This window comes from Watersipora subatra, chromosome 2 (assembly GCF_963576615.1).
Source record: "Watersipora subatra chromosome 2, tzWatSuba1.1, whole genome shotgun sequence".
Classification (NCBI taxonomy): Eukaryota; Metazoa; Bryozoa; class Gymnolaemata; order Cheilostomatida; family Watersiporidae; genus Watersipora; species Watersipora subatra.
The window spans coordinates 18,959,828-19,030,558 of record NC_088709.1 but is presented as its reverse complement, the minus strand read 5'-3'; the positions used below and the strand labels follow the sequence as shown (position 1 = coordinate 19,030,558).

Below are 70,731 nucleotides of genomic sequence, written 5' to 3'. Positions count from 1 at the left end.
TGTTTCTGCAAGGAAAATTTTATATTTTGTGGCTTCAAAATGTTGAAGTAGAGTCTTCGTACTTCATTAATGAGAAACTTGCACAGAATATTAGTAGGTTTTATCAGAAGCTATTAGTATTTTATTTTAGTATTTATTTACTATTCATGATTGTTTTGGATTTTTGAGGTGATTTCCAATTATTTATTAAATTATTTTCGATGAATTACTAATATATATAACAGTGAATATATTTAAATTTGTAACTAAAGAAGCAACAAACAGATACAGCTTAATGTTTTTTGAATAAGACTAGCCAACTGCAAGATTAAAGTTTTTTTGAGTTGTCACCTCATGTCGCCCAAATTAAGTTTTGCTTTCAAAGCAGAACTAAAAGACTGAAAATTCCATAACAATCATATTTCATTTTCAATATTCTTTTAGGGGTGAGCTTGCACATAAAACTTCAGCAGATTTTATCAGAAAGTATCGGGATTTTACTATCATTTGTGGTTGTTTTGGATTTTTGAGGTAATCTGAAGGCCAGGGTGTTTCAAGATTATAATTGAAAAAACTTAATCACGTTAAAATGCTCAGAAAAAAGGCATGTCAGCTTTCTCCAAAAATGGCATCAGTAGTCGTGCTTATTGTTTATAAGTGATAAATATATGATCTGATTGGCATTGGGTACTAACATGTTTGTACAGCATTTAGAGGAAAAAGTCAGACAATTTTCAACCGACCTATTGTATCTTTAAACTATTTGAAACGGCAGCAGAAGTTTCGCTGGAGCTATATTTTAAGTTATTTTTAGCAATCAACAACCGATACATAAAAAATTATATGTCAATAAAGGCGTGTAACACTCGAGCGTGAATGCTATAGCCAACGTCATAATGCGAGGGTCAAACAGGAAGCGCAACTGCTGACTTCGTTTTTAGAGACATATTTATCTTCTGAGCGTTTTAGCTGCGATCAAGTTTTGTTAATGTTAATCTTGAAACATCCTGACAATCAGATCACCTCAAACATCAAAAATAATCGTGAATGATGGAAGAAGAGCGATACTTTTTTTGTAAAAATTTACAGAAATTTTGTGCAAGTTTATTTTTAGCTCTGAGCGATCCATCAGGATGACGCATAAACCAGGCTGTCATCCTGAGCGATCCATCAGGATGACGCATAAACCAGGCTATCATCCTGAGCGATCCATCAGGATGACGCATAAACCAGGCTATCATCCTGAGCGATCCATCAGGATGACGCATAAACCAGCCTATCATAACGCGTAAAATATTACCAATCCAAACTTTCTGTTAACCTTCTTGTCTTCTTGCTTTTCTAGGTAACAGTCGTGAATTATGTTGTCAAAGATTTCTTTGGAGTGGATGTTCCCGATGGTCAATACGAGAGGAAGAATCATCAGCAGGTTTTAAACAGGGGAAGAAAAAAAGCTGTGTGGAAATCTACTCTAGAAATGTTGGACAACTTCTTCGCTCCGTATAATAGGAGACTCGCTGAGCTACTCCGTGATGAGAAATGGCTATTTAACAAAACAAGAACTTGAGCACTTAGGCTAACATTAGTCACGTGGTAGTGCTATGAGGCTAATAATTTGACAAGATAAGCTAAAGACAATTTTTCGAAACTATTTATTGTCATTGATATATGGATATGTCATAGATTTGTTCTTATCTTATCACGCTGTATGGAATAGTCATAAAAGTTCTTCTTTTCACCTCAGAAAGCAATCACACACTTTTGCTCATATTGACTCTTTTAAACTTTCTTAACTCTATGGATGTGCTGCATCTGTCTTAACTCTATGGATACGTTGCATCACATCATGTGCCTTTATTGTTTTTCTTCTAAGTAAACACTGTAAAATTGCCTATCACTATTTTTAGTTTCCATCATTATATCATATTATTCTAACAGTTTATCAGTGAATATTGTATTTTGTAAACAATTGGTTTAACTTGCTGATGCATTGGATTTTTACTTCACATTCAAAGTCATATTCTAGCTTTTAGCTAGTCATATTCTAGCTTTTGTAATCTATGCAAATTGAATGTTAAAAATTCAGCTGCCAGGTTAAGACACGTAATATAAACATTTTTCGAGCAAAGGAGCTGATTGGGTATTGCTTCAGTGCCTTTGCCTGCTCATCTGCCTGTTCCAAGTCTTTCACATTTCTATTTGCTTGTCCGTTCTTATCTGCTTGTTGCTTCCTACTTGCTTGTCCCTCATTATTTTTTATAAGCAGTAATAAAAACTGGTTCTAAAAGATGGCTAAACAAACCTTTTTTAACATTTTAAACTTTAATTGATGCAATAGCTTAAAAGATCTGTCTAATCAGCAGTTATGAACAACCATGGCCCCTGACACAGACGGCAACACTAATATGAAAGAAGCTCTGACGTTCAGTTATTCTTACAGCCACAGAACCAGAATCTCATAGACTGTTAGGGTATGGTCAGACAACTCCCTTATTCACAGCAACAGGTGTAGTCTCTTGCGCATACAGCTGACATAAAAACATGCTTGCCAAGGTTGCTAGTGGAAGTCCAACTGCACCAGAGCTGCCGATCACTGCCAACATTTTTCACAAAGCCTGTAATTCGATCTTTGCTCCATGGATCCCGCTTAATGCATGATGTCATCATGAACCTGAAAAAGTAAGGACCGTAGGCTATAAAAGTTATCACTTTTATTTATATGAATCTCAGTGTCTGCCTGTTGGTCGTTTGTTGTTTACTTGTCCAATTATACCAATAACATTTTAGAAATGAAAAATCAGCAGTGTTCTAGATTTAAAGTCAGAACTTTCAGGTCAGCGGATAAGTATGCTAAACCGCAAGACAGTGTGTCCAACTGGCCTAAACCACAAGACAGTGTGTCCAACTGGCCTAAACCACAAGACAGTGTGTCCAACTAGCCTAAACCACCAAACAGTGTATTCAAATGGCCTAAACCACAAGACAGTGCGTCCAACTGGCTGTAGCGATGAATAATGGTACATATCATACTTATTACACCCATCAACCTTTAATGATGATTGGTTAAAATACTCTTACTTCAGCTAGCATTCTTAAAGAGCATTACGCAACTTTTTTGGAAACGCTTGCCCAATTTATAATAATCGCTCTTAATATTGTAAGATTAATTGCAATGGCCAGCATTCACCTAGTTGTCATATATCTGTAGCAGACGGATGAGAAAAGTTATGTCTGTCTGGTAGTTTGACTCAAGGTACTAGTTCTATTCTAGCTTATAGTTCCCAGTATGGTAGTAATTGTTGGGGTCACATTAGTAGTTGAAAACAAGAGAATAGTTTCAAGTATATTATTAGTTTACGTTATACTAACTGTTCAAATTGTTGTATAGTCGGTGTTGTGAAACCTAAAATAAATTGATGTTTGAAGTTACAGAAGTCGCAAAAATTTGGTGGCTTTACATCAAAGTGGTATTTAACCTAGTGCTAGTGCGGAGAAAGGGACAACTCCTATACAGGAAGTTATATGTAAATTATACTAATTATGAAACACAAATTATAACATAAATTTCAAATTAAAAAATATAAATACATTATGTATTATATAAGTAATATAATATTGGCCTATATATAATATATAAATATTATGTGACAAATGAATAAAAATTTTGAATTTATAAATACACAAATTATATTAATACTTCAGATTATGCTAGTGCAAAGTTCTAAATATAGTAGCACTGTTAGTTCGAATGATTTTAGTGGTTCCAAGCATATTAGTATTTGTAGTTCAAATTCTACAAGAAGTACCAATTATACAAGCAGTTCAGATCAAATGTCACTTGAACCAGCCTAGTAAAACCGGTATGAGAATATATTCCCATGCAATGTTTTAGGCCTTTTCAATTATGCATATTGAAAGGGCATACAGCATACAGCAAATGAAAAGCATATCTCTAGAAGTGAGAGCTATTCTTGTCTATGCAAAATATAAATAACTATTCATTTAGTTTATTCAGATAGCTGAGTGTTTGGAGCCCGTTGCTGTGCACCTCTTATCACATCATCAATACCAATCCTCTCTGACATTCGAATCACTAGTCAGTTGGGTTAAAACAGCAATAGCGTATGCTATCCCAAGCTACATTTCTTCCTTTGCAAAAAAGTTGTGAAAATATAGGTTTTACAAACTTGTACAGGCAGGAAGTCGTGGAGACCTCTCTTTTGAGATCATTTTAATTTAATGTGATTACTACTACCATAAATGTGTGCAGGTTGTTAAGTATTCACAACTCACCCGTCAGGACAGATCACTTTGTCTGTTTGGAGGATAAAGCGAATCAGACTCTGTACTTCTGCTTCTAAGATCAACTGGCAGCATGCGACAGCATGTCAAAGGTTATGCGAAAACAAATTTGGTGCCAAGGTTAAGCATGATGCTCTCTCTATGTTGATGAAAGTTCATTCTGACAGTTCCTATACAGAAACTAAGGTCAAGTGGTGGTCCTGACCAGCTTGACCTTTCAGTAGGAAGAGCTCTATTATAGCCTTTGCTCCAAGTCTCGTTAAGAAAAGTGATACCATTACTTGAACAGATGTTTATTGTAGTTTTCAAAAGTTAATAGCCAAAGCTAATTGTTGTTAACAGCTAACTTCCTTGCTACATTGCAGCAAGTTTGGGACCTAGTTGCATTCACAGATCCGCGTTTCAAAAATATGAATACATATCCATTAAAAGGTCAACCATGGCAGCAGGCATAAAGTAGATTATTGCAATATTTCCTTCAGCTACATTTTTATTGGATTATCAGGCAATCATTTTGTTCTAGCACTTTAGTCTTACTAGTTATTGCCTTACTAGTTATTGCCTGACTAGTTATTGCCTTACTATTTATTGCCTTACTATTTATTGCCTTACTAGTTATTGCCTTACTAGTTATTGCCTTACTAGTTATTGTCTTGCTAGTTATTGCCTTACAAGTTATTGCCTGACTAGTTATTGCCTTACTATTTATTGCCTTACTATTTATTGCCTTGCTAGTTATTGCCTTACTAGTTACTGCCTTACTAGTTATTGCCTTGCTAGTTATTGCCTTACTAGTTATTGCCTTAATTGTTATTGCCTTACTAGTTGTTGTCTTACTAGTTACTGCCTTACTAGTTATTGCTTTACTAGGTATTGCTTTACTAGTTATTGCCTGATTAGCTATTGCCTTACTAGTTATTGCCTGACTAGTTATCGCCTGACTAGTTATTACTTTACTAGTTATTGCCTTACTAGTTATTGCCTTACTAGTTATTGCCTTACTAGTTATTGCCTTACTAGTTATTGCCTTACTAGTTATTGCCTTACAAGTTATTGCCTTACTAGTTATTGCCTTATTAGTTATTGTCTTACTAGGTATTACTTTACTAGTGATTGTTTTACTAGGTATTACCTTACTATTTATTACCTTACTAGTTAATGCCTTACTAGTTATTGCCTTACTAGTTATTGCCTTACAAGTTATTGCCTTACTAATTATTACCTTACTATTTATTGCCTTACTAGTTATTGCCTTACTAATTATTGCCTTGCTAGTTATTGCTAGAGTCATACAAAGTCCCCTCGATTATGTTGTCAATTTACTATGTTTCCATGACACATTAAGGTTCGTGTTCACGGCAAGGTAGAAATGACAACAGTTCACAATTCGAGCGAGTGTTGTTACTCACAAATGTTTACCAAATGTTTCATGTTTGCAAACGATGGAAATGGCACTTGAAGATGTTGCGCAAGAAAATGCTGTTTAAGCTATTCCATTTCAAACATTTTTTACGCTCCAGTCATCCTTGTTTTGATTTAAGCAGTTTCGAATGGGCCGCTATGGCCTCTGGAATAGAAATTCTTTTTTTTTTTAACAAAGATCCCACGTAATATGCATCATGCAATATACACATGTACACACGCATACGAGTGTGTGTATGTGTGCGTGCGTGTGCGCATGTGTGTGTGCATGCGTATGTGCGCGTATGTGGGTGTGTGCGTGTGTGTGCATACACATGTTTGTGCGTGTGTCTGTGTGCGTGCTTGTGCATGTGTGTGTGTGTGCGTGTGCGTGTGCGTGTGTGCGTGAACTTGTAAATGCATGCAATTGTGGACTCACACCAGAATTTAGCAGACAAATTGGGGACGTTCGGAAATTGGGGACGTCCCCAATCTTTTAAACCCTTTTTTCTTATATAAAACTAAAAAGTATATAGTTTAATCCAACTCCCGACAAAATCTGAGCACTGTCCCCAATTGCCTGCATTTGTACGAGAACATCTGTGAGTGTGGGTGCGTGAAAAAATATGTAAGTCCCCAAAAAGTTTGCTAAATTCTCACACACATTTGACCTGTTTCCATTTGTTAGTAGGCAACTATTTGCGGAGTTTTCTTCTCATAGAAACCTTTTACTTAACAATTGGGGGACATATATTTTATTGGGGAGCTAATTTCTATTTTGTAAAAACTCACAATATTTGTGAGTTTCTACAAGAATGAAATTACAAAAGATGAAAACTCACAATATTTGTGAGTGAAAACTCACAATATTTGTGAGTTTTTATCTATACTGTGGCTTCGGAATGCAAATTGAGAGTTTACACTATTTTTGAACTTGTTTTTAGCTAATGGCTATATCTTCTCTTCTGCATTACAAATGTATTTTATAGTTTAGTATTTGCAAAGTTTTTTTTACAATATGTCTTTGGTCAGCAGCTATACAAGCTCAGCAGACATTTGAAAGTGTGTCTCATTTGCTTCCTTCAATAGTTCAGGCCTTTAATAATCTTTGAGAGCTCTTGTATTTTTTCAAATATTTTTACATATGCATCCTTTTTTATTTACTGGCTTTTATTTTTAGTATGGTTGTAGTTTATTCGTAATTAAAAAAAATTGCGCTTTATTATTCAAAAGATTTGTTTGAATTCATTATGTAAATTTGTTACATAAGTTATAGCTGTATAAAATTTCAGGTTAATTTCACATAGTCTTAAGCATAAGATCTCTGTACATGTACTTTATTGACTTCAAATTTTGATCCATTGAATGTCTTTGCAAGAACTTTACTACATCATCGTTCTTTGATATTTTTAGACCAAATAAAATATAAAAATAAAACATGCAGCTTCTAATGCTTTTTCTAACTCGTCTAAATTTTCCTATATCTATGAACAATAATGGTTGAAATTCTGATTTAAAATATATTTTAAAAGTTAACTTGAATGTTTGATGATTTTGGTTCAAAACATTTAAAACAAGCATTATTAAATCAATTTCAAGTGTCTCTGCAAATTTCTAATCTGAGATCTGTATATTGTTAGAAGTCAATCAAATATTCTGTTTTTTCTTTCTCAGACCAGCTGTCCATCATTGAACTTATTTACTATGTAGTATTCTTTCATAAGCTCCACTAAAAACCTTTAGTTGCTACTAAAAGATCAGAGTCAATTGCAAAAATTGACAAGGTAGTATATTTTTAGAGGATGAAATAGCTAGATGGAAAATTCTGCCATACATTTATCGCTCCTCATTGAAAATAGTTATAGTATTTTTTTAGAAAATATATATATTTCATCAAGTTTATATTGAGTATGTTGACAATACCAATCTTTTTATCTAAAGCTTGATCCTAATTTATCTCTTATGTCTCTATGCTTGCTTTTCATGTATGGCTTGAAAACAATGGACTTCAAGTTTAATCAATACAGACTTCAGTTTACCAGTTTCAAGTTTAATCAATTGCGGTTATCAATGGGTAAAACTAAGCAGAAATGTCAACATATAATGAATATACTTAATCCTTTTTGGCTTTTGGATTTTTTAAAAAGTGCTTGTCATCGCCTCACTTGTTCTTTTTTCTTTTGTTTATAATAGTCAACTCATGCTTACACGATGTAAATATGCTGATGACTGGCATTGCTAGCGGTATAAAATGAGATATGGCAACAAAATTAATTCAGTAACGTAATTAAAATTGATGTCGGTTTCTGACAATCGCTTGGCATGAATGCAAAACAACCTTACATTCAGCTGTCTTCTCAGGTCTGCAAAGTGGAAGGACTTGAGAGTTAATAGAAAACTCTGTGGAAATTTTTACCTTGGTGATAAAAGCATTACTGGTTGGAAAATCAAAAATTTAGATAAGACATCAGTTTGCCACTCCTGCTGTTTACAACTTACAAACTGAACTCGCAAAGATCAGCATTGATCTTGGGAAGCAATTGGTTCTATTGAATTTATATCTGAATATAATCACCTAATGCCGAGTTATCTTTTTTACAGCATACCTGTGTAGAATTAATATTTCCTAAAAGTAATTTTAAAAAATGTCATAATATGTATGTTTATTACGCAACAGGAAATTCATAGACAACTATTGAACTTTTGAATTGAATTTGAAGTAGAAATGAAGTCATGCATAACTTTTACTAGCATAATTATAAAAATGTGCACATGAGATTGCACATGAAATTGTCCACCGAGCACATTAAATTGGAAAAAAATTAAGTATACAGAAAAGCAAAGTGTTTTTGCATACTCGCAAACAATAAAAAGAGTATTTGGGGTGTAAAATGGGTGTGAAATACTGAACGTAAATAATCGCCAACATGGATGATTTTTTTAAATGTTTATTACTACTTGGTCCATGGAGTGCAATAAATTAAAATTTTTTTAATTTTGTTGTAGTATTCATCAAATTGAATTTTAGCTGGATTTTAGTAGTATATATATCTAAGAACCTAATACTCTTCAATGAATGCATGAAACTTCGTTTGTTATACATTACAAAGCCAAATGCGCTTAGCTAACGTATCAGCAAATAAACAATGCATAATGAAAATATATGTATCTATATATAAATCTCAGTGTCTTTTTTTCTTCTATTGTATGTCCATTTATAGCAAGTATGCATTGTTTCAACATAACAATTCATAACTTACATGACTTTCGCATAAGCTTGACACAGAAACACATGAACACAGAAATAAATGCAGGACGCAAAAATAAAAAACACCTTCATTTAAAACCGTCATTTTTATTACCCATGCAAAATCAGGCAATCTGCTAGTTTTATATAAAGCAGGAGAGGCTGCCACCTATTTGTAAAAATTCACAACAATAAAAAATCTAAAGAAGTTAGACCAATTTAAAAAAAACACTTTTTATAATAAAATCACAAAATGAAACCAAAACTTTGGATGATCACCAAAAAATACCAAATAGTAGATCCCTGATCAAAATTTTTCAAAATCACACTGGCAAAATTGTTAGCGATTTCTTGTTAACTGTTTTTTTAATTATTCTTGACAAAGTTATTACTTGCGCTGTTTGAATTAAAAAAGTTCACAGGCAAACGTTTGTTTTTTTGCTATTTTTAATTTGGTTCAAAAAACTTTGCAAATATTCTTTATAGATTGCATTGTAGCAAACTAATTTTAAATATCAATAGCGATAGTGCATAAATTTACTTATGGTGCTATTGTTATTGTGATTGCTAATTTGAAGTAAACAGTTTTATGAGAATTATTCTATAACTGGCCATTGACAACTTCTGTTGGAAATCTTACCTACAGTTTTAATGTTTGGAAAACCGACTCATTTTACTTTTTCTTGCTCATAGTTGCTCGTTTGTTTTTTTAAATTACTCTGAAAAACTCTCACAGCATTGGTAAAATTTTCGTGCTATTTGAGATTTGTTTGAGCCAAGGTGTTATCGCTTCACAATCTTTGCCTGTCATACATTTAGCCTGTAGTGTCTTGCTTATGATTATGTAATATCGAAGAAGCAGGGGTTAAATATAGACAACAAAGAAATTATTCAGTACTGCTGGTCATCTGCAATAACAAGATTATAACATTTGATGTTTTACACACCAAATCAAAGAAAAATCAAATGTTTACTCCCATAAAGTTGGCGCTTGGTAGCATATACAATTTACAAATATTCGATGAATTTATTATTTTCTGTCTACTTCGCTCTACAGTATACTATTCTGTGCAAAGCTTTATGATTAGCTAAAATGCAAGCAGATTCAGCGAGTGAGACATGTTGTAAATACTATAGTGGCTTTAAAATTCCCCAGACACTGCAAATAATTTTTAAGAATCTACTCATGTGCCAGGTTTTAAACTTTATTTGCAACATCACCTAGTTAGCCTCAAACAGGAAATATTACATCTGTTTTGGATTAATGTTAGTCATGCTCACGTTCATTTCAAATTACATGATTTTCACTATGCCCATTTTTTAAGAAAATTCGTACATATTTGCCTATCTAAACAGCTTTCACAATGCATCAAATTACTGCACAGTTTCCAAAGAGTTATCACATGCATCTTAAATAGAAAAATAAAATGAACAAAAGCTAATGACCAAGACAAATCATATTTTTAAAATATTTCATCTAAATTGATGTTGTTCCCATAGACTACTTTTATCATACGCTATATTGACATGTGCAATATTTTCAAATATGTTATTTGTAAACATCATGAAAACAACACATAATATGGAACACAAGTTAATTTTTTAATCAGACTATCGAATTTACAAAGAGTTGAACAGTTATATTTTAAAACAAATATGAAGGGTCTTTCTTATGAAATTTTATTCAATTTCTTGAGAGAAATTTAGTATTTTGACAATTTATATGTAATTCAACCATGAGCAACTTATACCAGAAGAAAATTATGATGGAGAATAGAATTATATCCCCCCTAACCATTGAAGGTTTGAAGTCATGTATTTACTGATTTGCTTTAGTTTTTAATTTAAATTGCAATTGGAAAAATCTTGTAAACCCAAAATACATGATTCTCAAAGTTGATTGTTTGACTATCACACTCACAAAGTTTTTTTTTTCTTTTTCATCACATTAGATAGTTCGGTTGATGAACCGGCTTGCACAGTGAGAACTCTAATAGTGAGTGATTACTTATTGCAAAGTTATTTTCTAGTGCCGTTGCTTTTCTAATAATTTTTTTTAACATCCAGCGTTTTGGTATACGTTCAGTGTTGTTGAGAGAATCTCCTGAACCAAGTAGATATTATTGCTTTCCACTTATTTTCTGCTAAACGTTAAGCAGCAAGGGTCCAGGTAATCATGATGCAACATCAAACAGCCACAAGATCAATTAATAGAACAAAGGAAATTATGCAATATGGTTACTTGCAGGCAATAATAAGATTATATGGTTTGCGACTTTTACACAGTCTCTCATACAGAGAAGAAATTTTTTCTCTTAAGATATGCACTTCATAACATATAAAATTGAAAAATATTTAATATTTTAATTACAATGCTAATTTTATATGAAGCAGGAGAGGCTGATAATTGTTTATAAAATTCACAATAATAAAAAGTCTGAAGGAATGATACCAATTTGCAAAAATATTTCTGACAATTTAGACACAAAATTAAACAAAAACTTCTGTTGAGCACCAATAATGACCAACTGGTAGATCCACTTTTGAAAAATCGCAAAAGCACACTTGCAAAATTGCCAGCAAATCTTTGTTAACTGTTTTCTATTACTGCTGACAAAGTTATTATTTTTGCTCTTTTAATTAAGGAAGGTCACAAGCCAAAATTTCTGTTTTGTCAATTTTTAAATTTGTTTAAACACTACACAAGTATTTTTAGAAATTGCATTGTAACAAAATAATTTTAGATATCAATAGCACTAGTGCAATAACTTACTTATTGTTCTATTGTGATCGCTAATTTGAACTAAACATTTTTTGGAGAATTACTCTATAGCTGGCCATTGACTACTTTTGTTGGAAAGTGACCTCTAGTTTTAGTGATTGGAAAACTCATCTCACTTTACTTTGCGTAACTCATAGCCACTCATTTTTATTAATAATTGGTTTGAAAACGTCTTGCAGCATTGGTAAACTTTTGGCGCTGTTGGAGATTTTTCTGAGCCGACGTGTTTATCATTGTTGACACTTTGCCTGTCATGCATTGAGCATGTCGTGTTCTGCTTATGATTATGTAATATTGAAGAAGGACCAATTAAACTTAGGGAACAAAGAAACTTATTCAATACTGCAATCAGTAAAATTCAGCACTGCTCATGCACAATGACAAGATTATAACATTTTCTGCTTGTACACTAAATCAAAGACAAATAAGATCCTAAACTCTCATAAAGTTTGTGCTCAATAGCATATACACTTTACAAATATTAAATGAACTTATCATTTTCTGTCTACGCCGTTCTATAATATTCTATTCTGTGCGTGGCTTTATGGTTAGCTAAAAACAGAGCAGATTCAGTGAGTGAGACATGTTGTTAATGAAATGGTAGCTTGTAAATCTCACAGACACTGCAAATAATTTGTCGAAAATCTACTTAGGCACAATATTTTAAACTTTATTTGCAACATCACCCGGTTAGCCTCAAACAGCAAATATTATACTTGTCTTGCGTTAATGATAGTTATGCTCACGTTAATTTTAGATCACACGGTTTCCACTATGCCCATTTATCTAAGGAGATGCGTACATATTTGCTTATTTAAATAGCTTTCACAGTGCGTCAAATTACTTCACAGTTGCCAAAGTGCTATGGCATATGTTTTGAATCAAAAAAATAAATTGAACAACAGTTAACGATCAGGACGAATCACCTTTTCAAAATATTTCACACTATTTGATGTTGCTCAAAAAGATTACTATTATCATAAACTATACTGACGTAGTAAAATATTGTCGAAGGTTTCACGTTGAAACGTTAGACTTAAAAATTTAATTAAACGTTTAAAGAATTTAATAGTTACTGCCTATTTTGTTCTACTTTTAAAAACTTCAAGATGAGTTAAAAGCCAAACAGGCATAGCAAGTGGAATGTGTTTGAAGTCATAGGTTGTATTCTGTCTCCCAGATCCTGCAGATAATCTGGCAAATACCTACTTACTTGTCTTTTACTGTACACAGGATATATTGTATTTGTATTGCATTAGTGTTATTGTCTTGTGTACGTGTGCCAATTATAGGCTCAATAATTTCTATCATGCTAATATTTGAAAGAAAATAAATATATATTAATACACCTATTAATATACGTACAAGAATTGGTAAAAATCCCAAACTCATGGGTTAAATGTCATACAAACCCAAGTGTGTATGACTTTGTAAGTGTGCACTTACAATAATTGATTAATTTTTTAAGCTAATCCTTCAAATATAACAGAAACCCGCTTTGATATTTGTGCCATCAAATTAGAGAGATTTTACCGTAGCCCAGATGCTTTGAAAGCCACTAAATGATTAGTGACTGTAAGTGAACTTACAAGAATTTGTAATCTCATACGCACGTGTGATAATAGTTCTGTCATCAAATTGAGACATCTTGACACGATGGCATTTACATGGCTAAAAACTGCACATTCTTTTATAATAATTGGTTAATGCGACTATACAAATGTTTAAAATAGCGTAAACATGTCTGAGATATTTGGCTGTCAAATAACGGCCATCTTACAGCAACGGTTTTTAGATTGTTCATGACTGTGAGTTCACATATAATAATTGTTTTATGTCCCCAAATTAATGGTTAAAATATCATACACACCTGTGAGAATAATTTTATCATCAAATTGGGGACATATTGTTCCAATTGTGTTGACATATTTTATGACTGACTGTGTTATTTTGTTATAATTGGTCAATGTGCTCGGGAAACTTCTTAAGAAGCATATTCATCGGGGTGATATTTTGGCATTGAATTTGGAACATCTTGCAGCGATAATATTAAAAATGATGATGACTGTGTGTGAACTCAAATAAAATTATCAGTCAATGTCCCCAAATCAATGGTTAAAATATCATACACACCTGTGAGAATAATTTTACCATCAAATTGGGGACATTTTGTTGCAATGGTGTTGACATCTTCTATGACTGGCTGTTTTTTTTGTTATTATTGGTCAATGTGCTTAGGAAACCGCTTAAGAAGCATATTCATTGGGGTTAATATTTTGATATTAAATTTGGAACATCTTGCAGTAATGGTATTAGGAATGATCATGACTGTGTGTGAACTCGAATAAGATAATCAGTCAATGTCCCCAAATAAATGGTTAAAATATCATACACACCTGTGAGAATAATTTTACCATCAAATTGGGGACATATTGTTGCAATGGTGTTGACATCTTCTATGACTGGCTGTTTTTTTTGTTATTATTGGTCAATGTGCTTAGGAAACCGCTTAAGAAGCATATTCATTGGGGTTAATATTTTGATATTAAATTTGGAACATCTTGCAGCAATGGTATTAGGAATGATGATGACTGTGTGTGAACTCAAATAAAATTATCAGTCAATGTCCCCAAATCAATGGTTAAAATATCATACACACCTGTGAGAAAAATTTTACCATCAAATTGGGGACATATTGTTTCAATGGTGTTGACATTGTCTATGACTGACTGTGTTCTTTTGTTATAATTGGTCAATGTGCTCAGGAAACCGCTTAAGAAGCATATTCATTGGGGTTGATATTTTGGCATTAAATTTGGAACATCTTGCAGCAATGGTATTAGGAATAATCATGACTGTGATCTCAAATAAGATAGTCAGTCAATGTCCCCAAATCAATGGTAAAAATGTCATACACACCTGTGAGAATAATTTTACCATCAAATTGGTGACATATTGTTGCAATGGTGTTGACATATTCTATGAATGACTGTGCTCTTTTGTTATAATTGGTCAATGTGCTCAGGAAACTGCTTAAGAAGTATATTCATTAGGGTTAATATTTTGGCATTAAATTTGGAAAATCTTGCAGCAATGGTATTATGAATGATGATGACTGTAATATCAAATAAAATAATCAGTCAATGTCCCCAAATCAATGGTTAAAATATCATACACACTTGTGATAATCTTTCTACAACCAATATGGAGATATCTTTTTACAATAGTTTTTCTACTAATTGGTTAAACTAATGGTTACAAACTTACTGATTAAAATACCAAACATTCCTTTTTGTTCATATTGGCCTATAATAGATAGTTGATGGTGAAAAGTGCAGACTCCTTATTAGACTAGCATTGAGAGAGTTTATGATATCGTGTGCACTTGTAATAACTGGTCAATTGTACCTAAATAATGAATATACTTGTATACTAATACAAACACACTCTTCTTTTATGTTTATATCATACAGCAGGAAAATTGTATGACAACATATTTGAGACTGTTTTTGACAGTTTGCAGTTCCAATAACTGGCCAATTACTTCTAAAAATATTGACTGTAGAATCATACATAATTTTGATGACAAAGGTGCCTTCAAATTGAACAACGCTTATTTCAATGGTACCGAGATAGCTCTATTCAGTGTTTGCAGTGATAGTAATTATTTTACATTCCCAAGCTAATGGTTAAAATATTGTGCATACTTTTGGTCACATCTCCACTAAATATTGAGTCAATATTGTTATAAAACAGTTAAATAGATTACAATTAAATTTATGGTTGTTGCAAAGATGGGCAACTCGATATATATTTAAGAAAATGTAATAGAAGGCAATTTTCTTGGTACGGGTAGCACGTTTTATTAAACATAATTATATTTTTTATAAGGTAAATGTTTTTTCGGGCTTACATTAGGCATATAAGAGATACTAATGTTTTATTTCCAAAGCTTGATTCTAATATGTCTCTGCCTATGCTTTGCTTTTTATGCATGGCTTACAAACAAAAGATTTCCGCAAAAAATTAAATTAAAAGTGGTAATCATTGTGTGCAACCAAACAGAAAAGTACAACTAAAATTAGCTATATTCAAATTTAATTTGCTTCCGGATTTAAAAAAAATTACTCACATCCGCTGGCCTGGTTCTTTTTACTATTGTTTACCAAAGTTAACTCATGATTACGCAATGTAAATTTTCCGATGGCTGACCTTGGTAGTGATAAAAATGAGATAGCAAAATACTTAATCGATTATAGTAATTAACTTTGTTGCCCATTCAGGGCTTAAGAGTTCTATGAAAACTAAGTTAAAATGTTTACCTTGAAGATAATCGCGTTAAATGTTGAAAAGTCGTAAATCTAGATAAGACATCAGCCTGCAACCCTGGCCTGGCTGTTTGAAATTCAAAACCTTAATTTGAACATATCACCGTAAATTATGTAAAGCAATTGGTTACACTGAATTTATTACCTAACATAAAAGTTTAAGGTCAATTTAACTTTTGCGCATCATACATGTGTAGAATTAGTACTCTACATAGGTTTGATAAAGAACTATTAAACTTTTAAATTGATATTTTCGAAAAAATGAAGTCATGGATTACATTTACAAGCACATTTACGAAAGTGTGGGAAAATTATCACACACCGACAACTCCAAAGTGGTTGGAAAAACAAAAATAAGCCAGAGTTATCTTCTCCATGCAAAAGTCCCCGTTTATTAGATAAAAAATTCATACATGTGTGTGAGGTGAAGTCCCCAAAGTTAGGGTTAAATTCTCATGAGCTATAACTGAAAAACGAATAAAATGACAGCTCTCAAAATCAGTGCATTCGTAAACCCAACAAAAAATGTTTCAATATGTTATTTTTTAAAGCTCTTAATGACATATGAAAATTGTCCTCAAAGTGATGGTAAAAATATCGTGTCCCCAATTGCATGCGTTTACAAGACTGTGTGTGTGCGTGTGCACACACACACACATGCACACACACGCACACATGCACACACACGCACGCACACGCACTCTCACACACACACACACGCACACGCTCACACAGTCTTGTAAACGCATGCAATTGGGGACGCGATATTTTTACCATCACTTTGAGGACAATTTTCATCTATCATTGAGAGCTTTAAAAAACAACATATTAAAACATTTTTTGTTGGGTTTACAAATGCACTGATTTTTGGAGCTGTCATCTTATCCGTTTTTCAGTTATAGCCCGTGAGAATTTAACACTAACTTTGGGGACTTCACCTCACACACATGTATGAATTTTTTATCTAATAAACGGGGACTTTTGCATAGAGAAGATAACTCTGGCTTATTTTTGTTTTTTTCAACCATTTTGGAGTTGTCGGTATGTGATATTCTTCCCACACTTTCGTAAATGTGCTTGTAAAAGTTATCCATCACTTAATTTTGTCCTCAAATATCAACTTAGAAGTTTAATAGTTCTTTATTAAACCTATTTAAAGTACTAATTCTACACATGTATGGTGCGCAAAGGTTGAATCGACCTGAGACTTTTATGTTTATTAATAAATTCAGTGTAATCAATTGCTTCTCAGAATTTATGGTGATCCGTTCAAGTTAAGGTTTTGAATTGCAAACAGCCAGGCCAAGGTTGCAGGCTGATGTCTATCTAGATTTACGACTTTTCAACATTTAACGCGAGTAGATGCAAGCAGATTGCCCGATTTTGCATGGGTAATAAAAATGACGTTTTTAAATAAAGCTTTGTTTTATTTCTGCGTACTGCATTTATTTCTGTGTACTGTTTATATATTTGTGTAATTCATACTGTGCCTGTTTCAGTCCTACTACAGCTCTCTACTGATTGCAATATTCTTGCTTAGCATATCAATCAAGCTTATGCGAGAGTCATGTAAGTTATGCATTGTTATGTTAAAACAATGCATACTTGTTATAAATAAACATACAATAAAAGACAAAAAGACGCTGATATTTATATATAGATTTTCAGTATGCATTGCTTATTTGCTGAGACGTTAGCTAAGCGCATTTGGCTTTGTATCGTATAACAAACAAAGTTTCATGCATTCACTGAACCGTATTAGGCTCTTACATATATACATTACTGAAATCCAGCTAAAATTATATATGATGAATACTACAATAAAATTAAAAAAATTTTTATCTTTTGCATTCCCATGAACGAAGTAGTAATAAACATTAAAAAAATCATTCATGTCGACGATTTTTTGTGTTCAGTATTTCATACCCATTTAACACCCCAAAAAATCTTTTTATTGTTTGCGAGTATACAAAAAAACTTTGTATACTTAACTTTTTGCCAATTTCATGTGCTCGGTGGACAATTTCATGTGCAGTCTCATGTGCACACTTTCATAATTATGCTATTAAAAGTTATGCATGACTTCATTTCTACTTCAAACTCAGTTCAAAAGTTCCATAGTTGTCTATGAAATCTTTGTTGAGTAATAAATATACATATTATGAGACTTTTTTAATTTACTTTTAGGAACTATTAATTCTACACATGTATGATGTACAAAGGATAACTCAGCATTAGGCCATTAGCGATTGGCATAAACAGACAACAAATTTAATTACGTTACTGAATTAATTTTGTTGCCGTATCTCGTTTTATACTGCTAGCAATGCCAGTCATCAACATATTTACATTGCGTCAGCATGAGTTAACTATTATAAACAAAAGTAAAAAGAACAAGTGAGGTGATGACAAGCACTTTTTCAAAAATCCAAAAGCCAAAAATAATTAAATATATTCATTAAATGTTGGCACTGCTGCTTAGTTTTGCACATTGATAACCGCAATTGATTAAACTTGAAACTTGTATAATTCCATTGTTTTCAAGCCATACATAAAAAGCAAGCATAGGGACATAGGAGTTAAATTACAATCAAGCTTTAGATAAAAAGATTGGTATTGTCAACATACTCAATATAAACTTGATGAAATATATATATTTTCTAAAACAACTATAAGTATTTTCAATGAGGAGCGATAAATGTATGGCAGAATTTTCCATCTAGCTATTTCATTCTCAAAAGATATACTACCTTGTCAATCTTTGTAATTGACTCTGATCTTTTAGTAGCAACGAAAGTTTTTTAAGACTATGTGAAATTAACCTGAGATTTTATGCAGCTATAACTTATGTAAGAAATGTACGTAATGAATTCAAACAAATCTTTTGAATAATAAAGCGCAATTTTTTTTAATTGCGTATAAACTACAACCATACTAAAATGAAAGCTAATAAGTGAAGAAGGATGCATATGTGAGAATATTTGAAAAAGTACAAGAGCTCTCAAGGATTATTAAAGGCCTGAACTATTGAAGGAAGCAAACGAGACCCACTTTCAAATGTCTGCTGAGCGTGTATAACTGCTGACCAAATACATTATAATGTAAAAAAAACTTTGCAAATGCTTAACTACAAAATACATTTGTAATGCAGAAGAGCAAATATAGCCTTTAGCTAAACATAAGTTCAAAAATAGTGTAAACGCTCAATTTGCTTCCGAAGCTACATTAAAAAAAACTCACAAATATTGTGACTTTTCACTCACAAATATTGTGAGTTTTCATCTCTTGTAATTTCATTCTTGTAGAAACTCGCAAATATTGTGAGTTTTTACAAGGTAGAAATTAGCTCCCCAATAAGATATAATGTCCCCAATTGTTAGGTAAAAAGTTTCTATGAGAAGAAAACTCCGAAAATATTTGCCTACTAACAAATGGAAACAAGTCAAATGTGTGTGAGAATTTAACAAACTTTATGGGGACTTACATATTTTTTCACACACCCACACTCACAGATGTTCTCGTACAAATGCAGGCAATTGGGGACAGTGCTCAGATTTTGTCGGGAGTTGGATTAAACTATATATTTTTTAGTTTTTTATAAGAAAAAAGGGTTTAAAAGATTGGGGACGTCCCCAATTTCCGAACGTCCCCAATTTGTCTGTTAAATTCCGGTGTGAGTCCCCAATTGCATGCATTTACAAGTTCATGCGCTTGCGCACGCGCATGAACACGCGTACGCACACACACGCACTGTTGATGTACTGGGCAGATAAACAGCCAAAGTGATAATGGAAAAAGAAAGGATACTGCTGGTTGAGAAATGCAATATTAGCAGTCAAATGGCACTGCAGTGCAATAGGAGAACTGCAATGGTAGCTGCAATGGTAGTTGTAATGTACTAGGTGTTATTATGTACAACAAACTGCAATAATGAAAGGAAAATATTGTATGTTTATATCTCTCTCCTGCAATAAGAGAATTGCAATATTAAAAGTAAAATGGCATGCTGCTGTGTAATATACACAGGCTGGGGGCTGTATATCATTGCTCATAGCAGCCAATATCAAGAAGTTGTGATATTTTTCTAGATTTCTGTATTTATATCTAAAAAATTATGCTGAATTTAAAAATCTGAACAGATTTTAGCTGGTTGTCATAGAAATAGATGTATATCTAAAAGAAAACGTAGGCCTATAACTTAATTTTGCAGATATTAAAACGGCTTGGCAGTACCGTGATATTGGGTACCGTGATATTGGGCACAGCCGCATTATCAACAAACTTTTTAGAAAGATAATAACAGTAACATTTTGCACACCATCGGTCACTATATACTCCGATCTTGTTAATTCGAATGATTATTCTTATAACTAAATCCAATAATAATCTTGAATATTGAATAATAAATAAATAATAATAATAAAATTGAATAATTATTCTTACAATTAAATATTGTAATAATCTTATAAGAATTGTTAGAAAAATATCAGATTCAAACCCCGGAATTCAAACCACCAAATTCCATTATCACAGCAGCTTGCCATTTTACTTCTAATATTTTATTTATCCTATTGCAGGAGAGAGATATAAACATACAATCTTTTCCTTTCATTATTGCTGTTTGTTGTACATAATAACACTCAGTACATTACAACTACCGTTGCAGCTACCATTGCAGTTATCCTATTGCACTGCAGTGCCGTTTGACTGCTAATATTGATATTTTTCTAACAATTCTTATAAGATTATTACAATATTTAATTGTAAAAATAATTATTTGATTTTATAAGATTATTATAAGATTTAGTTATAAGAATAATCATTCGAATTTACAAGATCGAAGTATATAGTGACCGATAGTGTGCAATATGTTACTGTTATTATTTTTCTAAAGATTTTGTTGATGATACTGCGGCTGGGCCCAATATCGTGGTACTGCCAAGCCGATTTTAATATCTATAAAATTAAGTAATAGGCCTACATTTTCTTATAGATACACATCTATTTCTATGACAACCAGCTAAAATCTGTTTAGATTTTTAAATTTAGCATAATTTTTTTAGATATGAATACAGAAATCTAGATAAATATTACAACTTTTTGATATTGGTTGCTACGACCAATGATATACAGCCCCCAGCCTGTGTATATTACACAGCAGCTTGCCATTTCACTTCTAATATTGCATTTCTCCTATTGCAGGAGAGAGATATAAACATACAATCTTTTCCTTTCATTATTGCTGTTTGTTGTACATAATAACATCTAGTACATTACAACTACCATTGCAGCTACCATGGCAGTTCTCCTATTGCACTGCAGTGCCATTTGACTGCTAATATTGCATTTCTCAACCAGCAGTACCCTTTCTTTTTTCATTATCACTTTGGCAACATACATACTGGTCATTCCAAAAGTTATTGCTTAGTTATAATTTTACTGATTAAAACACATGTACATGTAGATGCACAACTCATCCCGGCTAGAGGCAACTGCAACTTTTGCTGTAGAAGATGCCACACTGCTGAAACGATCTTATCTGGTCTTCAGCATAAACAATTTAGGCCTAGCCATTTCATTGGTTATCATAGCCTAGCGTTGACATTACTAACAACTACTGAGGCTTGACAAACTACTGCACTATGATTGTCATTGGCCTCCCTTTGATCACACAAAAGCCGGTTTAGTGTTATTAGTGCTGGGCAGATAAACTGTCAAGCTCAAGCGTACCGCAAGTCAGAGCTGCCTTGTCATGAAAATGATTCCTTTTGCACTTTTGTTGCTAGTTGTAAGTTTAGTAAACTTCGCTACAGTGAGAAGTGATCCGGTGGTAAGACTGAGCCATGGAGGAGAACTGAGGGGACTTAGTCTAACCTTTCTGGATAAGCCAGTTGATTTTTTTCAGGGTAAGTTGTTTATTAAAATGAATGATGCATACAACTCTAAAAGACCTACTCATTAAATGACTAAAAGTAACTAAGCAGATGACTTTGCATCACATATAAATAGCTCTTAAGCTATAGTAGTAAGCCATAAAGTACTTCAACTTATATTAGGCATTATGCATTATGCATTTTCTTACCCCGATGTCTGCCATTGCATGTGAAAAAACAGGAGAGCATCTTGATTTTGAACCAGATCCATAAAGCATTGACAATGAAATGAGTTAGCTAAGATAGATACGTTGGACAAGGCTTACAGTAGTTATAACATAGATTATACTAGAATATGGTAGTACTCCTGGTGGCTCAGCAGACAAGTGTTTCACCAGTTTGAAGTAAAAAGAAAAGTTGGTCTATATACTTGGCAATATCAGTGTCAGATTTTATCAGTTTGCAAGCCAACTAACAAGCCGACTATCTTAGATCTACTCGAGCCATTGGAAGACAGTAGTGGTATATTTGTATCAGCTCATAGAAATAGAGTAGTAGTATATTTGTATCAGCTCATGGGAATACAGTAACAGTATATTTGTATCAGCTCATGGTAATACAGTAGTAGTATATTTGTATCAGCTGATGGGAATACAGTAACAGTATATTTGTATCAACTCATGGGAATACAGTAGAATTATACTTGTATCAGCTCATGGGAATACAGTAGTGATATATTTGTATCAGCTCATGGGAATACAGCAGTGATATTTTTGGATCAGCTCATGGGAATACAGTAGTAGTATACTTGTATCAGCTCAAGGGAATACAGTAGTAGTATATTTGTATCAACTCACGGGAACACAGTAGTATTATACTTGTGTCAGCTCATGGGAATACAGTAGTGATATATTTGTATCAGCTCATGGCAATACAGTAGTGGTATATTTGTACCAGCTCACGGGAATACAGTAGTAGTATATTTGTACCAGTTCATGTCAATACAGTAGTGGTGTGTTTGTATGAGCTCACAGGAATACAATACTTAGCAGTATGTTTGTATCAGCTCATGGGAATACAGTGGTAGTATACTTGTATCAGCTCATAGGAATACAATAATAGAATATTTTAGAGACCTTCTTCTCTAGCTTAATTCTCAAAGAAAACAAAGAGAAAAGTGGTAGGTCACAGCAGGTTTTTCTTTGTTTTAAAAAACTTTTTATGTTAAAATTTGATATTTTGAGCTCTCATAATTAACTAGTTCTCCCTTATTGCTGCCTCTCTGAGCTCTCATAATTAACCTGTTCTCCCTTATTGCTGACTCTCTGAGCTCTCATAATTAACTAGTTCTCTCTTATTGCTGACTCTCTGAGCTCTCATAATTAACTAGTTGTCTCTTATTGCTGCCTCTCTGAGCTCTCATAATTAACTAGTTCTCTCTTATTGCTGACTCTCTGAGCTCTCATAATTAACTAGTTGTCTCTTATTGCTGACTCTCTAAGCTCTCATAATTAACTAGTTGTCTTTTATTGCTGACTCTCTGAGCTCTCATAATAAACTAGTTGTCTCTTATTGCTGCCTCTCTGAGCTCTCATAATTAACTTGTTTTCTCTTATTGCTGACTCTCTGAGCTCTCATAATTAACTAGTTCTCTCTTATTGCTGACTCTCTGAGCTCTCATAATTAACTAGTTCTCTCTTATTGCTGACTCTCTGAGCTCTCATAATTAACTAGTTGTCTCTTATTGCTGACTCTCTAAGCTCTCATAATTAACTTGTTTTCTCTTATTGCTGACTCTCTGAGCTCTCATAATTAACTAGTTGTCTCTTATTGCTGACTCTCTGAGCTCTCATAATTAACTAGTTGTCTCTTACTGCTGACTCTCTAAGCTCTCATAATTAACCAGTTGTCTCTTTTTGCTGACTCTCTGAGCTCTCATAATTAACTAGTTCTCTCTTATTGCTGACTCTCTGAGCTCTCATAATTAACTAGTTGTCTCTTATTGCTGATTCTCTGAGCTCTCATAATTAACTAGCTGTCTCTTATTGCTGACTCTCTGAGCTCTCATAATTAACTAGTTCTCCCTTATTGCTGACTCTCTAAGCTCTCATAATTAACTAGTTCTCCCTTATTGCTGCCTCTCTGAGCTCTCATAATTAACTAGTTCTCCCTTATTGCTGACTCTCTGAGCTCTCATAATTAACTAGTTGTCTCTTATTGCTGACTCTCTGAGCTCTCATAATTAACCTGTTCTCCCTTATTGCTGACTCTCTGAGCTCTCATAATTAACTAGTTGTCTCTTATTGCTGACTCTCTGAGCTCTCATAATTAACTAGTTCTCCCTTATTGCTGACTCTCTGAGCTCTCATAATTAACTAGTTGTCTCTTATTGCTGCCTCTCTGAGCTCTCATAATTAACCTGTTCTCCCTTATTGCTGACTCTCTGAGCTCTCATAATTAACTATTTCTCTTTTATTGCTGCCTCTCTGAGCTCTCATAATTAACCTGTTCTCCCGTATTGCTGACTCTCTGAGCTCTCATAATTAACTATTTCTCTTTTATTGCTGACTCTCTGAGCTCTCATAATTAACTAGTTGTCTCTTATAGCTGACTCTCTGAGCTCTCATAATTAACTTGTTGTCTCTTACTGCTGACTCTCTGAGCTCTCATAATTAACTAGTTCTCTCTTGTTGCTGACTCTCTGAGCTCTCATAATTAACTAGTTCTCCCTTATTGCTGACTCTCCGAGCTCTCACAATTAACTAGTTCTCCCTTATTGCTGACTCTCTGAGCTCTCATAATAAACTAGTTGTCTCTTATTGCTGCCTCTCTGAGCTCTCATAATTAACTAGTTCTCCCTTATTCCTGACTCTCTGAGCTCTCATAATTAACTAGTTGTCTCTTATTGCTGACTCTCTGAGCTCTCATAATTAACTAGTTCTCCCTTATTGCTGACTCTCCGAGCTCTCATAATAAACTAGTTGTCTCTTATTGCTGCCTCTCTGAGCTCTCATAATTAACCAGTTGTCTCTTATTGCTGACTCTCTGAGCTCTCATAATTAACTAGTTGTCTCTTATTGCTGCCTCTCTGAGCTCTCATAATTAACCAGTTGTCTCTTATTGCTGACTCTATGAGCTCTCATAATTAACTAGTTGTCTCTTATTGCTGACTCTCTGAGCTCTCATAATTAACTAGTTGTCTCTTATTGCTGCCTCTCTGAGCTCTCATAATTAACCAGTTGTCTCTTATTGCTAACTCTCTGAGCTCTCATAATTAACTAGTTGTCTCTTATTGCTGACTCTCTGAGCTCTCATAATTAACTAGTTGTCTCTTATTGCTGCCTCTCTGAGCTCTCATAATTAACCAGTTGTCTCTTATTGCTGACTCTATGAGCTCTCATAATTAACTAGTTCTCTCTTATTGCTGACTCTCTGAGCTCTCATAATTAACTAGTTCTCTCTTATTGCTGACTCTCTGAGCTCTCATAATTAACTAGTTCTCCCTTATTGCTGACTTTCTGAGCTCTCATAATAAACTAGTTGTCTCTTATTGCTGCCTCTCTGAGCTCTCATAATTAACCAGTTGTCTCTTATTGCTGACTCTCTGAGCTCTCATAATTAACTAGTTCTCCCTTATTGCTGACTTTCTGAGCTCTCATAATTAACTAGTTTCTCTTATTGCTGACTTTCTGAGCTCTCATAATTAACCAGTTGTCTCTTATTGCTGCCTCTCTGAGCTCTCATAATTAACCAGTTGTCTCTTATTGCTGACTCTCTGAGCTCTCATAATTAACTAGTTGTCTCTTATTGCTGACTCTCTGAGCTCTCATAATTAACTAGTTCTCTCTTATTGCTGACTCTCTGAGCTCTCATAATTAACTAGTTCTCCCTTATTGCTGACTCTCCGAGCTCTCACAATTAACTAGTTCTCCCTTATTGCTGACTCTCTGAGCTCTCATAATAAACTAGTTGTCTCTTATTGCTGCCTCTCTGAGCTCTCATAATTAACTAGTTCTCCCTTATTCCTGACTCTCTGAGCTCTCATAATTAACTAGTTGTCTCTTATTGCTGACTCTCTGAGCTCTCATAATTAACTAGTTCTCCCTTATTGCTGACTCTCCGAGCTCTCATAATAAACTAGTTGTCTCTTATTGCTGCCTCTCTGAGCTCTCATAATTAACCAGTTGTCTCTTATTGCTGACTCTCTGAGCTCTCATAATTAACTAGTTGTCTCTTATTGCTGCCTCTCTGAGCTCTCATAATTAACCAGTTGTCTCTTATTGCTGACTCTATGAGCTCTCATAATTAACTAGTTGTCTCTTATTGCTGACTCTCTGAGCTCTCATAATTAACTAGTTGTCTCTTATTGCTGCCTCTCTGAGCTCTCATAATTAACCAGTTGTCTCTTATTGCTAACTCTCTGAGCTCTCATAATTAACTAGTTGTCTCTTATTGCTGACTCTCTGAGCTCTCATAATTAACTAGTTGTCTCTTATTGCTGCCTCTCTGAGCTCTCATAATTAACCAGTTGTCTCTTATTGCTGACTCTATGAGCTCTCATAATTAACTAGTTCTCTCTTATTGCTGACTCTCTGAGCTCTCATAATTAACTAGTTCTCTCTTATTGCTGACTCTCTGAGCTCTCATAATTAACTAGTTCTCCCTTATTGCTGACTTTCTGAGCTCTCATAATAAACTAGTTGTCTCTTATTGCTGCCTCTCTGAGCTCTCATAATTAACCAGTTGTCTCTTATTGCTGACTCTCTGAGCTCTCATAATTAACTAGTTCTCCCTAATTGCTGACTTTCTGAGCTCTCATAATTAACTAGTTTCTCTTATTGCTGACTTTCTGAGCTCTCATAATTAACCAGTTGTCTCTTATTGCTGACTCTCTGAGCTCTCATAATTAACTAGTTGTCTCTTATCGCTGACTCTCTGAGCTCTCATAATTAACTAGTTGTTTCTTATTGCTGACTCTCTGAGCTCTCATAATTAACTAGTTGTCTCTTATTGCTGACTCTCTGAGCTCTCATAATTAACTAGTTGTCTCTTATTGCTGCCTCTCTGAGCTCTCATAATTAACCAGTTCTCTCTTATTGCTGACTCTCTGAGCTCTCATAATTAACTAGTTCTCTCTTATTGCTGACTCTCTGAGCTCTCATAATTAACTAGTTCTCCCTTATTGCTGACTCTCTGAGCTCTCATAATTAACTAGCTCTCTCTTATTGCTGACTCTCTGAGCTCTCATAATTAACTAGTTCTCTCTTATTGCTGACTCTCTGAGCTCTCATAATTAACTAGTTGTCTCTTATTGCTGACTCTCTGAGCTCTCATAATTAACTAGTTGTTTCTTATTGCTGACTCTCTGAGCTCTCATAATTAACTAGTTGTCTCTTATTGCTGACTCTCTGAGCTCTCATAATTAACTAGTTGTCTCTTATTGCTGCCTCTCTGAGCTCTCATAATTAACCAGTTCTCTCTTATTGCTGACTCTCTGAGCTCTCATAATTAACTAGTTCTCTCTTATTGCTGACTCTCTGAGCTCTCATAATTAACTAGTTCTCCCTTATTGCTGACTCTCTGAGCTCTCATAATTAACTAGCTCTCTCTTATTGCTGACTCTCTGAGCTCTCATAATTAACTAGTTCTCTCTTATTGCTGACTCTCTGAGCTCTCATAATTAACTAGTTCTCCCTTATTGCTGACTCTCTGAGCTCTCATAATTAACTAGTTCTCCCTTATTGCTGACTCTCCGAGCTCTCATAATAAACTAGTTGTCTCTTATTGCTGCCTCTCTGAGCTCTCATAATTAACTAGTTTCTCTTATTGCTGACTTTTTGAGCTCTCATAATTAACTAGTTGTTTCTTATTGCTGACTCTCTGAGCTCTCATAATTAACTAGTTGTCTCTTATTGCTGACTCTCTGAGCTCTCATAATTAACTAGTTGTCTCTTATTGCTGCCTCTCTGAGCTCTCATAATTAACCAGTTCTCTCTTATTGCTGACTCTCTGAGCTCTCATAATTAACTAGTTGTCTCTTATTGCTGCCTCTCTGAGCTCTCATAATTAACCTGTTCTCCCTTATTGCTGACTCTCTGAGCTCTCATAATTAACTATTTCTCTTTTATTGCTGCCTCTCTGAGCTCTCATAATTAACCTGTTCTCCCGTATTGCTGACTCTCTGAGCTCTCATAATTAACTATTTCTCTTTTATTGCTGACTCTCTGAGCTCTCATAATTAACTAGTTGTCTCTTATAGCTGACTCTCTGAGCTCTCATAATTAACTTGTTGTCTCTTACTGCTGACTCTCTGAGCTCTCATAATTAACTAGTTCTCTCTTATTGCTGACTCTCTGAGCTCTCATAATTAACTAGTTCTCCCTTATTGCTGACTCTCCGAGCTCTCACAATTAACTAGTTCTCCCTTATTGCTGACTCTCTGAGCTCTCATAATAAACTAGTTGTCTCTTATTGCTGCCTCTCTGAGCTCTCATAATTAACTAGTTCTCCCTTATTCCTGACTCTCTGAGCTCTCATAATTAACTAGTTGTCTCTTATTGCTGACTCTCTGAGCTCTCATAATTAACTAGTTCTCCCTTATTGCTGACTCTCCGAGCTCTCATAATAAACTAGTTGTCTCTTATTGCTGCCTCTCTGAGCTCTCATAATTAACCAGTTGTCTCTTATTGCTGACTCTCTGAGCTCTCATAATTAACTAGTTGTCTCTTATTGCTGCCTCTCTGAGCTCTCATAATTAACCAGTTGTCTCTTATTGCTGACTCTATGAGCTCTCATAATTAACTAGTTGTCTCTTATTGCTGACTCTCTGAGCTCTCATAATTAACTAGTTGTCTCTTATTGCTGCCTCTCTGAGCTCTCATAATTAACCAGTTGTCTCTTATTGCTGACTCTATGAGCTCTCATAATTAACTAGTTCTCTCTTATTGCTGACTCTCTGAGCTCTCATAATAAACTAGTTGTCTCTTATTGCTGCCTCTCTGAGCTCTCATAATTAACTAGTTCTCCCTTATTGCTGACTCTCTGAGCTCTCATAATTAACTAGTTCTCCCTAATTGCTGACTTTCTGAGCTCTCATAATTAACTAGTTTCTCTTATTGCTGACTTTCTGAGCTCTCATAATTAACCAGTTGTCTCTTATTGCTGACTCTCTGAGCTCTCATAATTAACTAGTTGTCTCTTATCGCTGACTCTCTGAGCTCTCATAATTAACTAGTTGTTTCTTATTGCTGACTCTCTGAGCTCTCATAATTAACTAGTTGTCTCTTATTGCTGACTCTCTGAGCTCTCATAATTAACTAGTTGTCTCTTATTGCTGCCTCTCTGAGCTCTCATAATTAACCAGTTCTCTCTTATTGCTGACTCTCTGAGCTCTCATAATTAACTAGTTCTCTCTTATTGCTGACTCTCTGAGCTCTCATAATTAACTAGTTCTCCCTTATTGCTGACTCTCTGAGCTCTCATAATTAACTAGCTCTCTCTTATTGCTGACTCTCTGAGCTCTCATAATTAACTAGTTCTCTCTTATTGCTGACTCTCTGAGCTCTCATAATTAACTAGTTGTCTCTTATTGCTGACTCTCTGAGCTCTCATAATTAACTAGTTGTTTCTTATTGCTGACTCTCTGAGCTCTCATAATTAACTAGTTGTCTCTTATTGCTGACTCTCTGAGCTCTCATAATTAACTAGTTGTCTCTTATTGCTGCCTCTCTGAGCTCTCATAATTAACCAGTTCTCTCTTATTGCTGACTCTCTGAGCTCTCATAATTAACTAGTTCTCTCTTATTGCTGACTCTCTGAGCTCTCATAATTAACTAGTTCTCCCTTATTGCTGACTCTCTGAGCTCTCATAATTAACTAGCTCTCTCTTATTGCTGACTCTCTGAGCTCTCATAATTAACTAGTTCTCTCTTATTGCTGACTCTCTGAGCTCTCATAATTAACTAGTTCTCCCTTATTGCTGACTCTCTGAGCTCTCATAATTAACTAGTTCTCCCTTATTGCTGACTCTCCGAGCTCTCATAATAAACTAGTTGTCTCTTATTGCTGCCTCTCTGAGCTCTCATAATTAACTAGTTTCTCTTATTGCTGACTTTTTGAGCTCTCATAATTAACTAGTTGTTTCTTATTGCTGACTCTCTGAGCTCTCATAATTAACTAGTTGTCTCTTATTGCTGACTCTCTGAGCTCTCATAATTAACTAGTTGTCTCTTATTGCTGCCTCTCTGAGCTCTCATAATTAACCAGTTCTCTCTTATTGCTGACTCTCTGAGCTCTCATAATTAACTAGTTGTCTCTTATTGCTGCCTCTCTGAGCTCTCATAATTAACCTGTTCTCCCTTATTGCTGACTCTCTGAGCTCTCATAATTAACTATTTCTCTTTTATTGCTGCCTCTCTGAGCTCTCATAATTAACCTGTTCTCCCGTATTGCTGACTCTCTGAGCTCTCATAATTAACTATTTCTCTTTTATTGCTGACTCTCTGAGCTCTCATAATTAACTAGTTGTCTCTTATAGCTGACTCTCTGAGCTCTCATAATTAACTTGTTGTCTCTTACTGCTGACTCTCTGAGCTCTCATAATTAACTAGTTCTCTCTTATTGCTGACTCTCTGAGCTCTCATAATTAACTAGTTCTCCCTTATTGCTGACTCTCCGAGCTCTCACAATTAACTAGTTCTCCCTTATTGCTGACTCTCTGAGCTCTCATAATAAACTAGTTGTCTCTTATTGCTGCCTCTCTGAGCTCTCATAATTAACTAGTTCTCCCTTATTCCTGACTCTCTGAGCTCTCATAATTAACTAGTTGTCTCTTATTGCTGACTCTCTGAGCTCTCATAATTAACTAGTTCTCCCTTATTGCTGACTCTCCGAGCTCTCATAATAAACTAGTTGTCTCTTATTGCTGCCTCTCTGAGCTCTCATAATTAACCAGTTGTCTCTTATTGCTGACTCTCTGAGCTCTCATAATTAACTAGTTGTCTCTTATTGCTGCCTCTCTGAGCTCTCATAATTAACCAGTTGGCTCTTATTGCTGACTCTATGAGCTCTCATAATTAACTAGTTGTCTCTTATTGCTGACTCTCTGAGCTCTCATAATTAACTAGTTGTCTCTTATTGCTGCCTCTCTGAGCTCTCATAATTAACCAGTTGTCTCTTATTGCTGACTCTATGAGCTCTCATAATTAACTAGTTCTCTCTTATTGCTGACTCTCTGAGCTCTCATAATTAACTAGTTCTCTCTTATTGCTGACTCTCTGAGCTCTCATAATTAACTAGTTCTCCCTTATTGCTGACTTTCTGAGCTCTCATAATAAACTAGTTGTCTCTTATTGCTGCCTCTCTGAGCTCTCATAATTAACCAGTTGTCTCTTATTGCTGACTCTCTGAGCTCTCATAATTAACTAGTTCTCCCTTATTGCTGACTTTCTGAGCTCTCATAATTAACTAGTTTCTCTTATTGCTGACTTTCTGAGCTCTCATAATTAACCAGTTGTCTCTTATTGCTGCCTCTCTGAGCTCTCATAATTAACCAGTTGTCTCTTATTGCTGACTCTCTGAGCTCTCATAATTAACTAGTTGTCTCTTATTGCTGACTCTCTGAGCTCTCATAATTAACCAGTTGTCTCTTATTGCTGACTCTATGAGCTCTCATAATTAACTAGTTGTCTCTTATTGCTGACTCTCTGAGCTCTCATAATTAACTAGTTGTCTCTTATTGCTGCCTCTCTGAGCTCTCATAATTAACCAGTTGTCTCTTATTGCTGACTCTCTGAGCTCTCATAATTAACCAGTTGTCTCTTATTGCTAACTCTCTGAGCTCTCATAATTAACTAGTTGTCTCTTATTGCTGACTCTCTGAGCTCTCATAATTAACTAGTTGTCTCTTATTGCTGCCTCTCTGAGCTCTCATAATTAACCAGTTGTCTCTTATTGCTGACTCTATGAGCTCTCATAATTAACTAGTTCTCTCTTATTGCTGACTCTCTGAGCTCTCATAATTAACTAGTTCTCTCTTATTGCTGACTCTCTGAGCTCTCATAATTAACTAGTTCTCCCTTATTGCTGACTTTCTGAGCTCTCATAATAAACTAGTTGTCTCTTATTGCTGCCTCTCTGAGCTCTCATAATTAACCAGTTGTCTCTTATTGCTGACTCTCTGAGCTCTCATAATTAACTAGTTCTCCCTTATTGCTGACTTTCTGAGCTCTCATAATTAACTAGTTTCTCTTATTGCTGACTTTCTGAGCTCTCATAATTAACCAGTTGTCTCTTATTGCTGCCTCTCTGAGCTCTCATAATTAACCAGTTGTCTCTTATTGCTGACTCTCTGAGCTCTCATAATTAACTAGTTGTCTCTTATTGCTGACTCTCTGAGCTCTCATAATTAACTAGTTCTCTCTTATTGCTGACTCTCTGAGCTCTCATAATTAACTAGTTCTCCCTTATTGCTGACTCTCCGAGCTCTCACAATTAACTAGTTCTCCCTTATTGCTGACTCTCTGAGCTCTCATAATAAACTAGTTGTCTCTTATTGCTGACTCTCTGAGCTCTCATAATTAACTAGTTCTCCCTTATTCCTGACTCTCTGAGCTCTCATAATTAACTAGTTGTCTCTTATTGCTGACTCTCTGAGCTCTCATAATTAACTAGTTCTCCCTTATTGCTGACTCTCCGAGCTCTCATAATTAACCAGTTGTCTCTTATTGCTGACTCTCTGAGCTCTCATAATTAACTAGTTGTCTCTTATTGCTGCCTCTCTGAGCTCTCATAATTAACCAGTTGTCTCTTATTGCTGACTCTATGAGCTCTCATAATTAACTAGTTGTCTCTTATTGCTGACTCTCTGAGCTCTCATAATTAACTAGTTGTCTCTTATTGCTGCCTCTCTGAGCTCTCATAATTAACCAGTTGTCTCTTATTGCTAACTCTCTGAGCTCTCATAATTAACTAGTTGTCTCTTATTGCTGACTCTCTGAGCTCTCATAATTAACTAGTTGTCTCTTATTGCTGCCTCTGTGAGCTCTCATAATTAACCAGTTGTCTCTTATTGCTGACTCTATGAGCTCTCATAATTAACTAGTTCTCTCTTATTGCTGACTCTCTGAGCTCTCATAATTAACTAGTTCTCTCTTATTGCTGACTCTCTGAGCTCTCATAATTAACTAGTTCTCCCTTATTGCTGACTTTCTGAGCTCTCATAATAAACTAGTTGTCTCTTATTGCTGCCTCTCTGAGCTCTCATAATTAACCAGTTGTCTCTTATTGCTGACTCTCTGAGCTCTCATAATTAACTAGTTCTCCCTAATTGCTGACTTTCTGAGCTCTCATAATTAACTAGTTTCTCTTATTGCTGACTTTCTGAGCTCTCATAATTAACCAGTTGTCTCTTATTGCTGACTCTCTGAGCTCTCATAATTAACTAGTTGTCTCTTATCGCTGACTCTCTGAGCTCTCATAATTAACTAGTTGTTTCTTATTGCTGACTCTCTGAGCTCTCATAATTAACTAGTTGTCTCTTATTGCTGACTCTCTGAGCTCTCATAATTAACTAGTTGTCTCTTATTGCTGCCTCTCTGAGCTCTCATAATTAACCAGTTCTCTCTTATTGCTGACTCTCTGAGCTCTCATAATTAACTAGTTCTCTCTTATTGCTGACTCTCTGAGCTCTCATAATTAACTAGTTCTCCCTTATTGCTGACTCTCTGAGCTCTCATAATTAACTAGCTCTCTCTTATTGCTGACTCTCTGAGCTCTCATAATTAACTAGTTCTCTCTTATTGCTGACTCTCTGAGCTCTCATAATTAACTAGTTGTCTCTTATTGCTGACTCTCTGAGCTCTCATAATTAACTAGTTGTTTCTTATTGCTGACTCTCTGAGCTCTCATAATTAACTAGTTGTCTCTTATTGCTGACTCTCTGAGCTCTCATAATTAACTAGTTGTCTCTTATTGCTGCCTCTCTGAGCTCTCATAATTAACCAGTTCTCTCTTATTGCTGACTCTCTGAGCTCTCATAATTAACTAGTTCTCTCTTATTGCTGACTCTCTGAGCTCTCATAATTAACTAGTTCTCCCTTATTGCTGACTCTCTGAGCTCTCATAATTAACTAGCTCTCTCTTATTGCTGACTCTCTGAGCTCTCATAATTAACTAGTTCTCTCTTATTGCTGACTCTCTGAGCTCTCATAATTAACTAGTTCTCCCTTATTGCTGACTCTCTGAGCTCTCATAATTAACTAGTTCTCCCTTATTGCTGACTCTCCGAGCTCTCATAATAAACTAGTTGTCTCTTATTGCTGCCTCTCTGAGCTCTCATAATTAACTAGTTTCTCTTATTGCTGACTTTTTGAGCTCTCATAATTAACTAGTTGTCTCTTATTGCTGACTCTCTGAGCTCTCATAATTAACTAGTTGTCTCTTATTGCTGACTCTCTGAGCTCTCATAATAAACTAGTTGTCTCTTATTGCTGCCTCTCTGAGCTCTCATAATTAACCAGTTCTCTCTTATTGCTGACTCTCTGAGCTCTCATAATTAACTAGTTCTCTCTTATTGCTGACTCTCTGAGCTCTCATAATTAACTAGTTCTCCCTTATTGCTGACTCTCTGAGCTCTCATAATTAACTAGTTGTCTCTTATTGCTGACTCTCTGAGCTCTCATAATTAACTAGTTCTCTCTTATTGCTGACTCTCTGAGCTCTCATAATTAACTAGTTCTCCCTTATTGCTGACTCTCTGAGCTCTCATAATTAACTAGTTGTCTCTTGTTGCTGCCTCTCTGAGCTCTCATAATTAACTAGTTCTCCCTTATTGCTGACTTTCTGAGCTCTCATAATTAACTAGTTGTCTCTTATTGCTGACTTTCTGAGCTCTCATAATTAACTAGTTCTCCCTTATTGCTGACTCTCTGAGCTCTCATAATTAACTAGTTGTCTCTTATTGCTGACTCTCTGAGCTCTCATAATTAACTAGTTCTCCCTTATTGCTGACTCTCTGAGCTCTCATAATTAACTAGTTCTCTCTTATTGCTGACTCTCTGAGCTCTCATAATTAACTAGTTCTCCCTCATTGCTGACTCTCTGAGCTCTCATAATTAACTAGCTGTCTCTTATTGCTGACTCTCTGAGCTCTCATAATTAACTAGTTTCTCTTATTGCTGACTTTCTGAGCTCTCATAATTAACCAGTTGTCTCTTATTGCTGCCTCTCTGAGCTCTCATAATTAACCTGTTCTCCCTTATTGCTGACTCTCCGAGCTCTCATAATAAACTAGTTGTCTCTTATTGCTGCCTCTCTGAGCTCTCATAATTAACTAGTTCTCCCTTATTGCTGACTTTCTGAGCTCTCATAATTAACTAGTTTGTCTCATTGCTGACTTTCTGAGCTCTCATAATTAACCAGTTGTCTCTTATTGCTGACTCTCTGAGCTCTCATAATTAACTAGTTCTCCCTTATTGCTGACTCTCTGAGCTCTCATAATTAACTAGTTGTCTCTTATTGCTGACTCTCTGAGCTCTCATAATTAACTAGTTGTCTCTTATTGCTGCCTCTCTGAGCTCTCATAATTAACCAGTTCTCTCTTATTGCTGACTCTCTGAGCTCTCATAATTAACTAGTTCTCTCTTATTGCTGACTCTCTGAGCTCTCATAATTAACTAGTTCTCCCTTATTTCTGACTCTCTGAGCTCTCATAATTAACTAGCTCTCTCTTATTGCTGACTCTCTGAGCTCTCATAATTAACTAGTTCTCCCTTATTGCTGACTCTCTGAGCTCTCATAATTAACTAGCTCTCCCTTATTGCTGATTTCTGAGCTCTCATAATTAACTAGTTCTCCCTTATTGCTGACTCTCTGAGCTCTCATAATTAACTAGTTCTCTCTTATTGCTGACTCTCTGAGCTCTCATAATTATTTAGTTCTCCCTTATTGCTGACTCTCTGAGCTCTCATAATTAACTTGTTTTCTCTTATTGCTGACTTAATCACTATGGTTCCATGACTTGCATGATACGCATTTGTGTCTGTGGCAAGTTGAGTTACTTTGCAATCGAGTGCTTCAATGAACATCTGCATGATGAGCATTTAATGCCAGCGCTTGACCCCATTAGGTCAAATTTTGACCTAATTAATGACTATAAATGATTTCGCAGTTTTTTGACGTTACGTTTGGCAGCAATCGTTCAGAATATTGGCGCCATTGATCTAAAACCCCTGAAATGGCCAAGGTCATTTGGGGGTATGGAAATCCGCCTGCGCCATGTTGGGTTAAGCATGTGAGTAAATTTCATTGTGTTCAATGTGAGAAAGAAGTCTAGTTTCAGATTTAATAGCTATGGAACATCACAAATACACAGCTAAATCAAAGGGACAGACTACTGAGATTACTACTAATAATTTATGCAAGAGACATAAGGATGTAGGTGCACAGCGCTATTCCATTAACTGAAAAAAAAACGCAGGGATGGACTTTCAAAGGAAAGGGCCTAACATTTCACAAGTGAGTCACTCCTACTATTAGTTCTAGTACTATTGCTAAAGTCTACTACTACTACTAGTTGTGCTAACACTAGTTAGCACTGCCACTAGTTAGTTCTACTACACTGGTCATTAGGTGAGTGAAAGTCCATCAGCGTCACTACTGAGTGTACGAGTGTGACCGTATGTTGTCGGTGATTAGATGAATTTATAAGCTAGTGAGTGAACATTTTTCTTGTTTAGAACAAAGGTTTTTATTATTTGTATTTGAAATTTTTATTGTATCAATATTTAAGAACTTCAAACCATCGCATTATTTCTAAATAAATATTTGAAAAAACTGTTTGTAGTGCCTATAATATTATTTATTGTTGTACCTGGATATAGCTAGCTAGCTGTAAGAAGGGAAGAGTAATAATACTATTGTTATTACTACTGTTGCTAACTAACTAGTACAGTTTCATTTAAATTTTTAGATTACCAAACGATTTCACTGAGAACTCTTGTTATTTACAATGATATTTCAACTGCAGAATAATGAATAAGCCTGGTCCTTGGGCACTTGTCTGCAACGAACATTTCAATGATTCATGTTTTGACAGAGTAGGCCAAAATGTTTGACTGTAATCAGATGCTGTGTCCACACTGTTTACACTGCCCAGGTCTATTTTTCAATGTTGAATGGTGCTTTTCAATGATTGAATTCCAAACAATATTGTCAAACACAGAGCTGCTAGGTTTTTCAACTTAGAATAAATATATTTAAATTTCTTTCAGAAACCTCAAACAGCACGCAAAACAGCGACAGCTGCCACAGCAAGTGCTTATAAATATGTCTGGGGCTTAGCAGAAAATGTTGATGTGAATCTCTCTAGTAATGCATCTGTGGCAATGGTTAGTAGGCCTACATCTGTGCAGTATTTCTGCAATTTGTTTGTTGTCATTTCTGTTGAAATAGTTTTATGGATGCAATCCATTTTGAATGCTTGATAAAGAAATTTCCATTAAACATTATGCCTAAGATGTGTGTGAATCGCTTCCAGTAAAATTTGCCACATTTTCATTTTGCAAAGCGATGTGGTAGCATTTTGACCTATTTTATTTTCAGGATCATGACTACAGCAGAATGATCATAACTGTATTGTTGTATTTTAAGGGTACTATGTTTCATGTGAATAAGGCATTCATTTTTTGTTGATTTTATGTAATTGTTGCAATTGATGCGTCTGTTTAGGTAGTTGGAATAATAATCCTACTGTTACTCAGTTTAAACCATAACTGCCACGAACAACTTTTATCGTATTTACTAGGTAACTCAGACACACTGATTCCGATTTTGTAATCAAAATGAAAATTAGGCCACTAACTTTCAGAGTAATGAAGGATTTTTTATAGCGTTTTAATATCGGTCTCGAAAACAACACGATCGGCATAACAAGCTCCGCCCATAAATACATGACGTAACCTAGCTTTTTAGGAACAGAAGTTACATAGGGATGTTTAGACCGATTTAGAATAATAGAGATGGGTGGTTTAAAACCCATTAATATCTAAATTCAGCCTTACAAATAATATCAGTCTTTTCTGAAAGGTAGATAAGCTATTTAGCATTGCATATTTAAAAAGCGCAATAACCACGCTAGCTTGTGATAAAACCGCGCTTTTTGAGCTCATTTTTCTCGGCATCCAGCCCATTTAAATGTCATGTAACAAGCTGCAAGCAATTTTAAACAGTTTATATCCCTTTCATAGAAAACTGAAATTATTTTACAGGCTGGATTTAGATAATAATGGGTTTTAAGACACCCATCTCTATTATTTTAAATCGGACTAAACATTCCTAACTTCCATTTCTGAAAAAGCTAGGTTTCGTCACATATTTATAGGCGGAGCTTGTAATGCCGATTGTGTTGTTTTCGAGACGGATATTGAAACGCTTTAAAAAAGCCTAAATGACTTTGAAGGTTAGTGGAATAATCTTTATTTTGAGTAAAAAATCGGAATCAGCGTGTCTGATTTACCTAGTAAACACGATAAAAGTTGTTCGTGACAGTTATGGTTTAAGGCTACCTTTCACAAACTTATCAGCAAATGTGGTGCAGAATCAGATGCTGGTAAGACAGGTAATGTTACTGCTCAAGACGAGATTCTCATCATAGAGGCTACTCTAGGAGTTGATCAGTTTGTGGAGCACACAATGATTTTAGATGTCAAACTTCTGTTATAGGTAACAGTATAGTCTATATAGCTGGCTACATTGTGTGAAAGCTAACTAAAGTGCTGTCACGTGACATTGGTCTTAGTTGCTGGTTACTACTAAGTCAAGTATCCAGTACCGACATCTCTATACTCTACTCGAGCTACAAAACAATGGAGGATTGGTGCGTCCATCAGACAGTGTCATCAGGAACCTGCTAGCTGCAGATTGATACTTTCGTATTAATGCAAAGCCAGATCCACTCCATTGTGTGGTTATGTTATCAGCAGTGTAGGGTCTAGTGATGTGCTATGCCTTGGAAAACTCCTTACGAACACAGCAGATGACATATCCAACTACTGTGCTTCGTTGATGAAAAACCTCATTCAGTCATTTTGTGATCTCCAACAGCATCATTATGCTAAAAATCGTACATTCAAACTGCAAGCTGCATCTTTGCGGCATAAAACACTAAAACAGTACTTTTCAAAGGCCAGTAACAATGTAATCACTGTGATGTGATATTTCCCTGTAGCTTTTGTTGTACTGTTATTCCTAATCAGATTTAGTTCTAAAAAATTCTGGTGCACCTTTGCTCAATATCCAGTAATATGCAAATCTCCTTTTACACATTTTCTGTAACGTGTATGTATGAGCTTAATCATCTGATTACACTAATTCCTGCATTTCCTTGTTTGCATTATTTTGATTATCTTCTATTACAACTGTTTTAATTTCCGCTTAGTTGTTGCAGAAGTTTATTCCATCTTTCACAGATACTATATTATACATATCATACATTCATGAGCTATTATCACTTAAATCTTGAAAACGGTTTCTATTTTGGCAGCATATGTGTTGTTTTTATCGAAATACTTCATGTGCTAAGTTTCTCCATTATGGTTTATGCATCTATAATATAATCTGCAGTACAATGGAACAGTTGTTATTTGCCTGAGTATATCATTTGCTGTGTTTATGCATCTGTAAAACAACAGTTTGTATGAATAATATGGTCCAGGAAAACCTATTTTACATCCACTTACTTATTATATCCTACTCCATATGTTATAAATAGGTTTTCTTCTATCAGGACACTCTAAACCTTGTTTATGAGAAGTTTTCATTAACACTCAGGCGGAAAATAACTATTCAACATGTACGTTTCTGTCATTTTTCACTGTTTGTTTACATACGGAACTAGTACGCGATTAACTCTCCAATATGGCGCATGCATTACGTATTTCGATCAGTGTAAAAGTCACGTGATTGCCATTCTAGGGGTTTTAAGTTCAATGATATGCGCATTGAGACTGCTTGAATCGCTATAAAAATGACTGAAGCGTAAAAATGTTTAGAATGGAATAGCCAGCTATATTTTAATGCGCGTCATTCACAAGTGCCATTTCCATTATTCGCAAGCATGATGGATTCGATAACGATTTGTGAATCGCAAAACTCGCTTATCTTGCGGATTTATGCCGTTTCCATGATGCGGTTAACTCACAAATTGGCTCAAATTTGCGCACCATGGGAGTCATGGAAACATACATGTAGTATCAGAGCTCTTGTAATTAACTAGTTCAATCTTGTTGCTGGCTCTCTGTAATTATTCGTAATTGCGACTCGCCAGCATATCTTGTTTATCTTCAAACAAAGGTTACACAGCTGTACTGTGTATGCTTGCTCATGCCCTCAAATCTACACAAAAGTGTTTGTGTAAAATAAGTCAAAACTTTTTTGTATATTTTAGGTGTGAGATATGCCCAGCCTCCTACAGGTGACCTAAGATTCAAAAAACCAGTTCCAACCTCGTGGGAAGGAGTAGTAGATGCTAAAGAGAGTGGAAATGTTTGTCCGCATCTCAATTTTCTAGGTAGATCAACTGTATGTCATTGGAGGGGAGTTTAAGCAGTTTAACACTTTGATACCTACATGTAGATGACCTCAGCTAAAGTTTTAATGGCAATCTTTAGTTTACTAAGAGCCGATTCCACCTGTTAGTCTGTACTTGTATCCAACTGTCAGTTTGTCTATCTGTCTGTCCGAATTCATGGTTAGAAGTTGGAAATAATATTGCGTCATATGAAATTCATTCACTTTCGCCAAAATGCACCAATCGACCACTCATTGACACTTTGGAATAACTGTGCATATAATTACTCTCAATGGTATTTTAGCACACCTGACAATCTCTTACAGTACATGAGACTACCAGGGTTATATTTCTTAATAATCTGTGTTAGCGGTTTATTTAGACTGATTAGTACTGATAGAGTCTTCAGATGGTAAAATTTCTGGCAGTTACAAACATCTCACTGTTAATCATTTTTAATGCTCAGGGTATCACATAAACTCAGAAATTATCTTTCTTCTGTCAGCACGATTTTTCTTCTAAACTATATAAAATATACGCAACGTTTTCATTAAGCGCTTGATGTGCATTTGGAGTTGTGCCCAAGTTGAGTGACCGAGCAATTAAGTGTTTCTATGAACATTCGCGCGATGCACTTTTAACTCTTTGGTAACAAGACCAGAGTCAGTAAGTCGACAAGACAAGTCAGTAAGTAGTGGCACATTCTTGTCACACTTGGCAGCATTTGGAATATTAGCACATCAGAACTGCTCAAATGAAATAAAAACTACTGAAGCGTGAAAAGGTTTGGAATGGAATAGCCTTCATCATTCGTAAGTGCTGTTTCCATTACTTGCAAGCGTGATGAATTTGATAAATATTTGTGCTTAGCAAATTTTGACAGATTTTGTCATTTGCATGATGCGGATCTCATGTGGATTAACTCAAAATTGAGCATCATGCACACCATGGAAACATATGTAACGGCAGAGCACTGTGATAAGGGCTGCAGCGATAGACTTCCTGGTCACCCCTGTCGTAGGATCAAGCCTCCGAGGTACTAAGGAGGCCCGGCCACCGGTAAGAACTCAGACTACCGAGAAGAAGACCGAATGGCTGAGAAGAAGAAACTGTGTGTGAAAATAAATGGGACGGATCCTAGACTGTAATTAAAAATATAAAATGAAGAGGAGTCGATGGTTGAGACAGAGTCGTACTGTGCACACACTCCCTGCATGTATGCTTTTGGTTGCCTGTCATGCATGTATAATCATATGTATAGTCATCATGTATATCACATTTATTTAGTAAATATATATTTCATTGGCACTTAATGCTCGGAGTTTTTGTTTGACTGCCTTGTGGAGAGTAAAGGGAACCGGCAGATTCCTTTACACATGGTGATACTAAGAGTGACTTGCTCACTAAAACTATTGCTTGCTATGTACACAGGCTTACAGTTGATTGTTAAACAATTTCTATGTAGACCTAGTCACCATTAAATCATACATTGTCTAGAAACGTACTTGCTTTATCTTTATCTATATATATATATTTCTCAAAGTTTATCCGTCTGCCACTCCAGCTATAGCTATATCACAAGTTGATTATTTTACCAATGCGGCCACGAGTCACAACGCCCATGTTAAGAAATATTTTTCTTAAAGTTCATTTACTATATCTAGGGTCAAGGCCAATTCTTCTTCCGCGGGCAATTATATTATCTTGTGTAGGAACAGCCTCGACATTATCTCTCCTTTTGGTCAGACAAAGACAATCCGATGTCTCATTTTTACATTTGTATCAGAATCGACTGGTAACAATATCGTCGTATTCAAGGTTTTGATGGATAAGTTCTGCTGGAACAGTAATCTTTTTATACATACACTTCTATGCAACAAATCGTTATTAATAATTCAACATATTCAGGATTTTTATTTTGTTTTCTCGGTTCATATTTTTGTGTCATTACCAAATCATCTTTTATTGTAATCATAGCAAAACCGCCTTAATTTAGCTACTGCTAATTATTTCACATTTACATTTAAACATTTTTATAGTTGTTTTATTATTTTTTTAATTATTCGACCTGCACAAAACATTTTACTCATGATATGAAGTTTGAAAGTTACAGTTGTTTAACAAAGTTTGAAAACCTTTACAGTTGTTTTTATTTTCTCTTAAATTATTTCAACTCCATAAATCACTTTTCTCATGATATGTAGTTTGAAAGTTAGAATGGCAAATGTTGTTTTATGTTAAATACAAATCAATTTTCTGTTCAAAGATTTTTTTATTACTGTGCAGCTAGTAGATATATATATGTAAAGTTTTAATACACATTTTAACATGAAATTAATCATAAGTTGGGAAGAAATTCATTATTTGCTAAAACCTCGATTGATTCCATTATTTCTTCATTATAATATTTGAACAGCTGAAAGAATTGGTAACATTTTTGAAAAGGAAGTATTTAATACTTTGAAACCTGGCTGTTCTTGCCAATGTGTGGCAGTATCCCTGGACAATTTGCCAGAAGATAGGAAATTATTAAGCTTTTATTAAATATATTTAAATATGGTCATAATCTGATGATAATTGGTAAGATACACAATTAGTAAAAGATCACAATTGGTAAAACAGTCCAACAACACACAGCAAATATCAACAAATATAAAAGAATTTGTTTCACAGTTCTTTGAGCTGAAACTATAAAAAATCGTATGATTTTGAAACCTTTACAAATTTTTGTAGTGAAATCATGATCATTGAGTGAACGTTCATCTTTTTATGAACAAAAATAGTCTTCAAAATTAATTTTTGTATCATATCATTTTTCCGTTGCATTACGATCGTCTATTACATATCAACAACCGAGTTGCATCAATTTTTTTCGCGATATCGTTCTAGTGAAATTGTTATTATAACAGAGAAAGTGAATAAAGATATTTGAAAACGGTTAAAAATGAAAGTAAAATTTTTGGTCTAACGTCATGTGCGATAATAAACTTGATTGGTTTATGGTACTTGTAAACAGAATTTGTAAACAGAGCCATGTGGATGCTGGAATACCAGCAATCAGGGCTTCAAGGGTTAAATAAATTAATAGAATTACATATTTGTTTCTGTAAATGTAGAAGTTAGCTTGTCAGTTCCTAAATTTTGGTAGTTAAAAATTTCCTATTTCTAAAAAAAACAATCCTAAAAAACAAAATTTTTGCAGCCATAGCTACAATGTTGAAAGGGCCATTAAGAATACTTAGAGAAACTTGCTATGAGTAGACAACTCTTATATTCTAATTCACATTCAATGTAATTTGAATAAGGTGCAGCATATAGCTTTCTTTATGTTAGTACTAGCTGCATTACCCGTGTTCAGGAACAGATTTGCGTAAAGCAATAGTTTTATTGAGTTTTTCATACTGCAAAACAACTCCAAATATGCAATTTACTGAAATTTTTGTGTTGATCAGACTGCATACACATATGCATTCGTACATGTCAATAATGTTGGAGAGACCAATGGAAATATGCAATGTGTTTTACAGCTAGTCTACAATGCATCAGTCTCAAACCACTCAACTCGGAATTGTCCTAATTTTGTACACAGAACTAATAATGAAATTGACAATGCTAGGCAAACTGAAGTTCTTCAAATTGACAGTATTGAAAAGTTTTCCAAATTTTAAGAATTTCTAGAAAATATTTTGCTATTGCACTGCTAAGCTATCGCCAGCATTTATTGCATTGAGACTTTTACATGTTTAAACCACTAATCATGACCCACCAGCTCTTCGTCTATAGCCTGCGTTTTGACATGGTATATACAAACTGTGCAGCAGTAATGTGGTTGTGTTGATAAAATTTATTATCAATAAAATCTACTATATAAACTACATATATGGCTTTTCGCCTTTCCAACGTAAGGCATTACATCTGGAGCATTTTTAGACATTGGTCCCATAGAAAAATTTGGCCCAATACTTTGTTGCAGGACTGTGGCCAAGTGCGAAGTTTTCTGCCCATACACGGCGCCTGGTAGCAGCTGCTGTAGTTAGTGCATCTTGTTGTTGTTGCCGTTTCATCTTTTCTGAAAATTCAATTTGCTGAGCATCTGTTGTAGCTAGTGCATCACATTCTTGTCGCCGCTGCATCTGCTCGGAGGTTTCTGTACGTCTGGCCGAAGTAGCGGCTGCTCTAAACCGTTTTGAGTCACTGCTGGGTCGGCTCAGCAGTCTCTGCACTTCTAGCAGCTGCAGCATTTATTCTGGCCTGCTCTCGATGTGCCTGTGTTTGTTCATCGGTTTCTGCTCTTCTAGCAGCTGCTATTCTGCTTCGTTGTAGGCGTAGCTGTGTTTGCTCTGCAGTTTCTGCTTGTCTGGCTGCTACTTTGCGAATTCGGTCTCTTTCTCTACGAGAATCAATCTGTTCTCGCGTTTGGGTACTGCTTCAAGCGTTTCTAAAAGTGAATGAGATGGTGTGCTTTTTTGTAATATACGCTGCTCGCTTTCTTTTCACCGTCACCTATCGCAACGCTTGGAGTGCCCATGCAAGTTCTGTAGTAGCTGTAGTTCTGTAGTACTCGTAGCTGGAAAAAAAGTAAAAGTAACTCAGCTGCGAAAAGAAATGAGCATGTTTACTATCACAAACAGTGGCAAATCTAACGTTTTCAACCCTTTCACTGAAGTAGACTCATTCATGCGTTTTCTATAGTCGACCGCCGTAGACACATTTTTGTGACTTTCCCAGCAATTGCTAGTAACTGAATTTTATTATTCGTTGATAACATAACCAACGATATTTAAGACTTTTATGGTTGTGACAGTGTTGTCCAAAGATTTCTCTATAAAATTAGCCTAAAATTTAAATTTAAATCTTTGAGAATTTTCAACTTAACCACTTCGGGTGCATGCGCTGCTATAGCGGCTTTGAGTATATTCCTCTCAAGTTCATCAGCTAGCTTTTAGGCTTTGCTAGTTGCGTTACTCATCCATTTACATTTAGAGCCTGCTTACAGTTATTTTCTATCTACAAAGCTAAGCCTGACCTTCAGACATGTTTGCAGACATTGGACTGGTCAAACAGCTATGGTCAAATGAAAGAATTTTGACTAATTTGCGTTCAAAGTTCAACATCGCGATCAGTTAGTAACAATGGGTAGTAGCTAGTAGTGGATGTGTATAGGTTTCAATTCAGCAATAGTAATGGCAGACTTCCAGTGGAGTGGTGACGAAGATAAGTTAACAGCTATGAAAGAGACTGTAGAATGCATTTTATACAGAGAATAATGATCTAATTGCTTGTTATTATATATACTTTTATACATTTACATGCTACCCTTATTAGTCAAGTATGTTCGTAGAACACGAATTTTAATAAAACCGCTATTTCATGCTACTTTCAATATTTATTATTTTTAATTTTTGCAATGAAGATAATATGATCAGATACAGAATTTTCTCTGCATTTCATAAAAGTATAGGTGTTCTATGTGAAAATGTGAGTGCTTCCATGGTTAAAATGACATTTTGTTGACCCATGTCATAATCTGTAGAGCACCATGATTTTATTGTACCTCAACGTGAAATCAGATTATGCAATTGTACCCGAAGTATTTAAAAACAACCATTTTATGTGTAAGTTTTGAAAATGCAACCGAGTTAGAAAACAAATTATCTACTTATGTTGATGACATTATAGCTGATTCAGATTTTTGTGATTACACAGATAAGTAAAATAGCAATAGCAGCACTGACTCTGATGGCGATGAAAGTAATGGGTTTGTAAGAATAAGGAACATTGTAGAGGATCGTTTTGCTTTGTAGTTTCACATCGCTTTATCAATGCACAAAGTATAGATACAATGAATTTTTTGCATAGCAGCGCTTGTTAACATGTTAATAAATGAAATATATAACCAAAACAAACGTTCTAGATTGAGTTTGAAATTGAAAAAATATTGTGTACATATGAAGCTATCTTGGCAAAATAGCTGGCAGTAGGCCGATAGCTAAATTTGTACATGGACGCAAGTGAAAGGGTAATGTATTAAAAGTGTGGCAATTCATAGACAACACAACATTGATTTAAAAACCACTTACATTTTTAATGTGGTAATTTAGTAGGTGAGAATTGCATTTTTCCAGTGGCTGCAAGAAACAAACGTTTACGTTACCTTCTCGGTACACGTTGGCAGTAAATATTAATTGCATGTAAATAACTACTCATTAATTCATTTTATTTAATGAGTAGTTCATTTGTATAGCCATATAGGCACCTTTGTATAGGCTGTAGAACTCAGGAGGGTGCTTTTTAACGCGGCAGCAACTTTGCTGTTTAAAACAGAACCGTGTCGTTGGGCACCGTAAAGAGGCGCGCTAACCAGAGATCACGTGATAGGTCAATAGTTATTTTATTTTGGTAAGTAGTTGATTGCATCACCAGTATTCGGGAGTTATTGGTAACTCGATATATCAAGCAGACAACTCCCAAAGATACGATATAAGCATATCAGTATTTATCGTTCATCTCTAGTAGAGGCGTGTACTAACCGGAGATTTCCGTTAATGCGCCCTAGCGGTGAAAGAAAAACCACAGAATAGCCGCACCCTTATATAAGCCGTATGGCTCACAAACCCTCAGAAAAAGTAGCGGCTAATAGCCCGAAAAGCACGGTACTCTATAAGGTGGACAGACAGATAGACAGACAAAGATTGCCGTTTATATAGTAGTTGTTTTGGAAAATTAAAAATTTGGATAAATTCATCAAGATCTTAGATTGAGAGTAGCTTTACAAAGGTAGTCACCTCTTCATATTCAATCCACTGAACTGTTTGATACAATTGTTACTAGCTAAGGATCATGGGAGGAGATAAGCAGTAGGTTTGCCTATTCATTGCCAGAAACAACTGCAAGCACTTAACACTAAAACTTTAGGCTTTTCTTCAATCAAATGACTTGTCACATTTTGTGATGATGACATGTCATGACATGTCTAGACAAAATATTTTAAAATCACATTGTTATTTTTGCAAAATAAATTTTTATGCAAAAAGAGGCTTTTTGCATTTACCCCAAAATTATTGCTTCCACAATACGTTTTACTAGGTTGAACATGTGTTTAGATTTTAGAAATCATATTTTATATTTTTCACTGTATCGTGAAACCTCTACGCATAATGTTGATTCACGCTGAGATCTGCCTTTTAAGATAAAAATTGTAAAACTGTTGAAAGTAGAAGCACATATGAATATTTTTTATAAGAATCCACTGCAACGCAGTTCATTCATTTCCCAGCCAAAAACCCATAACAACTTTGTGATGAATAGTGCAAGGATTTACACATAGTATCAAAATGAATGCATCAGATGAAATTATGCAAAAAATTAACCATTATAAAATGTTTAATATGTATGCTATAGAATAATAAGGTAATAATTGAGGAAAAAAATCTATTATCATTACTTTATCATTAATGTTCTAGGAAAAGACTAATGAACGCTTTAGTTCATTGAAACACATGTTCTAATGTAAAAACGCTAAGACCATAACTTAAACTTGGTAAAGTACAAACAAACTAAGTTTGTTTATATTATGCCACAATTAAAAAATATCTTCGGTACAGTTCGGTATTTTGAGTTTCTAAAAGAGAGTGAAGAAAGTGAGAAAGAAAGATAAAGATACACAATGTTATTAACTCTAACTTAAACTTATTAAAGTGCAAACTAACTTAGTTTGTCTATATTACGCTAAAGTTAAAAATATTTTCAGTACAGTTCGCGTATTTTCAGTTTCTGAACATGTCTGTCATTCATATTATGCTACCATAACAAACTTTGCCTGCGAGCCATTTTACTTGAGTAATCAAAGTTGTTATATTGTTACATGTGAGAATGATAAGCTGGAAAGAAAGGTGCTGAGTCACTCTAAGCATGCGCTGACTTGCACTAAATTGTTTGTTATAACTGCCCATGGTGATCAGCGGACACATTAAAGGTTTACTTGCAACAAAATTCACATTACAGTTATTTGGTATCAAAAGATTCACCATCTCTTACTCTGTTGTGTTGTAGGTGCAAAATATGTGGAAATGTGATTACAAGCTCGTAAAACCTTAAAAACGAACAGTTAATTGCAGCCTCACGAAACCGCCGTAGTTTGGATTTTCTTTCCAAAACGGCTCAATTGTGATGTAGTTGTAGGAGATGGCTTCTGTTTACACCTTTAAGCAACCTTAATCGTCGAAATATTTTCTCAAATATATTTCACGCATTCAGTAAACCATGCCTATTGTTTTTACGTGTCTATTTTATCGTCATTGTAATGCTGTCACTTTCAGCACTGATATCCTATAACCTACTGTAAAAATTTGTATAATTTTTTAACCTTAGCTCGACGTAGTACATATCATTGTCTGATAAACATGACGAGCCTGTTGGTCACCAGTGATAATCAAAAAATGCTGCAGAAATTAATTATGAAGAATGGGTCACATGATCAGATTACGACTAGACGATTAGACCAAGCCGAAACAAAACTGTAAAGTAGCGAGTATCTATATTTGATACGGCGTCTTTGGTAAAACCCAAAGTGTTTGTCATAAACTAGTGCTACGAAAAGTGTTATATTGAGCCTTTTATTGGCCTTTCAATTCACGGGAGAACATCACGTGACAAAACAATAACCAAATGTAATCACAACGTCAGAGAAGCTTTTAAGAGCTTGCAATCACATTTCCACATATTCTGCACCTGCAAAACAACATAGTAAGACATGGTGAATCTTTTAATACCAAATAACTGTAATGTGAATTTTGTTGCAAGTAAACCTTTAATAACAAAGTATATATACTGATATGGACAGTAGAAATGTTTTATTATGTATATTAAGATATGTCGAATGATGCTCAATAGAAACACGAGATACAAGATTGGTTTTAACCTGTTGTCCATAGCACAAAGCTAGGTTAGCTATTTTAGCTATGTTAAAGCTAAAGCTATAGCTGAGTTTATATGGGAGCATATCCTCAATGATCAAGTATGATGTTTGCTTAGCTTATTGCAAGCAGAGAGTTTAGATTTCATAGGATTGTCATTGGATGTCATTTCCAATTGCTAAATTGGATGTCATTCTTGTCACCGCCAATAGTATTTTTTGGAAATCCAACTTTGACCTTTGGTCTGAAGACCAGCATTCTAGACCATTAGGCTAGCTGAGCTTATGTATTTTCAATGACAGAATTAAACATGAAGCCTGTATATTGATTTACGTAGCTAGTATATCAAAGCTGTTTAATGCCTAAACTTAGTGAGAAGTAAGTTTTGATTATGCCGCATGTTCAAAATGCAACAAGCATTTCTAGGTGCTTCCGGAATTTGATCAGCTATTGTCTCTTTTGTAAGGCTACAAAGTCAGTATATAACTGTACCTCTTATTGAACTTATCTTTCACTTTCTTACTACTTCATACACTCTCTCTGTGGGCACTTTACCTTTTTAATTAAGAAATTCAGAGTCATTCAGAGACACTTCTAACTTGTACCACTTTGATTCTATAAGGAATCTGCATGACAGAGCTGTAGCCACCCTCGGTATTGTTATTCGGGAAACTTACAAAGCATTATTTTCTAACATCGTGAGAATTTTTCAGACCAAGTCCGAGTCGTTGGAGATGAAGACTGTCTGTTTCTCCATATTACTGTCCCTGGAAGTGTGAAGAAAGGGCTGAAAAAAGCTGTAATGTTTTGGATCCATGGAGGGGGCTATTCAGCTGGATCTGGACGAAGCTATGTTGGAGCGCCATTGGCAGTTTTTGGCGACGTTATTGTTGTTACTATCAACCACCGACTAGGTCCACTTGGGTTTCTTTATGATGGACCAGGTTAGTGAAAGCAAAGATTAATGGTATTCTTGTTGGCTCACTGTATAGACCCTTGGTTCATGTTATATAGCATACCTATATGATATTACTATAAGTGTAGGTAGTAACCATGAGTATAAGTCATTACTATATGTATAACTAATTGTTATATGTGCACGTATTATTTATAGTTATAAATAATTGACACAGTCATTGCTAGATGTGCATATAATATTTGTAGCTATAGGTCATTGCTATATGAGTAAGTATAGGTATAAGCTATTGTTATACATGCAGTTCACTGCAACTGTATAGGTTATAGCCACAGGTATAGGCTAATGCTGTGAGTATAATTCATTGCTATATGTATAGCTCATTGTTATAAGTATAGCTCATTGCTATAGCTCATTGCTATAACTATAGCAAAATGCATTATGTATAGCTCATTGCTATGGGTAAAAGTGATTTCTATGCTGATAATATGGTGATAAAGGAAGCTGCATGTTTAGGGCTATTTTGTGAAACTAGAAATTCCCATCATACAGCCCATGACTAAAGTGATAATGGAAAAATAAAGGGTACTGCCGGTTGAAAAATGCAATATTATCAGTCAAATGGCACTGCGGTGCAATAGGAGAACTGCAATGGTAGCTGCAATGGTAGTTGTAATGTAGTGGGTGTTATTATGTACAGTGAACAGTAATACTGAAAGGAAAAGATTATACATGTATGTTTATATCTCTCTCCTGCAATAGGAGAAATGCAATGTTTGAAGTAAAATGGCAAGCTGCTGTGTAGTATACACTGGCTAGAGGGGTTGTATATCATTGGTCATAGCAACCAATATCAAGAAGTTGTGATACATATTTATCTAGATTTCTGTATTTATATCTAAAAAATTATGCAGAATTTAAAAATCTAAACAGATTTTAGCTGGTCATAGAATTAGGTGTATATCTTTAAAAAAATGTAAGCCTATTACTTAATTTTGCAGATATTAAAAACATCTTGGCAGTACCACGATATTGGGCACAGCCGCAGTATCATCAACAAAATCTTTAGAAAAATAATAACAGTAATATATTGCACACCATCGGTCACTATATACTTCGATCTTGTAAATTCGAATGAATATTCTAATAATTAAATCTTATAATAATCCTATAAAACCGAATAATTATTCTTATAATTAAATATTGTTAGAATCGTTAAAAAAAGATCATCGTAATTTTTTTTATTTTAACTGCTTTGGACATCAATAGGAATATCAAAGTACTCATTATAAGGGTCCAAAATGTCAGAGTTCAGTAGAATCGGCAAAAAAGAAACGAATACTTTTCAGTAATTATGCGTTAATTGCAGAAACCTTCGGCAATTAGACAATGCCATAGACTGGTGAAATGTGCACGTTTTTCTCGTGAAATGCGCACGACTTAATGGCTCTACTCTTTGTCGCACGGCCTTATTGCAACTGCTGGCCGGTCTTATTTTTGGTTAAAAAAAGCTTGTCAAGTTTTTATCACGATTTTAGGCCAAATTAATCTGTTTATTTATGTATAATCCGATCAGATGGGTTAGTTTTAGGATATTGCGTCAACTTTTCAAAAACTTGGTAACATGTTTAAATATGTTTATATGTGTTTTGTATCATTATTATACCTAAAAGACTCTACACAAAAATGGTTAAATTTTTGATGGGATTATTGTACAAAGGTTTGGTAACTGTCGTTGACGGATAATTTTTCGGGAGTTGTGTGCGCATATGCATTTATCATAAAGCTCCCAAACATTCGCTCCGCTCGTGTTTAGTCGTGGAATAATTTTCAGCAATTTTATACGGTATGAAAAGAATTTCCGTAATTGTAAGCTTATCATTGCCAGGATAGGAACCTTTGGACAAGCAACTCAGCTTGTTGGTAACAGGGTTAATAAGTGAGAAAGACATAAATGTTTTAGGTAAATAACATGTTAAAATTACCACTGCTGTCATTATAAAGGCGTGCCAGAGAATGCAGCACCTCATCAATGCAAAACTTGGCCCAATGTCGCTCGTTCGCTCGTTCCATATCTTCAAATATTGTATGCACTTTAGGTACAGTATGTAAAACGTAACACATCATTTAATGAATTTGAGCTGCTTGTGACAGGAACAGGAAACTTTGGTCTTTGGGACCAAAGGGCTGCCATGATCTGGGTTCAGGAAAACATTGAACAATTTGGAGGAGACCCAGATCGGGTTACCATATTTGGTGAGTCAGCAGGAGGAGGCAGCATTTCAGCTCACACGCAGAGTCCGCACAGTGAAGGACTTTTTCAGCGTGCTATACAAGAGGTAGGATGATGCTCAGTTTTCGACTTTTGCTAGTTGATAAACTCTGCTCTTTTAAACAAATAGTTGTAGATTCTTCTTTAAAAAAAGGGTAATACAAAATTTTAAACACTTTGTTATATAATAACTTCTTCATAGTGAAATGCCCAACAAAGCCGATGAAATATTTGCCTACTTTGGTCTAACCTCACTGTGTTGGGCTGTTAAGATGCTGATAACTTCAAATTTAAATGCTGAATACACAGTCCTGCATATTTTAGCAGAAGCAAAATAAATTTAACAATGAGACTGTCTTTATATTTTTAGAGCAGCTAAAAATAAGATATTTTGCAGGTACCATTTTTGGAATATCTAAGTTTGATTACAAAAGTGTAATCAAAATTAGATTAGACTTTCATTCAATTGATCAAAGTTTGATATCAAATGAATATCAAACTTTGATGATTTATGAAGTACTGTAATAGCAATATACAAACACTCCTCTTTCTAGACAGTGATAATAAACTTACTATCTCTAGCATCTGAGTATATGTAATTCTATTAATCTCAAGATTCACTTTAATGACAAATATTAAACTACCTACAATGTGAATGACATTTTAATAATGCGTTACTTTAAGCACTAAATACGTGTACTTTAGTTAGTCAAGTGGATTGGCAATTAGGTAACTTAAAAAACAAGTATTTGCATTTTTTATTGACGTGCGTTCCTGCTTATGCATAAAGAGCGCTAAACAATGGTAGGTAGTTTCATGAGGTATTTACTCTTAGCCCTTTCACTGCCAAGCATGTACAAAATTGGATATCTGCCAAGTGCCAGCCATTTTACCGAAAAATGCCGATATTGCTTCATAATATATAAACAGTATTTTTTCTATCTTCAATCTTTATCTAGAACATTTTTGTTACATATTTTAATTTGCCAACATTTTAACCATCATTACTGTGCAAAAATTTAATGGATCTATACTTTGTGCGATGATAAAGCTATGTGAAGCTACGATCGATGCGAAGCTAAAACGATCCTCCATAATGTTCCTTACTCTTACAAAATTATTACTCTCACCACTATCAGAGACAGTGCTGCTGCTTTAATTATCTGTATAATCACGAAAATCTGAGTCTGAATTGGCTATAATGTCATCAACATAACTAATTACCTGTTTTCTGACTCGCGCGTGGTAATTAATGAACCTACACACAAAAATGTTCGTTATTAAATTAGAAATTCTCAAACAAAAGTTAAAAGCCGCTTCGTTATTTTAGGCTAATTTTATAGACAAATCTTTGGACATCACTGTCAATTTCATAAGTCTTATGGACCGTGGGTTATGCCGCCAACGAATAATAAAATTAGGTAACTACGAATTGCTGGGAAAGTCCTAATAATGCGTCTACGGCAGTCGTCCCACAAAAACGCATTTATGCGTCTACGGCAGTAAAAGAGTTAATCGATGGGATTATCTGCTCTACAATAATTTTCTTGAAGTGCCCAAGCATTACTGCTGCGACACCTCCTTTAAGGTCTAAAGCGATAGTGCTAGCTTTGAACTGTGAGAGCTGTATTGAATGACAGAATACCGTAAAACCTGTAAGTGAACATCATGGCGCTTTATTTTTCAACCCTTCCTCTATAGTGGCGTGCAATTAAAGGTTTTACGGTAGCTACCTTTTGAAAGATGACTTTACGAGTTGTCATACCTTTAGAAGAGGAACTTTAGTTCCATACATTTGCATAATATTTCAACCAAACACATTAACCAACAGCAACTGGTAGTAATATATCATTAAAGGTGGTTAATATAGCCATGTGATGGTTTTACCCGTACAAAAAGTAAGGTACAGTCGACTCTTCCATAAAATATACTTCTTATAACATACATTCCACTTATCGAAAACAGTTTATGTAAAGTTTTAGCTTTGTATTACATTAGAAATTCCATATAACGCAAAGCCTCAATTTGATGCTAGTTCTCAAATTTGATTTTAATAATGAAATCTATGGTTAGCCTTAAAATATCGTTTTCTCTTTTTCTGCACTTGGGATAGAAAACAACCCGTAGATATATCTTTATTATATACTAGTACTCTTGCAGTCTAGTGTGCCGTGACAGATTGTCAGGTGTACCGATAAAGCAGAGGGTAATATGTAGCTGCCAGATTATTGAAAAATACCTAAAGGTGGTTGATTGGTAGAGGTGTTACAGAATCAGTCAATCAATCTGAATGTCACGAGTTCGAGGCTCACTGAAATCAATCTTTTATCTCAACCTCTAACCCTGCCTGCGGAAAAAACAACTGACATACAAGCTCTCCTCTTACAGTATGCTAGTAAATCTATATTTTAGTTTTTCTTTATCTTAGACACATGTATTATTTTTTACTTTTTATTTCAGCATAAACCTTACAGTCTAGAAAAATGGGAAAATCGATTTAAATATACGTTGCAGGCATTTTAAAATGTAGGATATCATAGAATTTATGTTTTAAAATTTGTGTTATATTTTGTAACATAGATTCAAATAAAAATTTATGTTATAAAGCAAAAACTTTATAACACTAATTAAATAAATTTATATATATAAAAATATCATTATTTGTTTGTCTTTTTGTTGAGCTTTGTGTTTTCATCCTGATGTCCAGTTATAGCGGTTAGAAATCTAGCGATGAAAAATCCATTTTGCAGAGGTTTTCGACTAGCGACATTTAAATCGCAAGTCTGCTAACAAGCATGTTAGCACGCTAAAAAGCGTGCTAACATGCCTAACCACTAAGCATGTTTTTTAACCATCATTTTTTAAATTTGTAATTCTCATGTATTTTACTGTTCATGTAATGTAGAATCCCTAAAATGCCAGCGTTCTCAGTGAGGATTAATTTTATTATATAAGTGCTGACCGTATGAGGTAAAACAGGCCTAATGTCAAAAGGTAGTAGTGCTGAAGGCTTTTGTTGCAATATGAAATACCATTCAAGGCAGACATACTTGTAAATAAAGATTTGTATACAGAGACCTAAGAAAGACAAACAATGTCTGTTTGTGCATTGACTGTGATGTTTGAGGGAACAACTATTGTTGCTTCACGAGCCGCTACTTCACTGTAAAATCATGTTCTAGTCTGGTACTCTCTTCCTACCGTGGAGCTGGGATTTGGTAACCAGCCCAAAGAAAGAAATGGAAAACACACTCCGTCAAAATCACTGTCCAGATGGTGGAAATCTTTCCATTTATGAATGCCTTAGAAATGTGCCACTCAGTTCTTTGCTTGCAAGTGCAAAAATAAAACAACATTTCAATTCAGCCTTCAAGCCAACAGCTGATGGGGATTTTTTTCCAGATGACATAAATGTGAACAGCTACCTGCCATCCCAAAGGTACGTACTAATATACATAGCCATACACTTTAGATCCCTGTTATCTTGAAGGTACACACTATTATATATAGCCATACACTGTGGGTACCTGTCATATCAGAGGTACACACTACTATATACAGCAATACACCGCACTTATCTATTATATCGAGGTACACACTATTATATATAACCATACACTGCACTTACCTGTCATATCAGAGGTATACACTATTATATGTAGCCATACATTGTCGTTATCTGCCATGTCACGAATACCAAACAATAGATACATTCATACCTTGTATATGTCTACTATCATAGACTCAACATACCATCAATACTTAGAAATATAGTGTTTAAGCATAACTTACAAACATTGAATATAGGAGAACAGAAAGTTTTATTCATGTTGTGAAATATTAGCAACGGATCATGGCTTTCTTTATTCCCTGTCATGCAGTTTGGTTACAACATTAAAAACACCTCAATTCAAAAGGGAAATAGAAATTCTCGAAATAATAGTTGGTGTCACTACGAATACAGACTACCAATAACTGAGGTGTGCCACATGTCAGTGTATTAAACTGGTTCTAGTAAACTATTGTGTTTATTTTCTATCACTTCTCATATATAATAGCTGTTTCTCTCAGTGTGGTTACAGGTTGAGTATAAAATAAAATTTAAATCTAAGCCAATCATAATACTAGATTTGCTCTGTTTGTAATGTAGTAATGTAGCTCTCTCAGTAATGTGCACTCTGTTCTTTTTGTAAAATTCAATTCCTATTTTTATTTGGAGCTGAAAACAATTCAAGAAAATACCAAGGCTTGTTAGATACTTAAGCAATACTAAAATTACCCTTTAAAAATGCCTCATTTTTACTTTACTGAAACCCAGACAAGATGCTGCAATCTGCAGCTGTAGCAAGTTGGTTAGCCAGTCGATTGTAAGTTTTTTTTAATTTAGAGACTTTCTAGCTTGTCAAAGCGGTGGCTATATTTATACTATTTAATCAGCTTAACCAACAAATATAAAAATGATTGAAAAGTTATCGCTCATTGTAGTTTTGAAGTTGTTCTATTATTCTCAAGTGCATATAACTCTTACAATATCTCGCTCTCTTGATTAAATGTTAAATGCAAAAATATTCCCAAAGCATTGCTTATTCTGTCCTACAGGTTCGATCTGATGTCTGGAGTGAACGGTCAGGAAGGTTTACTAGCCTTCGCATTTGAACTATTGTTGTCTAATGCATCCTTGTTCAGCGAGGGAATATCAAATGAGGCCGTGGAAGAGTATGTGTTGAGGAAATGCAGAACAGAAATTGCTCCTCTTTCTCCACAGCTGTGTTTACAATACATCACTACAGCTTATGAATTGAATTCTACGGATGATGATTTTGAAAGAACATCTCACCTTATTGAGTTCCTTGGTAAGATCATAAATTACGATTAAGTGCTCATAAGCCCTAAAACATCTTTGGACTTACTCTTACAACCTTTTGACCTTTGCTATTTAAAACACACAAAATGAAGGCACATTCATTTTTCCAGCTTATCCAGCAATGATTGATAATATCAAATGTTTTTTGAAACTACACTGTTTCTAATCTATTATGAATAAAGCCATGCTATCGTTGTTATAACTTTTTAGTTTTTGGCAGAATATTATAGAAATACTTCGACCTAATGATTTAGTTCCATTTGATATTCAGAACATGCTATTGGTTTAACCAAAAATCACTAATCTTTACTCCAATAAATGGTGTTTGATGTCTTTTTCTATGAAAATTACTTTGGTGAACACAGATAATTTTTTTTGCTGGACCAGGAACATGCCTTCATCTCTTAATGAAATCACAAAAAACCTTTTCTACTCAAAACTCAGTGGCATAAGATTTGCTAATGTTAGCTGCTTGCAGAAAAAGTATTTTAACTTTAACAGTCTATTAAATTAGTGAGCCCTCCACAATGTGTAAATTATATTGCACAGGAGATCATTTCTATGGCATCGACATAACATTCAACTTAGAAGAGCACTCAGAGTCTTCCAAATCAACGTATGCCTACTATTTCACCAAGATTGTTGAACGAAAAGAAACTAACACTATGTGGCCTCATCCATCTTGGAATGCTCAAGTGGCTGCCGACCATGCTGATGAAGTTTTATTTGTGTTCGGCACTCCATTTTTGAAGGATGATAAATCTGAGTTTTGGACAGGTATGGTAGTAGCTCCTATTAGTTTAGTTAAGGTCATGACGTAAGAAGCTAATACCTATACAATGAAAGTATTTTCTATAGCTGCATCGTAAACCACTTACAGTCAAGCTACACTTACTTCTTTATTAGATGATAGTTTATGTGCTCTAACTAAGAATAATGGAAGTTGCAATTTTTGGCGAGTCAATACCATTATTCAATATTTTATAAATAGGCGAGATGATTTTTATTTTGGTTTATAAAAATAGTTAGGGTTGTCTCACCAAGAGTTGATCATGCTTGCCAAGAGTAGACAAACCTATGGATAGATTGCATTTTCAACTTGGCAGATTAAACAAAGCTCTTACCTTTTTGCTGTGACCTTAATAGGGTGTTTGTGTAGCTATCTATAAATAGTCAGATTAAAAGTATGGTGTTAGTGACTCTGTGTGATTGTATAGGCTGATCTAAAGTATGGTGTTAGTTACTATGTGTAATTGTTTAGGCTGATCTAAAGTATGGTGTTAGTGACTATGTGTGATTGTATGGGCTGATATAATATATGCTGATAAGCACTGAAATTACATAGTGTGTTAAATTGTGTAGATCTACGAGATGCAGATTCCATCACAGCTAAAGGTTTAACAAGTTTATCAGAGGATGAAGACAAGGCTTTGTCCAAAGTAATCATGCAATTGTGGAGCAACTTTGCCAAATCAGGGTAAACTATAATTTGAGCTGACCAGGATAAACTGGTTTTATTGCTCTCTTTGGACCACATACACTGTTCTGCAACTTGCATACTTGCCTAGGTCATTTTATATAGCATACCTTCTTTATAGATCTTAAAAGGACTATTAGTCTTAAGGTAGTCATACCTTATCCTGAGCTCATGAAAAAGGTAGATAGCAAACTACCCAATATGAAATACAAGGTTAAGTATGCTGAGCTAATATCTTATTTAGTTCCTAAGCAATATTAGCTGTTACACTGTAGCTCTTTATTATTTATTTTTGATTTTATGTAAATTTTAAGCAATTGTGTTCTATATGGTTCAGTATTACCAGCACAATATTTAATAATATTTATCCAGTAACTCCTTTTAGACTCTCATAAGCTCATAAATATATTCCACTATGATTTTTTCTATATGAAACATGTTATTCTGTTATTTTATTAATTTAGTTTGGCATCATATTTTTTATAGAACTTATCTGTTCTTGAGTCTGTAACATTAAATGGTTATAAAATCTTAAAACTAATAATCGTTAGTTTTGATGCCAACCAAATATAGCTTATAATATACAGGATGTTATTTCTAGTTTTTTATTATTTATAGAAATAATTTTCACTGCGTAAACCTCTAAAATAATAGTATAGACTCGCTATTGATTGTATTCCATTGCACACATTATGGTAGCATGGTAATTATATATAGTTATAGCTACTTGGCTGTTTTATAATCATACTATAGTCATGTTATGGTATCATTGTAGTTACAAGACAGTCACAATCAAGTCTTATTCTAATCATAGTATACTCACATTGTAGTCTCATTGCACTTCCAGTTGATGATGGATCGTTATCATTGAATATCACAGCACGTTATAATCTCATCATATTTTTGCTCGATGGTGAATATAATTTTGCAGCTTAATATTATAAACTTTTAGCAACTTAAGTGCGATCACTTCAGCTAACAGTTTAGTGCATTTTTGAAACATTGACAGTCTATGAAATATATTAAAGTATACTGTAGGTCTTATGGTAATAAAGCATGCACAATTACTGTTACATACATTATTTTTGCTCATCCTAGCTAGTTATGTTATGGCATCTTTAACTAGCTTTGAATTTTGGAGCCAGTCTTCACATGGAACATCAGTTCAGTCAAGTGGCTTACTGCAAAATATATTATAGTAATTAGAGTGGCATATTGTTTGGTTCTGCACAAAAACATGAAAAGATACTGAGAGTTTTTGGACCTTTTTTGCCGGCCTATTGATTCAAGTTCTATGAAACATTCCTTCATCAGAAATGGCGAGGCAAAAGTTGATTTTCAACAAGTACACACGCATGCAAATTGCACTGAATTTTGATGCCATATGTGAACTTTACATATAGATGGTATTCACTATTAGTTATAAACTGGGCTAAATCCTGTCAAGCCATTGGTTATTCTTAGTTTACAATTTAGAAAAAGGTTCCTCAGAATATGTCAAAAAAGTTCCCTGTAATAACACTACTGTAAATTAATTTATTTATCTTAGTCATACCCAGGTCAGGCAATATATATATATATATATATATATATATATATATATAATAGATAGATGAAAGAATACTTTCAAGAAAGCTAAATTTAATGCTTGCTAATGATTTTAGCTGTACTTTTAAAAAAATAAGTATTACATTTTAAATTGATTTCGTAGAGTTGTGATTAGTGACGAAGCAGATTCGACCTAATTATTACCTAATAGCGCAAGTTCGTCGAGGCGAAGGTCGGCTCCTAACTGACTTAGGACTGACGTCACTACTAAGCTGGGCCTTGGCTCAGCAAGAAGACATGGCCGCCAGTGAGACTTCCAGTCGACCAAAGGTCAGCTGTAGAGACCGACTGATCTACTGATAGGGTGGAGCAAGTAAAGGATGAAATAGTACATAAGGAGCCCAGATGAGACAAGGAAAGCAAAGATCTCAGGCAGTCCTTTGCATGCTGATCAGTGTATGCACACAAATTGATTTGCTTGTATGCTTATATGTATTATCAAATATATATATATCTCATATTGCTTTGTGCTCAGTGGTGTTGATTTTTTGGGGAGCAGTAAAGGGAACACGGTAGGATCGAAGATCCTGACTCTGCAAGATGTGGCAGATCTCTGGATGCTCTAACAGAGGCTATTCTAGTGATAGTAATGAAAAAGCTGTTAGAACCGAAGCTATCAAAGTGATAGTAATGAGAAAGCTGCTAGAACCGAAGCTATCGAAGTGATAGTGAAAACAAGGAACAGAGAAAAGAGTTCTCCGAGGCAATACCACCTCCTGACCATGGAGAGCCTTAGCTGCTCAAATCGCAGCACGCCTCTGAGGGTCTGCGAGGTACTCTTGTAAAGGTTAACAATAGGAAGAATGCCAGACAAGCTCCAAAGTATACTGGTCTACCGATGGGGCAGAGCCGGACAAAGACAACAAAGTTTATGAGAACCCTGAATGAGTCAAAGAAGATAGAGATCCTTGGCAGACTCTTGCATGCTGTTTAGTCTATGTGCACACATTGAATTGCTTGTATGTTTATATATATATTATCAAATACATATTTCATACTGCCTTGCACCCAGTTGTTTTATTTTTTGTGGAGCAGTAAAGAGAAGATGGAGGTTGCCTTTACAATGCACTAATTTTTACCAACTTTTGCAATATATAATGCGCAGTCTCTAGAAGACAATTTGTATCATCACTGCCAGACCATAATGAACGATCTCTTAGAATTATTACGATAAATTGTATTTTAATCTTACTGGTAGGTAAATATTCCTTACAGAAATCCAAATGAGCCTACAACACTTGCAGAAGGTATACCTGTTTGGCCAGAGTTTAACAAGGAAACAAATATATTCCTTGAGTTGAACAGCAATGGCATAAAGACTATGACGACTCCTATAATAAAGAGAGAAAGCAGAAACTTAGACAAACTCTGTATGCTGACAGAGAACTGCAGCGAAAGCACCTGCAAGCTAGTAAAGATGATCAGCTCAAATCTAAACAAAACACAGCAGGTACAATTGCTTTAAGGTCAATACATCATAATAGAGTGAGTAACAGTGAATAAAACTGTCACTAGTTGGACTGAGACAACCATTTAGTTGTCTTTGTCATTACTAGCCATTTATTACTATTAGCAGTGTTCACCAGTAAAATCTCATCAGCATCTTAAGAGTGAAAAGCTGTTTCTAGAAGCTCCTATGAAGTCTATCTAGTAAAATATAGTTGTTTGTGTACTTAATGTAACCGAGACTGTAGACCTACAGATTTTTTAAAGCATCTTCTCAACATCTGGTAAAGTTTAAATATCGTAAATAGCAAAGGCTGATTTACTTACATTTGTGAGGCTTTTTTATTACATCTAACTATTATTTGAAAGAACAAACTATTGCTCACACCTACTACCACTTACCTTGTATGTATTATATGTAACTTCTTTCAACAGCGCATCATGAAGAGCTGTAGCCAAAACCAAGAGAGACTAAAGTTTGTAAAGAGATGAGCTCAGCTACTGATGATAAACTGATACCAAAAATGAACTGACATATACTCATAGAATTCCATTATTTTATAACGTCGTGAAATGAGTGACAGTCTTATTAGAATCATATGAATATTTGATGCTTTAGAAGCTGTCTATGTAGATATTAGACATTTCTTTCAGTCCATTTCCTTAAAAGCTGCTGCTTTAGCTTTTTTATCTGTTTGTTAGTCATGAATAAGATTATATTTTTCCCAAGAAAATAATGTTCGCTTTGTGCTTGTAAATATATGCAGTTAAAATCACTTTTTTGCAGTTGTAGTTATTGTACTTTAGAATGTCAGGGTGGCCTAGTGGTAGTGTCTTTGACTACCAACCATTGGGTTGGTGGTTCAGGCCCTGCTTAATGCCGATCTGACAAAAAGCTCTCAGCAAGTTTTCAACCTTAAATTGCTGGGTCTTTTGGATCTAGACCATAACTTGGAGGCCCTGTGTATCACACTAACAATGTGAGCACGTTAATGATCCACCTCTGTCCTTCACACACTGGAAAAGTGAAATGGCTACCTGGCTCTGTCAGACTGGATGCGCTGCAAAATGCTTTCCTTCAAGCTAATCTGACTGTTCCAGAATAAGTGTTAGGAACACCCAAAGTAGCTTATAAAAAGTTAGTCCTGGTGGTGTGTTTCTTTACTATAAAACATAAAAACACTAACAAACATTGTCACTACAAGCATCCAACAGAGCTCCAATGATTTAAAATGTAGTAACAAGTAAAGCTGTAAAAATAATCTACAAATTACAAAGAAGATAATCGAAGGGTTCCTTGGAGTATATTTATTACAATCTGGCCAATAACTTGAGCACTGTAAAAGTGTATTTCACTTGTCAAGAACTTTTTTCAACACAAATAGAAAAATGGGTATGAGAATGTAGTTGTGTGTGTTCAACAAAAACTAGTATAAATGTAACAAAAACTAAAATATATCAAAAAAAGCTAGTGGTATAACTTTTGGAGCCATCATTGTATTTTTGCTAATGGCAGCTCACAACATTTACATAAAAAAAGTTGCCACTCAGAATGTGTTAGACATTGAGTGAATCTTGAATCTCTTTACCACAAGTTTCTCAGGTATCAATTGCTATGCAAAGCTTTTGAAAAAATAGCTATTAAGAAATCATATTTTGGGGTGACATGTAGCTGCCAGCAAGGATTGAGTTACTTGTTAGTTGTTTTAGGTAGCTTGGTAAAAAACTAATAGGTTGGCTACTAAATGCATTTACCTAACATTTCATGAAAATGACTGACTATATTGGATAACTAATCAGCAGAGTTTTGCTGATCTATTTTTGTTTGAACACTCTGATGCATATCGATGAGTCTTTAACTTAAAAAATGTTTGTTTTTTATATCCATTTAGCAAAAGAATATTTAACTAAAGCACGGATGCAGAAACCTGACAAACTTGTTCTTCTTAACAATAAACTAGTAAGTATTCCTTAAATTCTCTCAAAGTTGCCACATTAAAATAGTAATATTCCAACGATTTTTTTTCTGTGACCAGTCAAAATTTTGTTTCTAGCTGCGTTGTTAGTGACTGTATGTATCGGCTGCAGTAGAAATGTCTGAGCAATGGTAATGAATAAGAAAAATATAAAGGTGATCTAATAAAACTATACTTGTAAATTGAAGCCTCATAATAGTCAGAGCAGGCTACCAAAAATTGATATAAAATGTTTAAAATAAACTTATATATGTATAAATAAACACATATAATTTTAAATAAAAACATTTAAAGATAAGGATTTGCAGCTGTAAATATATATAATATTAGCTTATAAAATTTAAACTGTTTGAATTGTTTGAATAGCTGAAAGAATGTAGATAAAGGTAATCATGCACCAGGACGATATAACAACTTTGTTATAATTGACATAGTTTTCTCTAAAAAAATATACATGTATACTCTGACTATACTTTTTTCTAAACTCCAAGAACTACAACCATCTAGCAGAACTCCATTAATTTGTTTGTTTGTTTATTTTCATCGATAATATAACTGCAAAAAATAATATAAAGAGTGTTTTGTGATGGAAACATGCATTACCATCTCCTTTTTGGTTATTGTCATTAGAGTTGTGTTCTCTTGTGTTATTTTATATAGTCACGCCCCTAGAGGAGGTTGGCCCTAGCCACCTCATTTGCATATCTGGTTATACTTAAGGCCGTGTTTCGGCCTAGTAAGTTCGTTCAATACATGCTTTGCATTTGGACCCACACTCTTCTGTTACTTTGCGCAATAACAGAATCACACTGAGCACTTACGTACTCCAAGCCTCAGTCTACGGACGGTGCTTTGGGAGTAAGGTTATAGAAACACTGTCGACCCCGTCGACCTCAGGTTGACCCTGTCGAACGAGCATAATATTCCCCAGGGAGCAATTCCTGGTGTAAGGTGGTTGTAATAGGCCGGTGGTGTAAGTTGACCCAGTCGCCTCCGCGTGTTGGTCTACGGGCAACCCTTACACGGCCCCCTGTGGAAAGTGAATGCAGACCGGTAGAGTAAGCCGACCCAGGTCGCCTCTACGTGTTGGTCGCAGGATCCAACACACTGGTGGAAGCAGTGGGATTGAACTGCGGTAATTAGGACTTATAAGACGAACCTAGTAACCATGCCAAACAGCCGACGGAATGCTACCAGAGATCTGGCTGAGGCAGAGTTACAGCAGGTCGACCAGATTGGTCAACTGACAGAGGCTATCACTAGAGCCTTACAGATACCCAGAGGGGGAGCCAGCTTCAAGCCTCCGAAGTTCGATGGGAGTGAGGATGTAGAGTTATTCATCTCCCAGTTCGAAGAGGTTGCGGAAGCAAATGAGTGGAGTGAGAAGGCCACGCTCCTCCACCTGCGGGAGACCCTGAAGGAGGGAGCCAGAGGTTGCAGTCGAGGGGACTCACCTGCCTCCATCTTCTCGGCTTTACGCATGAAGTACGGGCTCTCCCCGAGAGAGGCTAGGAGTAGACTCCACCTAAAAAGGGAACCCAAGACGAACCTCCAAGAACATGCCACAGAGATGGAGCGTCTGGTGAAAATAGCATACGCTGACCTCCCAGAATCCTACCAGTCCAGTATGGCCATGGATGCGTTTTCTCTGACACTGGGAAATACGCCCCTCCAACGCCACCTGTTGGCAATGAAGGCACAGAGCTTGGAGGAAGCAGTGCAGGCGGGGAACGAGTTCCTGCAAATTCAGCCCACTCTTCCTCGGCCTGGTGCCCGACCCCTAATAATGACGGTGGAGGAAGAAGAAGTCACCCCCGCTACAGTCGCCCCCGTCCATTCGGACCCCCCATCAGCCACCTTGAACGACGTCCTGATGGCTATAAAGGGGTTAGCAGATGGACTGAGGGAAGGAAAGCTGTTGGGACAACGGGGCGTGGACAAAAGGGGACCAAATTGTTGGGGTTGCGGCCAGGCAGGGCACACCCAACGCCGGTGCCCCCAAGCCTCCCAAAGACAACAGCCTCAAGTCACGAGGCCGGGAAACGGTTACCATCCACAGCAGTAGGGGGAAGTACTGACTGTGGATCAAATATACCTTGCAAGGACAGTGGCAACAGCCACGACGGACTAGGCGACACAGGCTCCCCCCCTGCTCGCCACCGGTCCCCTTGCATAACCAATATCAACCCTTACCTGAGTGTGCAGGTCTCCCACTCTCAGAAGCCAAGGACGAAACCTACGTCTGGCCAAAGCCGTCTCGGCCTTCCAAGAAGGGCCCCCAGAGGACTAGCAAAGCCAGACGGACCCACGGAGACGAGTCATGGAAGCCGCATAATAGCAGCTATTTCTTACCAGGTCGCATCGGAGGCCAGCCCGTCCAATTCCTCGTGGACACCGGATGTACCTCTAATTTGTTGGGACGACATGTCTTTGAGCGGTTACCTAAAGATGTCAAAAGCAAATTGGAGGTCCGGGAGGACTATGGACAAATGGCAGATGGTACCCGGCTGCAGTTCCACGGACTCATCACTCTCCCGGTCAGAGTCAGGAGTGTCCAGGTTACTGTGTCTCTCGTGGTGTGTGCCCTGAAGGAGGATGCCATCCTGGGCATGCCTTTCCTGGTCGACCACCACTGCGAGATGAACTTTCAGCAACCCACGTTGGTGTTAAATGGACAGAAGTTGACTTGCACTGACCGAGAGGGTCGACCTCTGACAAGCAGCGTGCAGATAATGCGAGCCACAACGCTTCCCCCTCGAACCGAGGTCCTGGTTGCCGGACGTCTCACGTCCTCCTCCTATCAGCCAGTCGGGTTAATTGAGGGAACGAAGAATGGATATATGGTGGCCGCCAGCCTACACCAACCCGGTGAGAAAGGGAGAGTGGCCATCCGTTGTATGAACCCCACCGACCATCCCGTCAGCATGACGGCAGGAACGGTCGTGGGGCAATACACTGGGGTCGGGCCGGACGAAATAGGGGCCCCCTGGACAGCGAAGGGAGACGCCGAGGTTTCCAAAGAAACTCCCCCTCCTGTCTCCAACGTACCTCCCCACATGCTGGACCTGCTCCGACAGGCGGCACCACATTGCTCATCCCCTACCGAGCACCGAAGGATGGAAGACCTTTTGACCCGTTATGCGGATGTATTCAGCCAAGGGAGTGAAGACATGGGGCGTACCACCCTGGTACAACACGAGATCCCCCTCCTCCCAGAGGCACAACCCATCCGCCAACACCCGTACCGTGTAGGACACGAGAAGGAAGCTGAAATCGAACGACAGGTTTCGGCCCTGGAAAAGCAAGGCATGATTGAGCCCGCTCACGGGGCCTGGAGCTCTCCGGTGGTCTTGGTGAGGAAGAAGGACGGGGCGTGGCGATTGTGTGTAGACTATAGGAAACTTAATAGTGTCACTCGCCAGGACGCCTACCCCCTCCCCCGGATTGATGAGAGCTTGGACGCCTTGTCCGGTAGTAGGTTCTTCAGTACCTTGGACATGATGAGCGGATACTGGCAGGTACCCCTCTCCGCCGAAGCCCAGGAGCGGTCGGCGTTCGCCACACGCAGTGGGTTGTGGAGGTGGAAGGTGCTCCCCTTTGGACTGACCTCCGCCCCAGCTACCTTCCAGCGGCTGATGGAACGTGTCCTCCAAGGGCTACACTGGAAAACCCTGCTGCTGTACCTCGATGACATCATCGTCATGTCAGCCGACTTCTCTAGTCATGTCACTAGGCTTGCCGAGGTGTTGGAGCGATTGAGGCAGGCCGGGCTGAAGTTAAAGCCCTCCAAATGCAGCTTGTTCCAGACCCAGGTCAAGTACCTGGGCCACATAGTCAGCAACACGGGGGTGGCTACCGACCCTGAGAAGATTCAGGCCATAAGTGGATGGGCAGCACCCCAGGACGTGACGCAGCTAAGGTCATACTTGGGTACCACTGGGTACTATCACAGATACGTGCCGGACTACGCCTCGATCGCCAAACCTCTCACCTTGTTGACCAGCGAAGGGGTCCCCTGGAAATGGGGAGAAGAGGAACAGGAAGCTTTCCTTAGGCTCAAATGGTCGCTGACACACGCCCCAGTACTGGCATATCCCGACCCCTCCTTGCCCTACGTGCTAGATACCGATGCTAGTAACGTAGGGACTGGGGCTGTGTTATCCCAGGTTCAGCAGGGCACGGAGCGACCCATAGCCTACTATAGCAAGACCCTCTCCTCCGCCGAACGCAATTACTGCGTAACCAGAAGGGAGCTACTGGCAGTGGTACAGGCTGTCCGGCATTTCCGGCCCTACCTATATGGCAGAGAGTTTACCATCCGAACCGATCATGCCTCCTTGGTTTGGTTGCACCGGAGGAAGGAACCCTCTTGCCAGGTGGCCCGGTGGCTGGAGAGCCTGGCCGAGCACAAGTACCGAATTATCCATCGAAAAGGCGATAAACACGGGAACGCCGATGGATTGAGTCGACGACAGTGCGTCGACTGCCGGCAGTGTGCTGCTATTGAGAGGCGGGATAAAGGGCCAACGAGGTCGCAAGTATGCGACTCTCTAGTAAACCCAGGAACGAATTGGGAAACTGCTGTGCCAGTGGACCAAGTTCCGGTACAGCCGCCAAGAGGCACCGGAACATCCAGTCCCAACCCCTGTCAGCTGGATGAGGATGAATGGCCTCGACTACCGGGCAACAGACCTGTTTTAGGGCACGGCCTCCCGACTCCCACACCAACCAGTCCAGTCCCAGTACGGCTGCCGGGCGGTGCAGGGACACCCAGAGTGTCGGACCACCCTCCCAGAAGGCCTCAGGATCCTCAGTTACAAGCCGTCAAGGTAACTAGCGAGACCAAAATTGTGGATGGAACTGGTGAAAGCGTAGTCCAAAAGGTTCCAGAACAACTGACGGTGGTACAAACTCCGCTGGATGAAGTACGGGCACTACAACAGAGAGCCGCTACCGACCTAGGGGTCATTTACCAGGCCGTCAGGAACCGGAGAGGGGTGGAAGAGGCCGTGCTACGAGTAGGCAGCCCCGAGCTGCAGCGATTGGCCCGGATGTTTCACCAGCTCCGGCTCGACGAGTCGGGCGTGTTGACCCTCCATCTCACCCAGAATGGGCGAGAAAAGGTGGTGGTGGTATGCCCGAAAACATTGAGACAGGAGATCCTGTGGAAAGCCCACGAGCAAACACACTGCGGTGTGGAGAAGACCTTGAAACGCGTCCAATTGGACTGGTATTGGCCGGGTATGGCCGGAGATATCCGGAGAGCAGTCCTCTCTTGCGAAGTTTGCCAGAGGGCCAAAACAGGAAAGGGGCGGACCTCCGGGAATAGACAACGGCTGTACGCCGGGAGGCCATGGCAACGCCTAGCCATAGACTTGGTGGGACCCCTGCCTCCGACCCCTCGAGGAAATGGTTGGGTGTTGGTGCTCACTGATCACTTCACTAGGTGGTCAGATGCTTTAGCCATTCCCGACGCTACAGCCCCAACGGTAGCCCAGATCCTAGACGAGAGGATATTTAGTTATTTCGGGCTACCCGAGATTATCCATACCGACCAGGGGAGCCAATTCGAGTCCTCGTTATTCCAGGAGCTATGCGACTTGTGGGGAGTCGATAAATCTCGGACCACCCCGTACCACCCCGAAGGGAATGGGGTGGTTGAGAGAAACAATCGTGTGTTGGGTGACTCCCTACGAGCTCTCTTGCTGGGCAGAGGACAGGAAGATTGGGACCAGTTACTGCCACAAATCATGCGGACGCTGCGAGGGTTACCACACTCCGCCACTAAAGAAACACCCAACTATCTGATGTTGGGTCGGGAACTACGTCTTCCTGACCAGTTGCTGTATGGGAATAGACTAGAATCATTCGCAAGCATACATGAGTATGTGCAGACCGTCCACGACCGGTTGATACAAGCCCACACTCTCCTCCGAGATAGGCAAAAAGAAATTGTGTCAACTGATGCGAGAGAGCCTCCGTTATTCAATGAGGGTGACCTCGTGTGGTTGCTAAGCAAGCAGCGGAGAAGGGGGGAAAACCCGAAGCTAGCAGCCAAGTACTTGGGGCCCTATCGCGTGTTAAGGAGTCACGAAAACCATACTTACGAAATAGAGAGGTATGGACAGCGATCTATCCAAGCGGAGGGAAGGTTACGACTCTGTCGCCCCAGTCCGGTGCAACAAGGACGAGCCCCGGTTGAAGTCGAGCCTGCTCGCCGTCCCAACATGAGGGGTCGACCCAGAAGGCAAATCGCACGAGGAAACGATAACCCAGAAGTCGTTATTCCAGAGTTGCCCCTGCCTAGCCAACTGACGGAGTTGCGAATACCTCAGTCGCCAGGAAGGTCAGAAGCACTTCGATTTCCCAGGAGAGATTCCTTGGTCCCCCCAGGGGAACACAATCCTACCTCGATGATTTACCCCGGCCCTGGCGGCGAGTTGATACCCGAGGAGGAAAGAGCCACGGAAAATACGGGAGCCCAGGCTAATGATACCGGGGCTGGGGATGCGCCACGGCCCCAACGAATTAGGAGGCCTCCCGCGTACTTGACCGATTACGACACTAGCACCGTCCAATCGGGAGAAGCCCTCGGAGTTCAAGGTCAGAAGGCGGCCATTTTGGGTCCCAGACAGAACGCGCTCATTACTTGTTACCAACTCGAGGCGCACACACCTATATCTTTTCTCAACATGGAAGTCACTAAAGAAACCGTAAAGAAGGCTGCACCGATCATCGGAGCTTTACCCCTATTGCCCGAAGTAAAGATCATGCCACTGG

At 36.5% G+C, this 70,731-nt stretch overlaps 1 protein-coding gene and 1 pseudogene across 1 annotated transcript in view; both read left to right on the top strand.

The window, feature by feature from the left end:
* Positions 1 to 2,179, top strand: part of LOC137388022 (uncharacterized) — a 10,011-nt gene extending 7,832 nt beyond the window's left edge. The window contains exon 5 of the mRNA XM_068074541.1: positions 1,325 to 2,179. Coding sequence (XP_067930642.1) covers positions 1,325 to 1,546 — 222 coding nt within the window. The 3' untranslated portion in view covers positions 1,547 to 2,179. The remainder of the gene's footprint in view (positions 1 to 1,324) is intronic.
* A 19,578-nt stretch (positions 2,180 to 21,757) lies between these two features.
* Positions 21,758 to 62,853, top strand: LOC137388021 (carboxylesterase 1C-like; annotated as a pseudogene).
* Positions 62,854 to 70,731: the final 7,878 nt, after the last annotated feature.